The following is a 72,089-nucleotide window of genomic DNA, read 5'->3' on the forward strand; positions in this document are numbered from 1 at the left end:
CTGGTTACAGGCTGCAAAAAACAGAGATCAAAACAAGGCAAAACAGAGCAGAGAACCCCAGCTGCACTAGGCCTAACTGGATCAACGCACCCTCAACACAGGGGTTTTGACATTCAGCGCAGGTAGCCTTCACGAGACCTGCGTTGAAATGTAGAACCTCTTCACAGGGTCTGCGCTGAAGGAGAAACGAGAGTTCCTCACTGGGTTCTGGGTCACAGTTTGCTAATTAATCTACGGTTTCAGGCCAAATCAAAGCAACAAGCAAGGTACAATCAAAGGGATGATTTGAGGAAGGGCTAAGATCTATCACAAAGGATCATCAAATCATTTGTGAGTCCATTGTTCAGATCATAGACAAATCCAGTGAGTGGATCAAAGCAGCAGCTGTCTACTTTGCATCTGAAAATAGCAGATGCAGTTCGATTGCTGCTCTTGAGTCTATGAAACAAACAATGATAGAGACACAAATAAAATGATTAAGCAGATATCCCCAGCGGAGTCGCCAATTTTTTGTGGGGAAAAATGCCTATGCAGGACGATCCTATCCACCTAAGGTGTGACAGTGCCTTAGCAACAAACAGAGACAACTATTCTAGTATTCTTCCTTTATGAATTAAGAATGAAGAGAGATGGATGGACTAACCGGTGTCTTCCATTTGTCCCTTGATCCGGTTTCTCTTCTCTTTGAGAGTTCCCAACTACTTGCCTTCTCGCTCGCCCAGCTTCAGTAGGTTTCTGCAAGATCACAAGAAGAGAACACTACGCAAGACATAGATTCATATTCATAACTAGTTCAGGATTAGAAATAAACTAAACATACTAATGCAATCATACATCAAAGATACATCAGTATATAGGAGAAACCAAGATAGCTTTATTGATGAATAACAAGGTTCAGGAAGAGATACAACCCAGAGGGCTCCAATCCAGCATCTCCTTCCCAGCAAATGAAATTCCTATCTTCACCTTCCTTCAAAGCATTAAGCACCCAATGATTCCAACCTCAAACCAACAACAATTCTTTGCAATAACAAAATTCCACCCTCCAGATCTCATGGAGGAGAGATCCATATATAGATGTTTGGAGAGAGGATGAGTTAGCTTGAGATCTGACTAGTGTCCTCTCCCTCTGTCAGTTCTTGCTTCCACTTGGAGGTTCTTGCTTCCACTTGGAGATTGAGAACCTCTTACTCATCACTAGTCGAATTCACTGAGGCAAGTGTCATTGAGGAAGATTCTGGAAGCTTCCAGGGTCTTGACAGCTTGTTGAATGAACTTGCCATTTGTCAATTCCCGCTCAGCGCACCCTGGTAGTGCTTCTACCTGCGTTGCAGTGCAGGTAGCCAGTGCAGACTTTGCATTTCATCGCAGACAGTTAGTGGAGCCTCTGAATTGATCCTGAATTGACTTGTTTTTGACCAGTTTCTGGTGGAGAACTTCTGTGAATTGCTGTGGTTTGTTAGCCTTGTTCCTCTAGGGGTAGGAACAACATGTTTAGGGACTTTGGATCCCCTAGATTATGGACATTTCATGCTTATAGCTGTAAGGCACAAAAATGTCTATAACAGTTTGGTTCAACGACATGGCTATCCCTCTTGTTGATCTAGAGAGGCTAGAGACACAGGTTGTTTCCACAACTGTGCTATAGGTCTTGGGCTGCTAGGCATTCCACCACATCACTAGTGGGCAGATGATGTTTTTTGAGAGTGTTTTGGCTAGGACCTATTATGGGTGGACCCAGATGATGTTGTCGTCGGTGAAATGATAGTTGAGTCTTTATAAGAGACAAGTGAATCGTGACTGTGCTTTTGGTATAGTACTATGTGCATTCTTCTTTGAGAAGATACCCACTATCCATCCTCATGTACATATTCGAGATGGGGTCCCACAAGAGCCTAGGATGCACCACTCAGGGAAGCTACTGTGAAGAGGAGGAGGGGGATTTGGATGGGTGTTCCGACCCCAGTTTTTCACACACTAGGATCAGATGCTCCTTTACATTAACGATTACCCTTATAGCGGGATGAACTATCAAGGGATCCTAACTTGCCACTTCTGCCCAGGCGGGCATGGGGACAAGATGATAAGTGTTAAAGCTATGTTTTATGGTGCATTTTATATTTTTGTCACATGTATATGTTAGTGATTGTGAAATATGTTGTATGTAGACATAGCACTGATGAAACCAGAAAGATATGCACGCTGAGCCATAGTGCTTGGGGCTATAGATCAGGGGACATGATCATCACAATAGGGTCCATAGGATACTGCGCTGCTTGCTGATTTGCATCATAGGATTGATGTACTTTTGACCGGGGTTTCAAAGCATGGATGACATGACTTAGAGGACCCATACATAGATGAGCGCACTGGACTTCCCTTAGAGTGGCGAGGTATCGTGTGGCACATGGGAATGGTAAGTCAGGCAGTACGTGATCTACGTGCAAGTGGAGGAGAGCCTTTGGCACGAGATCCACTGGACAATGACTAGATGCAAGGACATGTCGGTCCCTTTGATTGTGATTTTTGTAACATGCTATGGGCATGTGGGATGTATTTAGACCTATGGATCCAAACACTTTTATGATACATAATATGATTATTCATTTTATATGATGATGATGGTTTGCCATTTGTTTTATTTATGGTTGTAGTATGTAGTATACATGTGATAAATGCCAATCTGTAATGTTTTTTGCAATGGTATGTACATAGTGATTGTGGGCTCTAGGCACATGAATGAAAGTAATGGTTTCAAATTCATGTAGCAATAGTTGCACCCGTAGATATTTTCTAAATAGTACTTGGTTATGCACATGATACACACCATTCAATTGCATGACAAGTATCAAGGAATCTAAATGAACATGAAGATGAAGGATGCAATGGGTGAGGGCATCGACTAGAAAACCTATCACTGCATCATATTAAGCCTAATTATTGGTGGCAGATCCAATGCACATTCTGTTTGAAAGGACTAACATATGCAAGGGGGTGAAAATGGCCCAAGCTGCTAAGGCTAGATTTCGGGAGAAGCGACTTGCATCGTCGACATGGCCAATATACGGTGTGGATGATGGATCCATATGAAAGGTGCAAAAGACAACAGATGAGATGATGAAATCTACCTAACTTCATTGCATAAATAAAAACATGAAAATCAAAGGGATGTGCTATAATAAAAATTTCTTGAGGTAGAGTGCATTAAGAGAATAAGGAAGGAAATGACCTTCAAAATCCTCTAAAGAAATGCCGCTTTACTTAAGGGTAGGGGTAATCAATGGTAGACATAGCATCCATGGCGTCCTCATCAGGTTAGGATATGGGCAGATGGGCAAAAGACTGACTACATGACACGGTGACATTACCTGGTGAATCTAACTGAGAGAGAAGGTTCACATATGCATCGTCTTGAATGGTAGACGACGGACTGGTAGACGGAGGGTATACTTATGTTGAGACCTAGGATTCTATGGAAGGAGGATCGATAGAAATGTGCGGAGCAACCTCATGAAGGTTTTCCAGGGAGGATCTCAAGCATAATGATAGGTAAAACATGGGGCTTGTGGTGTCCGTCATCTCGACATCGGGGGGAGGGATCACGATAGTAAGACTAGAGTTTCCCTATTTTGGTTGACTAGTGGTACCAGAATCCATAGGTAGAGGAGTAGAGGTTTCACTACGATTGGCCTCGTATTCACGAATTTCCCCAAGGAAATCACAAAATTCATTAAGACAAGGGAAACAATGGGAATAGCGACCATAAAGATCACACGTGGCACACAGGTGGTTTGTGCGAAGAATTTTGAGTTTATTAGGTGGGACTGGTATGTTAACATGGAATTATGGAATATTTGACTCGGGGAATGCTTCATGAACCAACAGTTTAAGTTGAGGAAGTTCAGGACAATTGTTGGTGGCGTGCCCAACAACTTCACACAAAGCACACATGGATGTTGGCTTTGGGGCCTTATGGGCTGGAGGAGTTTGGGGAGCATTGTCCTTCGAATCTTTCATTTTGGCTTTGCCACCCTAGCCAGATGCTTTCACAACAGGAGTTGGTTCCTGTTGAGGATGTAATGGCACTGGAGCAACGAGAGGGGTCATGGGGACCTTTTGAACAAAGGTCAAAGCGTGAAAAGGTCTTGGCTAACCAGGCGGAATGTTTGCAAGGGGATCAATGTACCTACTGGGTTACCGAGAGTCATGTTAGGAAGGACTAGCGAAGCCATGACAGGTACAGAAAAAACTACCAGAATGTTATCAGGAAATCTAGTGTCCACTCGGATCTGCTAGTCCCACTAAGACTGGTAGCTATCTTAGAAACAAACAAACTAAAACCACTTTCGTTTTCCTTTATGAGAAGTAGATAAGAGTAGAATGAAGGACACCAACCTTAGTCTTGCACTTGGTTCCTTGCTTGATTCCTATCCTTTCTGATAGATCCTTTCCGCCTCTCCTTCATCTACTAAGCTTCAAAGAGCACCTGTGGAATCAAAGCAGCATAATACTATTGAAGAACAGAGATCTACAATCATAAACAATATAGGACCAGATATATATTCACCACACAAATGCATATATCATCAAACATACAAGAATGTGGAGGAAAACTTGAATAGCTTTATTAATAATCAAGAATAGCAAATAGGATTACAACCAATTGTTAAGACCCAGTGTCATCCTCCAGCATGAAAGCCCTTATTTCACCTCATGAAAAGCTTAGATCACTCAACACTATGATATTCCAACAAGAAACCAACAGCACTTCCTTACAAGATCCAAAATTCCAACCTCTGGATCTCTGGGATGAGGGATCCATATATAGATGATTGCAGGGGGGTGAGTCAGCTTCTGGGATTTTATTAGTGTCCTCTCTCTGATAGTTCTTGATTCCACTTGGAGATTGATGATCTCTTACTCATCCCTGGGCGAATTCAGAGAGGCAAGTGTCACAGGAGAAGTTTCTGGAAGATTCCATGATCATCCACCTCGCAAATTGTCTCTACCATTTGTCCACTCTCACCCATCACACCCCATAGAAGGGCTTTTTAGTATGCATCACACCTCCCATGTGCATTTAGGTGGGATGCATCGCACTTTGACCATGGAGCAGGTGAGATGGTACAGTTTTGACTAGTTCTGAGTAGTTTTTCATGGAGAACTTCTGGGAGATGATGTAATCGGTTGACCTTGTTCTTTTAGGGGATGGAACAACACTTTTAGGGACTTAGGAGCCCTTGGTTTATGGACATGTTTGATTGTGGTTGCAGTGCCCAAAAATGTCTATAACAGTTGCCCCCTAAAGCATGAGGTCGTTAATCTTTTGATGTCGGGTGAAATGCTTTATCATGAGGATCCGAAGTTTTTTTGAGCTGGAAGGTGACCTGTAATAAGATACAATACAATACATTATCTTCATAATATTTTTCATGATCTAGCTGAGGCGGGAATTCCCATGCTCAACTTTATAAATTCCTTTCTATGTACATAAGACAGACAACCGTTTGTGTGGGAGACTAACGATTCTAGTAGAATCATCATCCTTTGATTCGGATGATCATCTGTGCAGCAACAATGTACATTTGATGTCTTTATTTTCCTGAATATATCACAGCCTGGATGGATGAAACTAGATCCAGGGTCTTCAAACTCGTTCAATCTTCACTCGAAGTACAATTCGATCCATTTGAAAGATGTTCTAGAGTCAAACATGGAAAGACATCGCCTGATTACCAGCCAATGGTGTAAGCTGTTAACAGGTGCAAGAGGAATCACCGATAATGATGATGACCCTCAAGGTACTACAGTACAATTCGCGGGGTGTGAACAAGGGACTTGGCATCAAACACCACGCAAAATCTTTCGGTCGAAGGCCATTGATGTAAACCTGTCGCCGGAAGTGAGAAACTTGCCATTGAGGCATGCAAGCTTCAAAGTACTGAAAGGGTTGTTCCTAAGTTGACTTCTTGGATAATGAGCTGATGTCGACAAGAAGTGACCCATCGTAGGAGGGCCTTAATGAATCCCACATCTACGACATGGAATAGAGTAAATGATTTTGGAGGTGAAAACGGTCTGATGATACAGGGTTCAGGGTGGCAGTCATGAAAGAATGGAGTGTGAATGTATTGCAGCGGATGAGACACAGATGAATTCTCTGAGCGACTTCTCTTGAACATATTGGCGACACTGACATGATGGACTGGTAGCGTTAACCCCAAATGTGGATGGTGTGATGGACCAATTGTGATATGACCAGTGAATGGAACAACCCAACCCGACTCGGATGCAGAGTGAAAGTGCCATGTTCAAGAGCGACTTGCTACCAATAAAGTTTCTTCAAGTTTTCTTCCCAATTTTTCCCCAGTCATTGCTAACCAGTACCTCTTTATTTTTGTCAAGCTTGAGGAGGATAACATATGCTTGTTCTATAATTTTCCCTTTAGGCAAACCCATCGCTATATTTTAACAAGCCTAGCGACAGTGAAACTCATTCTTGTCTGTATGGACAAGTTTGTCGCTATTCGGTTCTAACGAGTTTAATGACAAAGATAACTCGGTCCTTTTCAATTTTAGAGAGTCTGAAAAGGGACGTAAAGGAAACTTCAATAATCCTTTTTCGTTATGTAATCCCTTAAGTCTGAAAAAGTATAAAATAATACGAAAGGGATGAATTTTCGGTAGTTTTAACGAGTCGAACAAGACAAGCGCTAGATCTTTTTGTGTAATAATCCCTCAGGTCAAAAAAAATTAAAATATAGAGGAGGGATAGCACTTCTGGTCCCTTTAACGAGCTAGAGAAGCCAATTGTTTGGCAATCTTTTCATATTTTGTGAGTCAGGTGAAAAGAGCTTAAAGGAGACTCATTTTTTAGGAACAAGTGATAATCTCGGGTAGCAACTGATTCTAGGTAAGGTTTGGAATTTTCCAATCATGGTAGTGTCACAAGGATGGCCAATAGGATCGCTCTTCACAGTTGTTCCTCAAAAGGAGTAAACAATCAAATGGAGGTGAATGATCGGATAAAACAGAGTGGAGGTGATGAAGAGAACACGACCAAGGCTCAAAAGCTAATGATAATGCATTCACTATGGTTATTTACTGGGAATTGGTTCATTTTTTAATGAGCTTAAACTCTGGGGGAACTTTTTCTCATTGCTTATGTTTAATTTTTAACGAGCTTGAACTCCACATAAAAACTGCTCGTGCTAGTCGTATAATAAGGATGTCTCATCTAAGATGCCATTTTTTATGGAGCTTGCACCTTACAAAGCTTTGCCCTGGTGCCTCTCGCATGCAAGCTAGGAACAACCAACTATGCCCCCCTACTCAACTACCAAGATCACTAACAAGGTTAGGCAGGAAACCTTTTCCTTTACTTTGTTGGTGCCATGGTGACCCCTGCGAAGATGAATGGTCGATTCACTCGACCTAGGCGGTTGAAGTCAGCGGAATCATAGAGTTAATGTTAGTTATTCATTTCTCGCTTGCTCACAAGAGGTTTGCATGCCCCCAGGTATAGCGAAAAATTTCCAAGTTACCATATGAAATCTCTCCATCCGTGTTGCAGACAAAATGCTTCCTTAGCGATGTCTACCGAAATAGACAAAGGTGAGTGGCATAGTCGCCTCCACTCACGTAACTTTGACGAGGGAATCTTATTCCAGTCTAATCCCATTTTCCTAAACGGACGGGTGTGTCAGACTAGTATATATCCTCCACAGAAACCTACCCTATACACAAGGTTTTCCTACCGAAAGAGACCAGGGTGCATGCCCCCTGGGTTTCAGTCATGTCCTCCCAAATCACTCGCGCTCATCAGGTGGACGGACTGGAGATTGATGAGACATTCCTTGCGTGAAAAGACCATTTAGGGATGGTATTTGACTATTTTCTATGTGTGAGCCGGGAAACGACAGCTAGTCTACGAGCTTGGCCACTCTGCCTTCATGTGGAAAACACATTACTCTAAAGAGTGAGGAGACAATGGCTCCCATGCAATAAATATAGTCACGCCCAAGGAGTAGATTATAATCGAGAGGTCCTTGGACTACCATTACATTCATGTGAACGATTTTCCTTCTCAATGTTATAGTCACATTGGGGAGGATCCCTAATGGTCGACTGGTTCCTTTGTCAAAGCCTATCAGATTTCTCATCTCAGGTAGAAGCGATGGCGAACCAAGCTCTTTCCAAGCAGTTGAGGAAAGGATACTCATAAAAGCCCCTTCATCTATGATGGTACCAGCCATGACCATTCTGTATATTTGTGCAATGATTCGGAATGGTACACTAGCCGGTAAACGGGGTCTGCCTAGTAGGTTCGAATCGAAGGAAACAACTAGGTTTCTTGGAGGTGGGACCGAATAGACGGCCGTATATGACTCTGACGAACTTCCTTCCTGCGGTAAAGGAATGGGTAGAATGCCCCCATATTCATTGGAGTCGGTGTTTACAAAAGGAATTTGAACGGTGTCATTCTCATTCTCTTCGGTGTCTGTGTCATCTGAAGACGGACCTTCCAAAGGCAAGACTGGGTCGACTGCCGTCTCAACCTTTTGACTTTCGTCTAGTATGGATTCAGTGGGTTTATCTTCAATGACAGACGCTTCGACCAAACAAAATGGCATGTCAGTCAGATTTTCAACCAGTGATGGACTTGGCAAGAGTTTCTTATGTTCAGGAGGAAGCCGTAGCAATGAAGTCGGACGGTCATCCAAAACTCTTTTAGCTTCGTCTAGGAAGGGACAATGGTGGATGGCGTGATCACCTTCACACAGTTTACAAGGAAATTTACATTTCCTTTTTTGTCCAAATGCTTCACTTTCACTGGTTGATGGTGTACTTTCAACATCATCTTCAGAGGTTGATGACACTAGGTTGTGCAAACGAGGAGACCAGTCCCTTACCATCCGAGGGATGTAGGGACAATCTCGGTGGTAGTGGTCTCCTTTGCAAATGACACATGGCGATTTAGGCCTAGACGGTGCAGTGTGTGGATTTTTGCTAGACGATGCATGGTTGCCCCCTTTCGTCTTCGGCTCCTTCTTCTTCTCCTTCTTCTTCTTAGTTACTTGGTTTTGGGCCTTACCGGCTTTATCAAGCCAAGAGGAAGGAGGAGAGGGAGAATTGGATGAAGTAGAAGGTTGGGGGGTAACTTTAGTATCATCCAGTTGGTGACTTGATTGTTCAGGAGTCACGGTGTTCTGAACAACGGAGGTCAAGAAGAGCCATACTGGCAAGCTAATCGTCAATCCTGGAAGTGACAATGTGGCCATATGAGGTGCACCAACATCTCCCCAAGAGGAGAAAGGACTAGGATTTCCTCCAAGGGGAACTCCTTGGTTGGTGGACTCCATGTTCCTCAACCTAAGACCAACGTAGGAAAGGTGGTGTTATTCCGATTAAAATAAATTTTAGACGCTTTGACACAACTTGTTTTTTCAATTTTTAAAAGTCGAGAAAAAACAAAAGATGACTCTAGTCGCCTTCGATTTTAATGAGCTCGAAGTGACAAGTGCTCAGATGGACCTTTTCCTTTAAGGAGTCTGAAAAGGAACAAAAGAGACTACTCTGGAAATATAGACAGAGGGATTACCAAACCAATCGCAAAACTGCAGAATACTTTTTACGGTACGGCAGTCAATCTTCCCGAATGCTGTGTTCAATGCACTGCGATCGATAGGGCGGCAGACACGGCTTCCTATGGATAAAGGATATAGCCTATTGTGGTCTCCCAATATATACTCGACGATATGTGAGAGCACAAGTCCGTACTGGCACTTTTCATCTCAAAGTGGAAGAATCACCCAACCAACAGTGAAAGCGACAGTTACCAGGCTTTACGACGCCAGAATACGTCTCTGGCCTAGACTTCTAGATGTTGTGCGTTAGGTTCCAAAGCGTTTTTAGGTTCATTAAATTTATTTTACAGTTGATCATTCTTAAGAAATTTTCCTTTCAAGTTCACCGCGTGATGTAGATGTACAATTCCTAAAATTCAATCTAAGATGATAAACAATTGTTTAATCTTCTTTTTGCAATGAAAATCCTAGCTACTAAAGAAAGAGAGATGATATTATTTCAATATAGAGCAGAGAGCACACACTAGATGCACTGTCCTAAATCAAACCAACAAGCAGTCTAAATGCAAATGCACATGCATGTATTTTTTTTCAGCTTTCTTAAGTGTGAATGACAAGAAGAATGCTAAGTACAAATCTGAATTATCTTTTCTAAGCGACGGTACTAACCGATTTCTCTTCAAAAATGAAAGGAAGATAATGACGAAACTTTACTATTTTGAATTGAAAACTGCTTTCGACACTTGAAAAACTACTAATTCAAATCAAATACAAGAGTAACTGTATAATCGACCATCAAGAACAATAGAATTCTTTTCTTTTAATGAAAATGACACGTGCGATACTTTCAAATCAAAAGACGACAGTTCAACTATGCTACTACTTTGTAAAAGAAAACTAAAAATGGCAAAAAATACATAAAAACATTCATTGTTCTTTGCACAATGGAGGAAGAATGATGGAAAGAAAGGGGGTTTCCACAATGGTATACTGATCACAGACAGCAAAACTCCATAATAGAGCTGAAAAGAGTGAAGAAAAACCAAGACCTGGAGGCAAAATTAACCTTTTCTGATCATCGCACCTGTAACACAGGGAAACAAGGATGCATCCCACCTACTGCAAACGGGAAGTGCAATGCATCTGGATTTCCTTGAAGAGAGGGTGCGATGGTACTAGAACGAGACTTTACTTGGCTCTTGGTCATAGTTTGCAACTCAGTTCAGGGATTTGGGCCAAGAAAAATGATGTACAGTAAATAGAAATAACAGGGGCTGATCCAATGAGGTTACTAGAGCCACCACTAGGGCAACTAGAAAGTTTGCAAATCGATTTTTCAGTTTATAAGCAAAACCCGGAGATAGACTGAAGCAGCATTGATCTACTTTGCACTTGCATAGCAAATGCAATTCGAAGGCTAGCTGGCTTGACTTCAGGCTCCGTCTGTAAGTTTATAAAACAAACAAATATAGACAAACAAACAACTATTCGCTCCCCAGCGGAGTCGCCATTTTGCTATCGGGAAATCTAGTGTCCACTCGGATCTGCTAGTCCCACTAATACTGGTAGCTATCTTAGAAACAAACAAACTAAAACCACTTTCGTTTTCCTTTATGAGAAGTAGATAAGAGTCGAATGAAGGACACCAACCTCAGTCTTGTGCTTGGTTCCTTGCTTGATTCCTCTCCTTTCTGACAGATCCTTGTCGCTTCTCCTTCGTCTACCCAACTTCAAAGAGCACCTGTGGAATCAAAGCAGCATAATACTATCGAAGAACAGAGATCTATAATCATAAAAAATATAGGACCAGATATATATTGACCACAAAAATGCATATATCATCAAACATACAAGAATGTGGAGGAAAACTTGAATAGTTTTATTAATAATAAAGAATAGCAAAGAGGATTACAACCAATTGTTCTGACCCAGCGTCATCCTCCAGCATGAAAGCCCTTCTTTCACCTCATGAAATGCTTAGATCACCCAACACTATGATATTCCAACAAGAAACCAACAACACTTCCTTACATGATCCAAAATTCCAGCCTCTGGATCTCTGGGATGAGGGATCCATATATAGATGATTACATGGGGGTGAGTCAACTTCTGGGATTTGATTAGTTTCCTCTCTCTAATAGTTCTTGATTCCACTTAGAGATTGATGATATCTTACTCATCCCTGGGCGAATTCAGAGAGGCAAGTGTCACAGGAGAAGTTTCTGGAAGATTCCATGATCATCCACTTCGCAAACTGTCTCTGCCATTTGTCCACTCTCACCCATCGCACCCCATAGAAGGGCTTTTCAGTATGCATTGCACTTTGACCATGGAGCAGGTGAGATGGTCCAATTTTGACCAGTTCTGACTAGTTTTTCATGGAGAACTTCTAGGAGATGATGTAATCAGTTGACCTTGTTATTTTAGGGGATGGAACAACACTTTTAGGGACTTAGGAGCCCTTGGTTTATGGACATGTTTGATTGGGGTTGCAGTGCCCAAAAATGTCTATAACACAGAGGGGGGAATAAGAAAGGTATCTGGCCGATAGGATAATTTCCTGGCGGAATAAATCCTATATGGTTAAGACCTGGAGGAACAATTCCTGGAGGGAACGTAGGAGAGGCACCCACAAATGGAGGAGGTCCTGGGGGAGTGTGTCCAGAGGGTTCAACTGGAAGAGCAACAACACGATGCTGAGGAGCTGGTTGTTGATCAAGTATACTAGACTGTTTAAGGGAATCCAGTGATGCTTGTAACATGCAAGCACACATGGAAGTAGGTTCTGAAATGGGAAGGGGAGGACCAAGGAAGGCACCTAGCAACGAGGAACTCTTATAGACTCCAGGTGAAATACTGGTGGTAGGATTTGAAGACTGTTTAACATACACTGACAAGATAATGGACTTGGGGGAGGTCATGGATGCCATTTCGTAGTAAGTCAAATAATCAGTGGTAACAATCTTCCCTTCATGAGGGAAGCACATCTTGTGGAACACCGCAAATGTGATGACTGACATGGCGTATGTGTAACTACAACCTAAGAGAATGTTGTAATCCATAGGGGCATCGATGACTACAATGTCGACATGCACAGTCTTTCTCACAAGGGTCACTGGACAGTTGTGGTACATGCCAAGGGGATGGGAGAGGTGTCCATCCCAAGCACGCAAAGTGATAGTGGAGGGGGACAACTCAGGTGACTTAAGCTGTTTCCAAGTAGCAGCAGACATCACACCGGTGGATGCACCCTCATTAATAAAGCATCTATAGATGATGGCATTACATACTCTACCTTGTATTTGGAAAGCAACAAATGAAGGAAATGGGGGGTGCTCTGATGTATCAATCAGGAAGACAATCAAATGATTGTTGGAAGGATCCACTGCAGTCAAGGCAATTAGTAGAACTTTATTTTTGGAAGGGCATGACTGGAGGAGTTCCAGTGTCAACATGATGGCAGGTGATTGCACCAAGTTGTATACTATATTGTATGTATGTGAAACATTTTTAGAAGTTGCATTACGAAGTAATGGTCCCTTTGGGATCTTGAGAATGGTATCAACTTTAGGTTGAGGGACCTGTAAAGGACCATTTGGTGTCGTAAGAGGTTAAATGGATACTTTGGTTTTGGACTTTGTAACTGACGAAGTGGAGGGCCTGTCATATTGATGTGACCAAGTTTGTAGGTTGATATTGGAGGGGTTGACTTCATCAGAGTTCATCATAAGGATCTGGTAGTCACTGAGACCAGATGGTTGGGGGAGGTGGGATATTTGACCTAGTTGGGGTTCAGTAGCAACAAATCCTTACTGAGGGAAAGGATTTGTGAGCATTGCCAGTTGGGTTGGTGTAGGAACCTGAGGCGATTATTGACCTCTAAAAGATGCTTCAGCTTCCCATACTTGGTGCATCTGGGGTAAGACGAGAAACTCATGTGTATAGTGGCCATGTACACCACAACATGCACAAGGCTTGTTCGTATGAATTGCCTTATTCTCCTTAGGCTAGCTGCCTTGTTGCTGGTTGTTGGTGTTAGGGTGGTTCCCATGGGGTTCACTAGGCTAGTTACCTTGGTTACCCTGGTTACCCTGGTTACCCTTGTTAACCTTCCCCTTATTCTTTTTCTTCAAATTTGGGAGATTGGTAGAACCCTACTACATAAACACCTGACCCTAATGGGGTGATGGTTGTTGGGTCTGAGGATGCATGGGAGGATGCTGCGCTAATGCTTGAGGGGCTAGAGTGCTCAGTTGTGCATAAGGAGAAGCAATAGTTTGTTAGACAGGTTGGGGTCTAGGAAACATGTTGCTATCAGGAGGGCCATAAGTGTTGAAGGAACTGGTGCCCCCCTATAGGCATCCATAACTCTGTTAAGTATATGGCAAAAAGTGTGAAAGAGATCCAATGATACCGTCAGTGGCGTGAGATGCCCCCTATGCATTGGCACTTCCATGACAAGGGAGCTTTGGAATGATGGTATAGACATAACCGGATTGTGCATAAATCAAATCATATCTCAAAGCGTCTGGAGAGCTTATTCATTAGTGTAAGGAAAATGGGATGCAACATCTTTCCCAATTGGGGAAAAAGACTCTTAAGAAACCAATCTAGATAGACACAGTCTTCAAAAGATGGGGCACAAAATGTCCTCCTCCTTTGATGCCATTCTTGAACATGGTCAGAAAGGTGAGTGGCGGTGGACTGTTCGAATGTGGTCAATAGCTAGATACCAGTGTCATACCAGAGAGGTAACTGGAAATATGAAAGGAATACTTTAGCAAGCATCGTGAAAACAAAATGAGATGTAGAGGGCTGGTCTACATACCATTTCGCAGCGTCTCCAATGAGCGTGCATTGGAAGAGTTGAAGACAAATGGAGTCATCGGTTATGGAGTTGGACGAATGCCACATGTGTAATGATTGAACATGGTTGGTAGGATCATCTTGAACAATATCCTCAAACATTGGGATGTCTGAGGGAAGCCTAGTTAGCATAGAGGGCCAACTGGCATCATGGTGTATGGGGTTGTTTATCAACTGGTTAATATCTGGTAGACTTAAACCAACCATAAAGGGGAGCATGGGGGCTGCCAAAACAGTTCCTGAGGCTGTTCCGCTTGATGTGACCACTGGTATAGAACCAAAGCCAACACTAGGTTTGCTTCCTGCACCTATTGTGGGTCCAGACATGTTGACGATATGCGGTGAAGGAGGGTCGAAATCAGATGAGGAATCAGAAGAACCAGGAGAAGAGTTGGTATGGGGACTCAGAGGGCTACAAAATTGAACTGGATGGGGAGGAGTAATATGCCCAAGCAAAAACTGTGGGTGAATGCCTAATAGTCTTCACAACACATGCCTTAATGGCAATGATGGTAAGACACACGTGACACGAAAATGGTGAAAGGAGATTCAACAATATATCTTTGTCTCGATGTTGGGAGATAAATTTATTATGTTAAGTCTTGATTGGCGGTGTAAACCAAGGGCCATTCACTTAATATGTTCTTGTGTGTGCAAGTGTATTAATTGACTAAGCCTGGATCGTGCTTGTAAAAAGGATAAAATCTTGCTGAAAATAAACTGAAATAAATAACAGAAAATGAACAGCGAAACAATTAACTAAACCCCACCCAAACTGGGTTTGCAAACATTGTACTACACGGTGGCTAAACCGATGGGAAATACACTAAAATGGTCAAGATATCTCAATGAATGGTATCAACGAACACTAATTTGTTGTAATGTGGTGCAACAATAGCAAAAAACTAGAGGGAAGATTGCTGCAAAAAGATAGGGAGATGGGTGCAACACCTAGGGCAACCGATGGGACCCAAAGGCAAATGACCAAACAAGTTTAAATGCGAAACTATGGATGGTAACAACCTATCTTAACAGATCTGAAACAAAAGATTACAGATCTGGAAAATGTGGCTGAAAGCGTTGCAGATACTCATACTACTCACTCAACTAAATTCCTCCTAAAAAGTTGGAAGCGTACTAGAAGCCCTAGGGGACGCTAAATTCATCTCCAACGAGTCAATCAGAGTGGATCAAGGCCTAAGCAGGATGAGATAGAGGTCAGACAACCTAGCAGACAACTCTTTGCAAAACTTAGAAACTGATCTGAGAAAAACCCTAAAACCCAGAAATCACAGGCACTAACCTATTTCTCTATAGGGATCACACTTTTTGGGCTAAAAGATGCATTATAGAGCCCAGATCACACTTTTTGGGATAAAAATGCAATTTATGTTCCATGGATCCTAGTCGAAAAATCTTGGAAAAAGGTGTCGCCTTTGTCGCAACTCATTCCTATGACCCATGGAAAAGACTAGAAACCTTTCGGAAGTAAAAAATTTATCAAATCTAGGGTTAAAAAACTAGGAAACATTAATATAATGAAAAAAGAAGAAACCCTAAGCTCAAAACTGAAGGTCACCCACATTTCTAGATCTGACGTAAAAAACCCAATGGAATAACCAATTTTGTGATTTGCAACAATCACAAAATTCCCCAGCAGAGTCACCAATTTTGTGGTAGTGTTTTCTTCACAAAATTCCCGAGCGGAGTCGCAAATTTTGTTGTAGTGTTTTCTTCTCAAAGATGTACGAAAATAACCCACTTAAGGTTGTAGATGACAAACAATCTCAACAATATAAATGGATGCTAAACATTCTAGATCTGTAGCAACTAATAGAAACAAAACTTGCCAAAGTCTCGGTCTATGCTACAATCATAGTTAAACAATAAAAAAAGAGTAATAACTCCAATCATCCAATGGAAACCAGATATGTAAAGAATAATTTTATTATAACACATGTGAAGGGAACAAATAAATGTTACCAGTCCCCCTATATGGGATGGGTTCTTGGCTATCCTCAAACGTCTTCAGCTTGTGTAGAGTCTCTTGCCTCTATAATGTGATAACCGAGCAAAGATATGGTGTGCGACAATGTAAATAATCATAGTTACAACAATGAGTGCAACAATGAAAATAATCAATAGTGAATAATGAATGGAAAATGCTTCTATTTATAACAAAATATTGAGTTATTCTCGAATAATGAGCAATAATAAAATATTATTGATCCCATTCTTGGAATAACCACTTGGAATATTTACTGTATTTGTTTAGGACGGAAAAAGTATTTAAACTTTTATTTAGAAATAATAAATAAATAAATGATTTATTTATTATCTCAATGAATTAGTTAAAGAATAACAAACAAATAAGGATTTGTTTAATTATTCCTAAGGGATTTAGTCAAATTTAATAAAGAATAATGATTAATTAGTGATTAATTAATTATTCTTAGAGAAAAATAAGACAAGTAATGATTTATCTATTTATTTTTCATGATTTGGTCAAATTTGACAAGGAATAATAATAAGAAAGTGGTTAAATTAATTATTCCTAGAAGAAAATCAAATAAATAATGATTTATTTAATTATTCTTCATGGATTTAACTATAAATTACTTCACAAAGGTGGTTTATTAAGTAATTTCTCACAGCGAAAGCAATTTTGCTATGGTAAAATTAGCTTTACATGGTGTACTTCGATCCATCTAGTAAATTAGACTAGATGATCAATTTTTTGGTGATGACACACTTGCATGACCAAACTCTAAATTAAAATGACTTATCATTTCTTTTCCATAACACATAACATATATAAATGTGGGATCATGGACCTGAATCAACTTATTTTTGTTGGTGATATGAACTTTAACTTAAATGTTAAGGAGGTATGGAGTTCGAATGATATGTTGGACCCTATGTCATGATATTTCAATCCACTCTTTATCTAGAAATAACTCAAGGGTATTGCACCTTGTGCTGTTTGTCCCACTTAGCAAAATGGGAGGACGGGGGTGGACGACATTGGAAAGGAGTTTGACCACTTCTTGGTACATTCTTCCTTGTATGAAAAAAATTGATCATTCAGGACTTGGAAAACTCATTTGGGCATATCTGATCATGATGCCATTTTCTTGGAGTGGATGGGAGAAAAATACCCTATAACCCTCCCATTCAAATTCGATCACTTGTGGCTGAAATAAGATGCGTTTTTGGATTTAGTTAAATAATCTTGGTTGAAGCCGGTGGAGTTAACATCGAATAGCTATATGGATCTGGTCACTGCCAAGTTGGGCAAATTGGAACATATTGTGAAGCAATGGATATACAAGAGGAAAAAGGAGCTCTCAGCGAAACTTCTGATAATTGATTCAGATATTTCCTTCCTCATGGACCCAACAAAGTCAGACCATTTTTCAAAATTAAATAAGAACTCACTGGCTGATCTTGTTTGTAGATGAAATAAAATCCACAAAATGAATGAAGAGGAATGGAGGTTGAAATGTAAATTCAATGGATACAAGCAGGGGATGGGAACACCTAATTCTTACATAAAGTTTCCTCTAAAAGAAACAACCATAATTCGATTTGGCTCATCAAGAATCATCAGAATGATACATTTGTGACCCAAAAGGATATCCAACAGGAGGCTATATAATATTTCATAACCTAATTTCAGGGGTCTGATGATCCACATTTATAGGATCAAATGGAGATGGCTTCATTATTCCCTCAAATGGTCTTTGCTGCCAATATAGGCCATTTGGATGAGCATATTACATATGTGGAATTGAAAGTTTTGCTAAGTGGATTGGCTAAGGATAGGAGCCTCGAGCCAAATGGTTGGCCAATTGAGCTATATCTCTTCTTCTCTGACCCGATGTGCCCAAACTTACTAGCAATGGTGGAGGAAACACGTATCAGGGGGCACATCATTGGAGTTGTGAACGACACGTTTTTAACACACGGTTTATAAGATGACTTCCAAGATGATAGAAAATAGAATGAAACATTCATTGTCTACACATGTCTCTTTGGAGAAATTTGGCTTTCTTGTAGGTAGGTGAATCCAAGATGCGATGGGGATTACCTAGGAGTGTATCCATTCTATCAGATCTAAGAACCTAAAGGCCTGCTTCATCAAAATAGACCTCATCAAAGCATTCAATAGAGTTAATTAGGAATTCTTAAAGATTATACTTCGCAAGATTGGCTTACCTAGGAGACATATCAATTGGATAATGGCATGTGTCACTGCTGCTAACCTTTTCCTACATATTAATGGGACTCCTACACATTTCTTCAAAATATATCGAGGTCTTCAATAAGGATGTGCCTTGTCCCCACTACTATTCATATTAGTGATGGATGGGTTGATTCAAGCTATCAAGGTTGCAAAGGAAGATGGTCGCATTTTGGGATGCAAGATAACAAACAACTTACAGCTCTCCCACATTATATTCATGGATGATGTGTTGGGGGTGGCGGCATCCAAGCTAGCAGAATGGAAATATATATCCTTAATACCTCTTAAATTTGGTAGAGCATTTGGACTCTTATTGAACAAGGACAAGACTGAACTAACTGCAGATTGTGTGGAACATATTGAAATTCAAATGATTGCAAATCTATTTGGTATTAAAGTCATTCCCCTAGCGGATGGTTTTAAATACCCGGCCTTCAATTTGAAGCCATGCAATTATAGGAGGCAAGACTGGGATTGGATACTTGAAAAATTCAAGAGGAAGTTATCTGAGTGGAAGCATAAGTGGCTATCCTTGGGTGGTAGGATGATTTTGGTAAAGTTTTTGCTTTAGGGAATACTTATCTATTGGATGCACATATTTCATCTCCCCATGGAAGTTATCCACAAAATCAATGCAAACATAACGGATTTTATTTGGTTTGGCATAGGGGAAAAGACAAAGTTCAATTAATTTCTCTCGCTAATATCTGTAAGCCACTTGATTTTGGTGGTTGCGGTATCAAGGAAATCAAATCCTTTAATGGTGCATTGATTGCAATTATTCTTTGGCGAGCATTAGGTGGGGGGGGGGGGCAATCTGACAACAGATTATAAGAGATAAATATCTCAGCTCAACTTCCTTGGAGGACGGGATTAGGGTTGGTGCCCCTATTATGAGAAGGGAATCCTTTGTTTGGCATAGTTTCATGCAAACTCATTTGTGGTTGTGCAACAATCTTTGATGGGTTGTGGGCTGAGGAAACAACATTTTGGTTGGTATTGACGCCATGGTGGGCATGGAGGGTTTTCATACCATATCTTTGTCAATCATCCTCCACCTACACAATCGAGGTCTTCAACACCTATCACAAATTGGACTGGTTCAGCATGTGGGATTCCCTTCCACCCAATGTTATAGGGCTTATGAATTGGAGCTGCGCTCAGAGCTTCATTTAGAATGGGAGACCTTCAATTCCATCTTACTCAGGTTGGAAATGTTCTCATTGAGAAAGCTTATCGGCTGACTTGGGGTGGGACTTCTTAGGGCGGCAAAGGATGCTTATTTACATATCATAACTCGTCCCCAACATGATCCCTTCACTTGTTGGCTAGCTTAGATGTGAAAGTGGGAGGCGCCATTAAACTCAAATGTTTCACTTGGTTGGTTGTACATGACCACATCATCACTTGGGACAACCTTCTCAAGATAGGTTTCATGGATCCTAGTTGTTGTTGCCTCTGCAAATCAAACTCTGAGGACGGATCCCATTTATTTCTTCACTGTCCCTTTGCCATCGCTATCTCGACAAATGTCTCCTCTGCCCTACATTTAAACTGTGAAGTGAATCACTTCTCCTCTTTTGCTTGCCTTTACAATTGGTCCACATGCCACCCTCATTTTCAGACCATTCCAATTTATGTTCTCTCGGGGTTATGGCATTGTCGGAATGCCTACATCTTTGACAATGTTGTCCCTGATCTACGTGCTACTGCCCTCAAAATTGTAGCATATTTCTAAGAGATCGGCCCCACTAAACCCCAGAATCATAGACGTGTTTGGTCCTAAACAAACTTCGGGCAAACCTTCCCCATTGGTTCTTTCGACGAGGCATCAGTGGTTGGGTCTTGTGGCTATGGTGCAATCATATCCATTTCATCCTCCTAGAGCTATAACTTTCATTGTTTTGCAGGTTTTGGGACTAACATGAGGACTGAAATATTGGCCTTATGGGGTACACTCAGATGTGCTTTGTGGCTCACGTTCGAGGAAATCTTAGTCACTAGAGATTCGACGACAACGATTGATTGGGCCTTGGGGAAATCCTCTCTGGTTGTCTTGTCTCTCCACCACTAGTTGGATCAAATCTCCTCTATGCGGACATGTTTTCTCTCCATCTCCTTTTGCCATATTTACAGGGAGCAGAATTTTTGGGGAGATCGGCTCTCGCATCTTCGCTTAGCTGCCCAGCCTGGACTGATCCAATTTGAATGCTTGGCTCAGGATTCTACTATTAGCTCTTGTGACTTCCCCTATACTTGAAGTTATTTTTTCATCTTTTGAAAGGTGTTTTTGGTCCTTTTCCTTCTGAACATGGGTCATTTCAAGCTACACTCCCTGCTCCCCTGCAAATTTTTGGTCCTTTTCCTTCTGAACATGGGTCATTTCAGGCTACACTCCCTGCTCCCCTGCTTTTGCAGCAGGAGTGCTCTATTTTGCGGCGAGAGTGCTCTATTTTTTTTTCAGCCACAAATGTCTAATTTGCGATCACCTAGGATCCTTGCTATTTAGCATATATTATGGTTTATGTTCACTGTATATAGGTAGCCAATTATATTAGTATACGAATGGTTGTTTTTTTGGTTCTAAAGGGAAATGTTTAACCGTTCATTGCATCCAAAAGCCAATCGTTGAAAAAGCTTGGGCACTGCTGCTTTTCATACCAGATATTACACTTTGATGGCGTGTAAGAATAAACAACTACTAAATGTAGTACTGTCGCTCTCCCAGCTAAAGTAATAAACAAACTACGCCAGACCCTAAAGCACAGCCAACAGATAAATAACACTGCAAAAAGAATATTACTACTACTTTCTTCTGGCATAGTATTCAACGGACACGTCCTGGTGAGGCCACCCATGCTTCTGAAATGTATCTTGCCAGGATTTCTCTTGTCAACTTCCATTTCATAAATAGGCACCCATAACATCATATCCCTGGTCATCACACCCTAACTATTGGACTACATTCTCGGGACTTCTGGAACAACTGGATTTATGGGAGAAAATGAGCTGTCAGTAGATGAAGTTTGTCATCATAATTTATGTGGGCCCTCACTCTCCGATAACGTAGGTTTTCTTTACGCGAATACATGGTGCTTGGCATAGTTGCGTGAGATCATAATAAATCTTTACGCAAGGCTATCGCCGAATATCATTCACAGGAAAGTGGATGGGTCCGAGGAACGATTGGAAAGGAGCATGGGCCCAATTTCCTCAAATATTAAGCCTATGTTTACATAACGCTCTGACCGAATATCACCGACAGGATGGTGGGTAGGAGTTGAGAAATGAATGAGCATAATAAAAGGCCCAATCCCAACGATCACAATTTTATTTTTTTTAAATACTTGCTGATTTCCCTGCACCATTTAGACTTTTGGAGCAGCCCTAAGAACGTCAACAGAGGTCAGATTTTGGCACTTCATAATTAAAATTTCAAGAAATTTAATTAGAGAAGTGTTTGCAGCACCATCTAGACTTTTGGAGCAGCCCTAAAAACGTCAACAGAGGTCGCATTTTGGCACTTCATAATTAAAATTTCAAGAAATTTAATTATAGGAGTTTTTGAAATTAAATCATAGGAGTGTTTGAATTATTTTTTGGATGGTAAAAATAGATTTAGTACTGAATTATTTTTTGGATGGTGAAAATAGATTTAACATTATTGAGAATCTTTGGTACTCAAAATCCTATTCAAATTTCCAAAAAATTCTGCCAATTTGTTTTAGCAAAATTATGGTTTTCATCTAAATCAAATTAATGCAATAATCAATCTATACGTGAATATGCTGGGTAGAATATGTATGGGCAAAAGTGGGTCCCTTGTTCCATAAATAAAGAAGTCTTATACACTAATTTGTTGTCCAACTTAATCATGACCTTAAAATTAGAAAATAATAATAATAAAATTCGTAAATGTGAGTGTAATTGTCTTTAAATATTTTATTTCATTTACAATTACATTTATAATATTTAAAGAGACACCACATTTTTTCAGTACCCCTCTTAGGGAGAGATAACACATTGTTTAACACTTAATTTTATTTAGGGTGTAGATCTAGATAAGTCAGAGGTGTTTAGAGGTGTTTTGAGAGAAAGTTGATTGAGTTGATATGAATTTAGTATTTTTCTTTATTAAGAAGTTTAATCTAGTCATTACTTTTTCCTTCTATATTTTTAGTAAAAGTATTTTCAATGGGAAAAAAAATTGATCATAATAGGGCAAGCGTAAAGAATTTGAAAAGGCTGCACACTCGTGATGGCTTTATTTTCTTGGGGAGAATATTCATGTAACACTTCCACTCTTCAACCTGCCACTTTCTCACTTCCTCATTAAAGGGCATTCGTTCGGTAATGAAGTCTCATGATGCATAAAAGACCTTGTCGTGGATGGTGGAAATGGGCTCCATGACATCTAGAGGAATTCCAGTCCCATCTACCCAAACATTTAAATCGACTTTATTCTCTATGTTGGGGAGATTATTCTTTAGAAAGGCCAAGAATGTATCGGTATCAATGGATTGGAACTTGAAACATTGGATATATTTCTTTAGAAATTCATCGAACTCAGGGCACCCAACTAGCACTCAAAAATGTATAGGTATCAATAGATTGAGTTTGGATTTTTGCATCAATAAAACTAAACTTCACACCTGTAGAATTTTGTAGAATTTTTCTACAAATCAGCTAGCTTTAATACCATGTAGAACTTTTTCTACAAATCAGTTAGCTCTAATACCATGTAGAAATTTCCCACCTGTAGATCAACCTGCTAATGCAATGTACTAAAGCAAAACACTTGATCTACTTCTACAATCAATTTAGTGGAAGTTTAATTGAACATGAGAAACATCAATAAGAACACATATAACTGATATGGAGAAATCAAACACACATAGAAGATATAGCCAGGGGAAAGCAGCAGCCTAAAACCCCATTTTTGTATTATCATACAAGTGGAAATATGTCCAGATTACACAAAGCCTTAGCTCAGAATCTATCCAGCTCTCAGTATAATCCCTCTGTTGCTCATAGATAGTCAAAAGCTTCTCAAAAACCTTCTACTCTGCCCTCCAAGCCTCCTATTTCTATGCAAAGTTTTCCCAGGTCCTCTAGTTGTAACCTGTGTGATTCTCACCTCACACACAACACTGACCTTTGAAATAACTACACAAACCTGAAGGAGATAAATCTTCATCATGGATGAGCTTCCTTTATAGGAAAAATATTCATCCAACTGATAGTAGATTGTCCCTTCTCTGATCTCAACTAGGTCTCTGTCTGAACTACCATGCATTAGTTATCCATGAGAGAATACTTAGTTATCTGAAAATAATAGTTGTCACATGCATGCAAGTATCAACAAATTGTATCTCATTAATTTAACAACTTGTTAAATTAATCTAACTGAACTTGACTAAGTTAAACTAAGTCAACTGATCCTCTCAATATAGAACTCATCCTTAATTCCTCAATCAGTGGAGCAAATCAAGGACACATTCCCCAATCAGTGGAGAAATTATTGCATGTTCTCACAAAGACTTCAAGTTTGATTTTCCTTAACTAATTAACTCAAGGAGAATTAATTAATTAATATTCAAACTGCTGGTAAGACCAAATTCGAATTTTACTTCCTATTTTAGACCAAGGACTGTCTAAAAATAGGAATCCAACTTGAACTGCTAAAAATAGAACTTTTATTTTTAGCACTTCCATTTTTCATTCCCTCCTGCCCAATCCAACACTGATGCCCAAACTGCTATTTTTAGCACTTTTATTTTTAGCAATTTCTTGTTGCCAATTTTCAACACTCCCTCTCAACATGAAAGGGTTCCTCTCGAACCCAATCCTGTACCTCTGTAATGTTCTGCATGCAACACATCTACCAAGTGTGGTTGCTCCAACAACTCTCGGAACAAAAAAAACTCTCAACTGACCACTCTGTTGGGCTAGAAACATATTCTGATGCTGAAGCTCTACCTGCTGCTGAAAAGTGCTCCCTCTCTGACCTCTACGCTACCGCAACATTTCCATGCATCTCGCACCATTGCACCCTTCTCTGTGCTACCCTGGATAGTGCAACACACTTGTGCCTCTTGCATTGTTGTAGCCTGCATGCTCTACGTTTTCCTGGGATTCCCTGCATTGTATCTCTCTCTGCCTCTCCATCTGCATCTGTCTCTACCAAATCAGTTAGTTCTTGCTACTCCACATCGGGGCTCCTATAGCAAGGTCTCATCCAAGAGATTGGGTACCTCAAGGATCATGCCCCTCCTCCATGGGACGATCACTCCACATCACCCAACCTCCTACTTGGAGGTATGGCTGCATGTGATCCCTCTACCCACCTGGCTCTAAGTTTCCCCATACTAGAGGTCTCTGGAGATTGAGTAGATGTCTCTACTCAATCTCCTCTCAGCTTGTCTAATTTTGGCTGCTCCACAAGCTCCTGAAGTTGTTGCACCAATTGTGGCTCCTCCACAATTGTCTGAGACTTCTTCTGGCGCTGCATGTTGAGAGGTAATATACTCTCCCTCTCAACCACCAAGTCTCTAACCTTTGCCTTGCTGCTCAAGGCTTTGCATACATCTTGTACCTCTAGTGCATATAGGTTCTTGGCTAGCACACCAATCTATTTCATATTTCCCGCCGTCATGAAATTTTCTGGCAAAAGAGTTGATTCTAAATCAGCGATATTTCCCTCATCTGAACTCTCATTCAACAGATATTTTTTTTTTTTTTTTTTTGGTAATTTTCTGCAAGGAATCCAAATCTGCTATTTGTTTCTAAAAATTTTGTAAAAAAATTTTCATATATGCTCTGCAAACTCTTCGCCCAAAACTCAAAACTTTGAAATCTCCTCTCAGTATATTGTTCTTCCTTGATAACTTGTGCTCTGATACCATGTAGAATTTTATAAAATTTTTCTACAAATCAGCTAGCTCTGATACCATGTAGAAATTTCCCACCTATAGATCAACCTGGTAATGCAATGTACTAAAGCGAAATACTTGATCTACTTCTACAACCAATTTAGCAGAAGCTTAATCGAACATGAGCAACATCAATAAGAACACATATAACTGATATGGAGAAATCAAACAAACATAACGTAGAAGATATAACCAGGGGAAAGCAACAGCCTAAAACCCCATCTTTGTATTATCATACAAGTGGAAATATGTCCAGATTACACAAAGCCTTAGCTCGGAAGCTATCCAGCTCTCAGTATAATCCCTCTACTACTCATAGACAGTCAAAGGCTTCTCATAAACCTTCTCCTCTGCCCTCCAAGCCTCCTATTTTTATGCACAATTTTCTTAGGTCCTCCAGCTGTAACCTGTGTGATTCTCACCTCACACACAACGCTGACCTCTGAAATAACTGCACAAACCTGAAGGAGATAAATCCTCATCATGGATGAGCTTCCTTTATAAGAAAAATATCCATCCAACTAATAGTACATTGTCCCTTCTCTGATCTCAACCGGGTCTCTGTCTGAACTACCATGCATCAGTTATCCATGAGAGAATACTCAGTTATCTGAAAATAACAATTGTCACATGCTTGCAAACATCAAAAAACTGTATCTCATTAATTTAACAACTTGTTAAATTAATCTAACTGAACTTGACTAAGTTAAACTAACTCAAATAATCCTCTCAATATAGAACTCATCCTTAATTCCTCAATTAGTGGAGCAAATCAAGGACACATTCCCCAATCAATGGAGAAATTATTGCATGTTCTCACAAAGACTTCAAGTTAGATTTTACTTAACTAATTAACTCATGGAGAATTAATTAATTAGTATTCAAACTGCTAGTAAGACCAAATTCAAATTTTACTTCCTACTTTAGACTAGAGGTTGTCTAAAAATAGGAAGCCAACTTGAACTGCTAAAAATAAAACTTCTATTTTTAGCACTTCCATTTTTCATTCCCTGTTGCCCCATCCAACACCAATGCCCAAATTGTTATTTTTAGCACTTCTATTTTTAGCAATTTCTTGTTGCCAATTTTCAACAACACCCACTCAACATTGACATTATGTGTTACCTATAGGAGGATGAGAATGGAATCAAAACAAACAACATATAAATAAGAAAAACAACAATAAAGGGAGAAGAGACTGAGTAAAACCTAACTCTCAATATACAAAAGGAATTGAAAACCCTTTTCGTAAGGGACATGAGAGTAAACATCCTTGGGATCAACCACTTCCTGGTTTGTTCTCAATTTGGTAAAATTCCATATTATCTTTGGATCTAAGCATCTCATCCTTCAAATCTTAGTAAATTAAGACAATGTTCGAAGCATCACACTCCACACCCTGTACAAATACCAAGAATTATTCGCTCTGCATATTTCGTAAGTTGTGAAAAAATACACTTCCCAAATCTTAAAACCCTAAACCCTAAAAACTCAAATCTTCAACAATGTGTTTTATATGGAATATGGTAAGATATAGTTAGGTGTGTATGTAATAATACCTCATTTGGCCAAAAGTCATTATTTATGGGATTAGTGATGATATTCCCAGTCTAGTTGTGTGCAAGCTCATGCGCCACAACCTGCCCACCACTCAAATTCTCTTTAGTGATAGTGGGGATTACGAAGAGAAACCAGAGATTCTCCATTCCTACAAATGGGAAACTTAGGGGAAAGATAAGGAGATTGAACCTCTCCCATTCATATCCACCAAAGAGCTTTCCCCAAATTCATTATCTCCTCTGTGTTTATGCACTCATGTTTTACATATTATAGAATAGGAAAAGGTTTAGAATAAATCCTAGTCCTAGTGCCAACCTCCCTATAAATAGTATTCCCCACCACAAATGAAAACATATATGGAGGTATTGGTTGCTACATTGAAAAATGCTCAACAACTCTTCCATGCATTGCCCACTTCTGATTAGGGCATGCTCCCTTTACTTCTCCCATGGAAGGATCCATTCAGTCCTTATGGGTAGTAGACGTTACATAGCTCATTTTTTCAAGAATAATTAGCACAACCAAGTATTGAATCCTCGCTCTCAACATATCACGACAAGGTAATATAGAACGAGCAAGGATAGACTGGCATTGGGTGTAGAGATATAGATTTTTTTCCCTACAATCTGTGCTGGATTCAACCATTAAATAATTGAAGTTGATTGACGGGTTTTGAATGATATAATAAAAGAGATTTGATTTGTAAGGGAAACTTTGAGAAGAATTCCCTTGATGGTATAATGATTTTTCAAAATGAAAGGCATGAAAGAAGAGGACGAAAATGATTCAGAGGTGTCATGCTAAACTCCATGTATTTCAAGGAAACTAGTATTAAGATATATATCGTAGAATAAGGACTTTCAAGAGTTAATAACATACCCATCAATTTCTTTGCTACTAAAGTCAAAACACAATGAAAGATGGACATTTTGGGTTAGAGGATGCACTGAATCTGTGAAGGAATCAGGATAAATTAGAGTCGTATTATAGTCATATTCTTAGTCAAAATTTCTCTCTACATTCCTCACTCTTGCTAAGGCTACTGAATGGTGTATGTGGTGATAGTGGTGGTTGTATATTCCCACTACTATGCCTCTGCCTCTGCCTCTACCACCCATTCCTGCACATGCCTATGCTTCTCCTGCAAAATGCTAAACCTGATCAATGATTTTGTTGAAATTTTTGTTATTTGGTTCTCTGATTTGTTAGTCACATGCAACAAAGATGAACACAATCACCAAGAAGAAGAATCATTTCATCTCGCGAAAGGTTGGGGAGCCAATAGATTGTCCACTATGGTCAATTCAGCCTACCTCTAGGCCTTTATTGATGAAAGGCTTCTAAATTAAAAAGGCATCATTTGAGATTTCTTGGTCAAAGGTGGCTCGAGTCCGATGTAGGTGCAAACCATGGACAAAACAAAAACATTGATGGAGCTCTCTGAGGGAGAAGCTAAGATTGTGAAAGCCTTCTATGCATAAGGCCCGAACCAGTATTGTCGGTGGTGAAGGTGACATAATATATATTGCAGATGGTGAAGGCCGTCCACTCACACGGGCTCGGGAACCCGAACCCACATGTCAATTTTCTATTCGGAGGAAGACGACAAAACATATGCCTATGTGATTGGTTGAATCGACCAAGGCCAACCCCACAGAAAAATGCCTATCGACTTAAAAATAATATAAATACATTTTAATACTAATTTCATTTCCAAATTCAGCTCTTTTCATAATGTAAATCTAAATTAAAATAATATCAATAACAATTTCATTTCCTCAAACATACGACAAGTCTAAATATTCAAAAGAGTGAAGGGAAATTTACTTCAATGGTTCATGAGGCACAATACTTGCTAAGGTTCTACAAACAGGGTAGCAAGCTAAGTGGGCTTGCATGTGAGGAAAACTCGACAGTTAAGCTCGCTTGAGCCAGAGACGATCTCGGATGGTTGACCTCCTGGGAAGTCATGGTTACCAGGTGCAAGCCCATGAAGTGATGATTAACGCTATGTGATTCATTTCACTAGTTTCAATCCCACTTCCTCACCCCTGTGAGCATCACCCAATGCAATGAGTGCTAAGTGGAATATTCAAAAATCATGAAAAATTAGTCAGTTATGACTACCTCTCATGGAAATGGTCATAAATGAATGACTTACTTAACGTAGTTGAATCCCCAAAAAAAAAAAAATTGATATCTAAGTCTAAAATTTATACAATGTATATAATTATTGGCCATTCACTTTGTTGTGTTGTTTTCTTCTCAAAGATGTACGAAACTAACCCACTTAATATTGTAGATGACAAACAATCTCAACAATATAAATGGCTGTTAAATGTTGTAGATCTGCAGCAACTGATAGAAACAAAACTTGGCAAAGTCCAAATCTATGCTACAATCATAGTTAAATAGAAAAAAGAAAGAGTAATAACCCCAATCATCCATTGGAAACTAGATATATATAGAATAATTATATTATACCACATGTGAAGAGAATAAATAAATGTTACCAGGCCCCCTCTATGGGATGGGTTCTTGGCTATCATCAAATGTCTTAAGCTTGTGTAGAGTTTCTCTCCTTTATAATGTGAAAACCCAACAAAGATATGGCGTGTGACAATGAAAATAATCAGAGTTACAACAATGAGTGCAACAATGAAAATAATCAAAAGTGAATAATGAATGGAAAGCCATTCTATTTATAACAAAATATTGAGTTGTCTTTGAATAATGAGCAATAATAAAATATTATTGGTCCCATTCTTGGAATAACCACTTGGAATATTTTATTATATTTGTTTAGGAGAGGAAATATTTAAAATTTTATTTATAAATAATAAATAAATAAATGATTTATTTATTATGTCAATGAATTAGTTAAGGAATAATAAACAAATAAGGATTTATTTAATTATTCCTAAGGGATTGAGTCAAATTTAACAAAGAATAATAATTAATTAGTGATTAATTAATTATTCTTAGAGAAAAATAAGATAAATAATTATTTATCTATTTATTTTTCATGATTAGGTCAAATTTGACAAGGAATAATAATAAAACGATGGTTAAGTTAATTTTCCAAGAAGAAAATCATATAAATAATGATCTATTTAATTATTCTTCATGGTTTTAACTATAAATTACTTAACAAAGGTGGTTTATTAAGTAATTTCTCACAATGAAAGCAATTTTACTATGGTAAAATTGGCTTTACATGGTGTACTTCGATCCATCAAGTAAATTAGGCTAGATGAGCAATTTTTGGTGATAACAGATTTCCCTCCAACATATGAGTGTTAGGAGAGAAACGTATGACCGAAGTACGTTGTAAAGACACGATCACTTAGACAACACAGGGGAGTCAAGGAGAGAGAGAGGGAGACCAAAGAAGTTGAATTGAAAGAGGATAGGGACAGAGGGGGTGAGACTAATGCAAGTCTCATTTTATGTTGTGCTACAGGACCTCAATGAGGTAGGGGATCCATACCTATACCTGCCAAGATAACTTAGTACAAAAATAATGGTTGGCCCAAACATATAAAACTGAGCAATGAAGTAAATGTTGAATGGTACATGACATGCTGGCATAACAAAGCCAGAAAATAATACAATGTGTCCCATATACATAATGCACCTAGTAAAAACATGAGCCAAGACTGAATATAATAATATCTAAGTAGATGAGATACAAATCTCGTTCCCTCAAAAAATGGGTGGGATGGAGGGTAGAACAACCGGAGAAGCCCTATTGAATAAGGAAGGGCTGTGCAAAACTAAATGGATTATTTGGAGGAGATGTGCATGCAATGAACACTATGATTGGTAGGAACCAAACCCATAAACTCTGTGGAACTGCATTTGAGGCTATAGCATAGTGGGTATTCATCCGGTCATGTGGGGGGCTACCTAAAGGGGCACCCCCTCATGAGGTCTGAAACATCTCACACACACCAGGGAATCACTGGTACAATATGCTGCATCACCGGACCATCGATTGTATGGATATCAAACATGGAACGATCAAGTCAAAGGGCAATAGTGAGACCCTCTGTTCGATCCAAGGTGTTGAACAAGAATGGAAGCTTGAACTGAGATACAACACCCTCTAGGTCGTTCTTCTGGAATAAATGAGTTGATGTCGACATAATAAAGCCTACAATAGATGAGGCAAGGAGGATCCTCAACTAAAGCACGAGGGAAAATATTAATGTGACTAATGGACTGACAACAGAGGTAATGGGGAATATGGTATTGGGGGAAAAAATAGATGACTTCCCTTGTCAGAGCATAAATTGCATTGGTGACCTGGCAGTGACTGACTCAACTCTAGATGGGATGGGGACAGTGTGACTGGAGACCAAAATGGGCAACACAGGATGAACGGTATGCAAATATGCATGGAATACTATGACATGACATGATGGTTAATAAAATAGACTCCAAGAATGCAATGGTGACTCATTGCAGATGCTCTGAACAAGGGTGACTCGATGACGCTGCCACACAGACGAGGGCTAGTCGAGACCACGAAAACATGAGTAAATTATGGTTACTATGACAAAAATTGACATATCGTATGACAAGTATTAAGAGGAGGTGGACCTCAATGTACGTGTGTCGTTGTATGACGAAATTCGATTTTTAGAGATGACGAAGCGACCTTCTTGGAAAAATGGTTTCCAGGTGGAGTGTCAAATCATCAAAAAATGAGGAAGACCCATTTTGGAGTTCGATGAGATCTTTCCAATGGTACTAAGGGTTCATCAAATTGAGCTATTGTCTAATCACAATGGGCGATAGAAAAATTAGGGATTTTTCTATAAAAGGGCATTTTCCCTCCAATTTGGATTCACTTGCAAAGTGAGTTGTGGTGAATTTGGAGAGGAGGAAAAGGTCATAAATCTTGTGGAGATTGTAGTGGATAAACCGACCATTAGAATCAGGATCTGCGACTTTCAGGTAGGTGGCCTTACTCATCTCTTCAATTTCAGTGGTTTATTTCCTTAATTTTGGCACCTCACGGCTCCCTGAGAGACCCCTGCTCTTTCTCATGGTTGCATCGCACTTTTTGGGCCTAGAAGTGTGATCTAGCTCACAGGAAATAACTAGAAACCTGCAAGCTCACACTTTCTGGGTTGAAAACTGCGATTTGTGGTTGGGGAAAGAGTTGGTATGCTGGCCTGGTGGGGGCTACAAGTTGATCAGTGTAGCTGATTACTTTCTTTTCTAAAATGACAAGACATGTGATGTTTTGCAGATATGGTAGTGCTGAAAATTAATTGGGGTGAATGAGACTTGGATAGTCTTCGATCTAAGATCTAGGGGGATCATGTGGTTCAAGGGGCATTGGCTCGTTATGGGGTTCCTAAGTTGGTAGAGAACCCATTGATGAGGGTAGGTGAGCTCTTGCTACCGAGAATTGTGAGCTATTGGGATCCAGATGAGGAGATATTTGTCGTGCAGGGGCACAAGATCGAGCTCACATTACAAGATATTTACTTTTTGACTGGACTATATCCCCTCGGAGTGGTGGGGGATATTCATCTGGTGTTACCTCGTGCGAGGAAGATAACTGAGTTCGCGGAGCGCCATTGTCGATGGGGTGTCCGTGTCAAGGGCATGATTATCCCGCTTGTTAATCTAGATAGGTTGGAGACACAGGTTGTTTCCATAGTTGTGCTATGGGTCTTGGGCAGCCAGGAAATCCACCACATCACTGGTGGGAAGATGATGTTTTTTTAGAGTGTGTTGGCTACGACCTACTATGGGTGGGCCCAGATGATGTTATCGTTGATGAAACAATAGTTGAGTCTTTGTAAGAGGCCGATGAATCGTGGATGCACTTTTGGTACAATACTGTATGCATTCTTCTTTGAGAAGATACTTACTATACATCCTCATGTACAGATCCGAGATGGGGGCCCACAGGAGCCCAGGGTGCAACGCTGGGGGTAGCTACTATGGAGAGGAGGAGGAGGGGTAGTCGGACGGGTGTTCTGACTCGAGTTTTTCTCACAATGGGATTAGATGCCCCTTGAAATTGATGATTACCCTTATAGCGGTATGAACTATCAAGGGGATCTTGACTTGCCACTTCTGCCTAGGCGAGCATGGGGACCAGATGGTAACTATTAAAGCTATGATTTATGGTGCATTTTATATTTTTGTCACATGTATATGGTACTGAGTGTGAAATATGTTGTATACATACATACCACTGGTGAAGCCAGTAGGATATGCAGGTCGAGCCACAGCGGCTGGGGCTCCAGATCAGGGGACATCATCATCACAAGAGGGTCCAGAGGATACTGTGTTGCTTGCTGATTTCCATCATAGGTTTGATGTACTTTTGACTGAGGTTTTAAAGAGCGGATGGCACGAGTTAGAGGACCGATACACAGATGAGTGCACCAGTCTTCCCTTAGAGTGGCGAGGTATCGTGCGGCGCGTGGCAATATGAGGTCAGGCAACACGTGATCTACGTGCAGGTGGAGGAGATCCTTTGGCGCGAGATACGCTGGACAATGACTAGATGTAGGTACACATGGGTCCCTTTGATTGTGATTTTTGTAACATGTTATGGGCATGTTGGATGTATTTAGAGTTATGGTTGCAAACACTTATATGATACATAATATGATTATTCATCTTATATGATGATGATGGTTCGCCATTTCTTTTATTTATGGTTGTCTTATGTGGTATACATGTGATAAATGCCAATCTAGAATTTTTTTTGCAATGGTATCTACATGGTGATTGTGGGCTCTAGGCACATGACTGAAAGTAATGGTTTCAAATTCACATACCAATAGCCTCACTCGTAGATATTTTCTAAATAGGACTTGGTTATGCACATGATACACACCATTCAATTGCATGACAAGTAACAAGGAATCTAAACAAACATGAACATGAAGGATGCGATGGACGAGGGCATCGACTAAAAAACCTATCATTGCATCATATTTTTCCTAATTATTATTGGCATATCCAATGCACGCACCGTTTGAAAGGACTAATGTATTCAAGGGGGTAAAAGTGGCCCAGGCTACAGAGGCTATATTATGAGAGAAGAGACTTACACCGCCAGTATGGCTGATATACGGTGTGGATGATGGATCCATATGAAAGGTGCAAAAGACAACAGATGAGATGATGCAATATACCCGACTTAATGGTAGAAATAAAGACACGTAAATCAAAGGGATGTTCTATGGGAAAATTTTCTTGAGGTAGAGCACATTGCGAGAATTAGGAAGGAAATGGACTTCGAAATCTTCTAAAGAATTTCCCACTTACTTAATGGTAGGGGTAATTAGGGGTAGGCATAGCTTCCATGGTGCCCTCATCAGGCTAGGAGATGGGTGGACGGGAAGAAGACTGACTACATGATGTGGCAACATTACTTGGTGAATAAAACTGAGAGAGAAGCTTCACATACACATCGTCTTGAATGGTAGACGTCAGAATGGTAGAAGAAGCGTCTACTGATATTGAGACCTAGGATTCTGTGGAAGGAGGGTCGATAGAAATGTGTGCAACAACCTCAAGAAGGTTTGCCGGCGAGGAACTCAAGGATGATGACAGGTAAAGCATGGGGCCTGTGGTGTCTGTCATCTCAACATCAGGGGGAGGGATCACAATAGTAGGGCCAAAGTTTCCCTATTTTGGTTGACTTGGGTTACCAGAATCCACAGGTAGATGAGTAGAGGCCCAACTACGAGTGGCCTTGTATTCACGAATTTCCCCAAGGCAATCGCGAAATTCATCTATACGAGGGCAACAATGGGAATAGTGACCATGAAGATCACACAGGGCACAAGCATGGTTTGTGCGAAGAATTTTGAGTTTATTAGGTGGGACCAATATGTTAACATGGACTTCCTGAATATTCGACTCGGGGTACACTTCATGAACCAACGGTTTAAGTTGAGGAAGTTCAGGACAATTGTTGGTGGCATGCCCAACAATTTTACACAAAGAGCACAGGGGTGTCGGCTTTGGGGCCTTATGGGCTGGAGGAGTTTGGGAAGCCTTGTCATTCGAATATTTCCTTTTGGCTTTGCCTCCCTGCCCAGATGGTTTTGCAGTAGGAGTTGGTTCCTATTGAGGTTGTAATGGCACTAAAGGAGCGACAGGGGTCATGGGGACCTTTTGAACTGAGGTCAAAGTGTGATAAGGTCTTGGCTGAACAAGAAGAATGTTTGTAGGGGGATCGATGTACCATACTCGGTTACCAAGACTCATGTTAGGAAGGACCAACGAAGCCATGACAGGTACCAAAAAAAACTACTGGAGGGGGTTAATAAGAAAGGTATATAGCCGACAAGATAATGTACTGGCGAATTAGCTCCTGGATGGTTAATACCTCGAGGAACAGTTCCTGGAGGGAACATAGGAGAGGCACCCACAAATGGAAGAGATCTTGGGGGAGAGGGTCTAGAGGGTTCAGCTGGAAGAGCAACATCAGGATGCTGAGTAGCTGGCTATTGCTCAGGTGTACCAGACTATTTATGGGTAGCTCGTGACGCTTGTAACATGCAAACACTCATGGAAGTAGGTTTTTAAATGGGAAGGGACACACCAGGGAAGACACCTAACAATGAGGAATCCTTATAAACTCCGGGTGAAATATTGTTGGTAGGAGTTGAAGACTATTTGTCAGAAATTGGCGAGATAATGGACTCGGTGGAGGTCATGGATGCCATCTCATAGTAAGTTGACTGATCGGTGGTAACGATCCTCCCTTCATGGGGGAAGCACATCTCGCAGAACACCACAGATGCAATGGTTGACATGGCGTATGTGTAACTATGACCTAAGAGAATGTTTTAGTCCAAAGGGGCATCGATGACTTCAATGTCGACATGGACAATCTTTCCTGGAAGGGTCATTGGACAGTTTCGGTACATGCCAAGGGGCTAAGAGAGGTGTCCATCCCAAGCATGCCAAAGTGATGGTGGAGGGGGACAACTCAGGTGACTTAAGTTGTTTCCAATCAGCAACGAACATCACACAGGTGGATGCGCCTTCGTCAATAATGCATCTGGAGAGGATGGAATTACAGACTCTAACTTGTGTCTGGAAAGCAACAGATGAAGGCAATGGGGGGTGCTTTGATGTATCAACCAGGAAGACAATCAAACGATTGTCGAAAGGATCCACTGCACGCAACAGAGTTAGTAGAGCTTTCTTTTGGGAAGGGCACGACTAGAGGAGTTCCAATGTTGACATGGCGGCAAGTGATTGCGCCAAGTTGTATACTATACTGTATGTATGGGAAACTCTATTAGAAGTCACATTACGACGTAATGGTCCCTTTAGGATCTTTGGAATGGTCTCAAATTTGGGTTGAGGGACCTGTAAACAACCATTTGGTGTCATATGAGGCTTAGAAAATACTTTGGTTTTGGACTCAGTAGCTGACAAAGTGGAGGGCTTGTCATATTGACGCGACCAAGTTTGTAGGTTGATATTAGACGGGTTAACCTCATCAGAGTTCATCATAAGGATCTGGTAGTCACTGGGACCAGATGGTTGGGGGAGGTGGGCTGCTTGACCTGGTTGGGGTTGAGTAGCAATAAATCCTTGCTGAGGGAAAGGATTTGTGAGCATTGTCGGTTGGGTTGGCACAAGAATTTGAGGTGATTGTTGACCTCTAAAAGATGCTTGAGCTTCCCACATTTGGCACATCTGGGGTAAGAGGGAACACTCATGTGTATAGTGGCCATGTACACCACAACATGCATAAGGCTTGTTCGTACGAATAGGCTTGTTCTGCTTGGGTTGGCTACCTTGTTGCTCGTTGTTGGTGTTAGGCTAGTTCCCCTGGGGTTCACTAGGATAGTTACTTTTGTTACCCTGGTTACCCTTGTTAACCTTCCCCTTATTTTTTTTCTTCAAATTTGGGGGATTGGTAGAACTCTATTGCGCAAACACCTAACCCTAATGGGGTAGTGGCTGTTGGGGCTGAGGAATCATGGGAGTCCGCGGCACTAATGCTTGAGGGGCTGGACCACTCAGTTGTGCATAAGGAGGAGCAACAATTTGTTAGATGGGTTGGGGTATAGGAAACCTGTTGCTAGCAAGAGGGGCATAAGTGTTGGAGGAACTGGTGCCCCCCTATGGGTAGCCATAACTCTGTTGAGTATATGGTGAGGAGTGTGAAAGAGATCCAACGATATCATCGGCGGCGTGGTTTGCCCCCTGTGCATTAGCACTTCTAGGACAAGGGAGCTTTGGAATGACAATATAGACATAACCGAATTGTGCATAAATCAGATCATATCTAAAAGCGGTCTGGAGAGCTTCTTCCTTGGTTTGAGGAAAATGGGATGTGACATATTTCCCAATGGGGGGTAAAAGGCTCTTAACAAACTAGTCTAGATAGACATGGTCTTCGAAAGGCGGGGCACGACATGTGCTCCTCCTTCAACGCCACTCTTGAACATGGTCAGAAAGGTGAGTGGCAGAGGACTGATGGAATGTGGTCAATAGCTCCATAGTAGTTTTGTATCAGAGAGCTAACTGGAAATATGAAAGGAATGCTTTAGCAAGCATCACGAAAATGGAATGAGATGCAGAGAGCTGGTCTACATACCATTTCGCAGCATCTCCAGTGAGCATGCACTAGAAGAGACGAAGACGAATGGAGTCATCAGTTATGGAGTTGGACGAACACCACATGTGGAAGGATCGAAAATGGTTGGTAGGATCCTCTCCAGATATACCCTCAAACATTGGGATGTCTAAGGGAAGCTTAGTCGGCACAGAGGGCCAACCAGCATCATGGTGAATGGGGTCATTTATCAACTGGTTAATATCTGGTAGACTTAACCCAGCTATAAAGGGGAGCACGGGGGCTGCCAGAATCATTCTTGAGACTGTTCTACTTGATGTGACCACCAGTATAGAAGCAAAGCCAACACCAAGTTGGGTTCCTGCACCTTCTATGGGTCCTGGCATGGTGACGATATGTGGTGAAGGAGGGTCGAAATCAGATGAGGAATCAAAAGAACTAGGAGAAGTGTCGGTATGGGGACTCGGACGACTACGAACTCGAACCGGACAAGGAGGAGTAATACGCCCAAGTGGAAACTGGGGGTGAAGGCCTAATAGTCTCTATGGCACATGCCTTGGTGGCGCAATGATGGTAAGACACATGCGACACGGAAATGGTGAAAGGAGATTCAACAATATATCTTTGTCTCAACGCAGGGAGATAAATTTATTATGTTATGTCTTGGCTTGGTAGTGTAAAACAAGCACCCTTCGCTTAAGGTGTGCTTCTGTGTGCAACTGTATTAATTGATTAAGCCCAGATCATGTTTGTAAAAAAGAGAAAAGCTTGCTAAAAATAAACTGAAATAAATAATAGAAAATGAACAACAAAACGATTAACTAAACCCCACCCAAACTGGGTTTGGAAACACTGTACTGCTTGGTGGCTAAACTAATGGGAAAGACACTGAAACAGTTAAGAGATTTGAATGACTGGGATCAAGAGACACTAAGATGTTGGAAAGTGGTGCAAAAACAACAAAAAACCAGAGGGAAGATCACTGCAAAAAGATAGGGAGATGGGTGCAACACCTAGGGCAACTGATGGGACCCTAAGGAAAATGACCAAACAAGTTTAAATGTGAAACTATGGATGGTAACAACCTATCTTAATAGATCGGAAACAAAATATTACAGATCTGGAAAATGTGGTTGAAAGAGTTGCAGATAATCAGACTACTCACTCAGCTAAACTCAGAAAAAGTTGGAAGTGTACTAGAAGCCCTAGGGGAGGCTAAATTCGACTTTGACGAGTAAATCAAAGTGGATCAAGGCCTAAGCGAGATGAGACAGAGGTAAAAAAACCCAGCAGATAGCTCTCTGCAAAACCCAGAGACCAATCTAAGAAAACCCTAAAACCCAGAAATCACAGGTACTGACCTATTTCTCTATAGGGTTCACACTTTTTGGGTTGAAAGGTGCATTTTGGAGCCCAGATCACACTTTTTGGGCTAAAAACTGTGATTTCTATTCTGTGGATCCTCTTTGGCAAATCTCGAAAAAAAGTGTCACCTTTATCGCCGCTGGTTCCAGTGACCTGAAGAAAAGACCGGAAAGCTTGCGAAAGTCAGAAATTTATCAGATCTAGGGTTAAAAAATAGGAAACATTAATAGAATGAAAAAGGAAGAAACCCTAAGTTGAAAACCGAAGGTCACCCAAGTTTTTGGATCTGAAGTATAAAACCCAACGGAGTCACCAATTTTGTGATTGGCAACAATTAGAAAATTCCCCAGCGGAGTCGCCAATTTTGTTGTAGTGTTTTCTTCTCAAAGATGTAGGAAAATAACCCACTTAAGATTGTGGATGACAAACAATCTCAACAATATAAATGGCTACTAAACATTGTAGATCTGCAGCAACTGATAGAAAAAAAATTTTCCAAAGTCCGAATCTATGCTACAATCATAGCTAAACAACAAAAAGAAAGAGTAATAACTCCAATCATCCAATGGAAACCAGATATATAAAGAATAATTTTATTGTAACACATGTGAAGGGAACAAATAAATGTTACTAGTCCCCCTATATGGCATGGGTTCTTAGTCATCATCAAATGTCTTCATCTTGTGCAGAGTCTCTCTCCTCTATAATGTGAAAACCCAGCAAGGATATGGTGTGCGACAATAAAAATAATCAGAGTTACAAGAATGAGTGCAACAATGAAAGTAATCGAAAGTGAATAATGAATGGAAAACCATTCTATTTATAACAAAATATTGAGTTATTCTCGAATAATGAACAATAATAAAATATTATTGATCCCATTCTTGGAATAACCACTTGGAATATTTTATTATATTTGTTTAGGACGGAAAAAGTATTTAAACTTTTATTTAGAAATAATAAATAAATAAATGATTTATTTATTATCTCAATGAATTAGTTAAGGAATAATAAACAGATAACGATTTATTTAATTATTCCTAAGGGATTTAGTCAAATTTAACAAAGAATAATAATTAATTAGTGATTAATTAATTGTTCTTAGAGAAAAATAATGATTTATCTGTTTATTTTTCATCATTGGGTCAAATTTGATAAGGAATAATAATAAAACAGTGGTTAAATTAATTATTCCTAAAAGAAAATCAAATAAATAATGATTTATTTAATTTTTCTTCATGGGTTTAACTATAAATTACTTAATAAGAGTGGTTTATTAAGTAATTTCTCACAGTGAAAGCAATGTTACTATGGTAAAATTAGTTTTACATGGTGTACTTCAATCCATCTAGTAAATTAGGCTAGATGATCAATTTTTTGGTGATAACACACTTGCATGACCAAACTCTAAATGAAAATGACATATAATTCCTTTTCCAGAACACATAGCATATATAAATGTGGGATCCTCGACCTGAATCAACTTATTGTTGCTAGTGATATGAACTTCACCTTAAATGTTAAGCAGGTATGGAGTTCGAATGGCATGTTGGACCCTATGGTAGGATATTTCAATTCACTCCTTATCTAGAAATCACTTAGGGGTATTGCACCTTGTGCTATTTGTCCCACTTGGCGAAATGGGAGGACGGGGGTGGACGACATTGCAAAGCGATTTGACCACTTCTTCGTACACTCTTCCTTGTATGAAAAAATTTCATCTCTGAGGACTTGGAAAACTCATTTGGGCATATCTGATCACGATGCCATTTTCTTCGAGTAGATGGGAGTTTATAACCCTCCCATTTAAATTCGATCACTCGTGGCTGAAATAAGATGTGTTTGTGGATATAGTTAAATAATCTTGGTTGAAGTCAGTGGAGTTAACATCGACTAGAAGTATGGATCTGGTCACTTCCAAGCTAGGCAAATTGAAACATATTATGAAGCAATGAATATACAAGAGGAAAAAGGAGCTCTCAGCAGAACTTCTGACAATTGATTTAGATATTTCCTCCCTCATGGACACAACAAAATCGGACCATTTTTCAGAATTAAATAAGAAATCACTCACTGATCTTGTTTGTAGATGAAATAAAATCCTCAAAATGAATGAAGAGGAATGGAGGTTGAAACGAGGATTGCAATGGATACAAGCAGGGGATAAGAACACTCGATTCTTACATAAAGTTTCCTCTAAAAGAAAGAGCCATAATTTGATTTGGCTCATCAGGAATCAGCAGAATGATACATTTGTTACCCAAAAGGATATCCAGTAGGAGGCTATTAAATATTTTAGAAACTAATTTCAGGCATCCGATGAAGCACATTCAGAGGATCAAATGGAGATGGATTCACTATTCTCTCGACTGGTCTCTACTACCGATATAGACTGTTTGGATGAGCCTATTACATCTGTGGAATTGAATGTTTTGCTAAGTGAATTGGCTAAGGATAGGAGCCTCGGGCCAGATGGTTGGTTGGTTGACCTATATCTCTTCTTCTCTGACCTGATGTGCCCAAACTTACTAGCAATGGTGGAGGAAACACGTATCAGTGGGCACGTCATTGGAGTTGCAAACAACACATTTTTAACACTCATTCCTAAAGTTGCAAAGATCTATATTTTTTCTGATTATAGACCAATATCATTATGAAATGTGGTTTATAAGATGACTTCCAAGATGATAGAAAATAGAATGAAACATCTGTTGTTTGCACACATCTCTTTGGAGCAATTTGGCTTCCTTGCAGGAAGGCGAATCCAAGATGCAATGAGGATTACCCAAGAGTGTATCCATTCTATCAAATCTAAAAACCTAAATGCCTACTTCATCAAAATAGACCTCATCATAGCATTCAATAGAGTTAATTAGGAATTCTTAAGGCTTATACTTCACGGGATTGGCTTACCTCGGAGAAATATCAATTGGATAATGGCATGTGTCACTGCAACTAACCCTTTTGTACTGATTAATGGGACTTCTACACATTTCTTCAAAATATATCGAGGTCTTCGACAAGGATGTGCCTTGTCCCCACTGTGATTCATATTAGTGATAGATGGGTTGAGTCGAGCTATCAAGGTTACAAGGGAAGATGGTCGCATTTTGGGATGCAAGATAACGAACAACTTAAAGCTCTCCCACATTATGTTCATGGATGATGTGTTGGGGATGGGGGCGTCCAAGCTAGCTTAATGGAAATATATATCCTTGGTACTTGTTAAATTTGGTAGAGCGTTTGGACTCTTATTGAACAAGGACAAGACTAAATTAATTGCAGATTGTGTGGAACATATTGAAATTCAAAGGATTGCAAATTTGTTTGGTATTAAAGTCATTCCCCTAGTGGATGGTTTTAAATACTTTGGCTTCCATTTGAAGCCATGCAATTATAGGAGGCAAGACTAGGATTGGATACTTGAAAAATTCAAGAGGAAGTTATCTGAGTGGTAGCATAAGTGGCTATCCTTTTGTGGTAGGATGATTTTGGTAAAGGTTTTGCTTTAGGGAATACCTATCTATTGGATGCACATATTTCATCTCCCTATCGAAGTTATTGACAAAATCAATGCAATCAAAGCATATTTTATTTGGTCAGGCACAGGGGCAAAGACAAAGTTTCAATTAATTTCTTTGGCTAATATCTGTAAGCCACTTGATTTTGGGTGTTGGGGTATCAAGGACATCAATTCCTTTAATGGTGCATTGCTTACAATTAATCTTTGGCAGGCATTAGTGGGGGGGGGCAATCTGGCAATAGATTATAAGAGATAAATAGCTCTGCTCAACTTCCTTGGAGGACTGGATTAGGGTTGGTGCCCTTATTATGAGAAGGGAATCCTTTGTTTGGCATAGTTTAATGCAAGCTCGTCTATGGTTGTGCAACAATCTTTGATGGGTTGTGGGCCAAGCCAACAACATTTTGGTTGGTCTTGATGCCATGGTGGGCATGGAGGGTTTTCATGCCCTATCTATGTCAATCATCCTCCACCTACACAATGGGTGTCTTCAACACCTGTCACACATTGGACTAGTTCAGCATGTGGGGTTCCCTTCCACCCATTGGTATAGGGCTTATGAGTTGGAGCTACGCCGAAGCTTCATTTAGAATGGGAGACCTTGCATTCCATCTTACTCAGGTTGGCATTGTTCTCATTAAGAAAGCTTATCGGCTGACTTGGGGTGGGACTTCTTACGGTGATGACATATTGGCAAAGGATGCTTATTTACATATCATAACTCGTCCCCAATGTGATCCCTTCACTTGTTGGCTGGCTTAGATGTGGAAGTGGGAGGCGGCATTAAAACTCAAATGTTTCACTTGGTTGGTTGCACATAACCACATCTTGACTTGGGACAACCTTCTCAAGAGAGGTTTCATGGGTCCTAGCTGTTGTTGCCTCTACAAATCAAACTCTAAGGATGGATCCCATTTATTTCTTCACTATCCCTTTGCCATCGCTGTCTCGACAAATGTCTCCTTTGCCCTACATTTCAACTGTGATGTGAATCAATTCTCTTGTTTTGCTTGCCTTTACAGTTGGTCCACATGCCACCTTGATTTTCATATCATTCCACTTTATGTTCTCTGGGGGTTATGGCATTGTCAGAATGCCTACATCTTTGACAATGTTGTCCCTGATCTATGTGCTACTGCCCTCAAAATTGTAGCATATTTCTAAGAGATCAGCCCCACTAAACCCCAGAATCATAGACGTGTTTGGTCCTAAACAAACTTCAGGCAAACCTTCCCCATTGGTTCTTTCAACGAGCCATCAGTGGATGGGTCTTGTGGCTGTGGTGCAGTTATATCCATTTCATCCTCCTCGAGCTATAACACTCATTGTTCTGCATGTTTGTGGACTAACATAAGGGCTGAAATATTGGCCTTATGGGGTACACTCACACGTGCTTTGTGGCTCACGTTGGAGGAAATCTTAGTCACTGGAGATTCCACGACAACTATCGATTGGGCCTTGGGGAAATCCTCTCTTGTTTTCTCATCTCTCCGCCACTGGTTGGATCAGATCTCCTCTATGAGGACATGTTTTCTCTCCATCTCCTTTTGCCATATTTACAGGGAGCGGAATTTTTGGGGAGATCAGCTCTCGCATCTTCGCTTAGCTGCCCAGCCTGGACTGATCCAATTTGAATGCTTGGCTCAGGATTCTACTATTAGCTCTCGTGCCTTCCCCTATACTTGAGGTTCTTTTTTCATTTTTTTGAGAGGTGTTTTTGGTGCTTTTCCTTCTGAACATGGGTCATTTAAACCTACACTCCCTGCTCCCCTGCTTTTGCAGCAAGAGTGCTCTATTTTGCAGCGAGAGTGATCTATTTTTTTTCAGCCACAAATGTCTAATTTGCGATCACCTAGGATCCTTGCTATTTAGCATATATTATGGTTTATGTTCACTGTATATTGGTAGCCAATTATATTAGTATACGAACGGTTGTTTTTTTGGTTCTAAAGGGAAATGTTTAACCGTTCATTGCATCCAAAAGCCAATCGTTGAAAAAGCTTGGGCACTGCTGGTTTTCGTACGAGATATTACACTTTGATGGCGTGTAAGAATAAACAACTACTAAATGAAGTACTGTCGCTCTCCCAGCTAAAGTAATAAACAAACTACGCCAGACCCTAAAGCACAGCCAACAGATAAATAACACTGCAAAAAGAATATTACTACTACTTTCTTCTGGCATAGTATTCAACGGACACGTCCTGGTGAGGCCACCCATGCTTCTGAAATGTATCTTGCCAGGATTTCTCTGGTCAACTTCCATTTCATAAATAGGCACCCATAACATCATATCCCTGGTCATCACACCCTAACTATTGGATTACATTCTCGGGACTTCTGGAACAACTGGATTTATAGGAGAAAATGAGCTGTCTGTAGATGAACTCGAAGGCGGTTAATTGCACACCACGTGATGGCAGTGAAGTTTGTCATCATAATTTATGTGGGCCCTCACTCTTCGATAACGTCGGTTTTCTTTACGGGAATACATGGTGCTTGGCATAGTTGCGTGAGATCATAATAAATCTTTACGTAAGGCTACCGCCGAATATCATTCACAGGAAACTGGATGGTCCGAGGAACGATTGGAAAGGAGCATGGATGGTCCGAGGAACGATTGGAAAGGAGCATGGGCCCAATTTCCTCAAATATTAAGCCAATAATTACATAATGCTCTGACCGAATATCACCGACAGGATGGTGGGAAGGAGTTGAGAAATGAATGAGCATAATAAAAAGGCCCAATCCCAACTTTCACAATTTTTTTTTTTAAATACCTGCTGATCTCCCTGCACCATCTGGACATGGTCACATTTTGGCACTTCATAATTAAAATGTCCAGAAATTTAATTATAAGAGTGTTTGAAATTTAATCAGAGGAGTGTTTGAATTATTTTTTGGATGGTAAAAATAGGTTTAGTATTGAATTATTTTTTAGACGATGAAAATAGATTTAACATTATTGAGAATCTTTGGTACTCGAAATCTTATCTTAATTTCCAAAAAAAAAAATGCCAATTTTTTTTAGCAAAATTATGGCTTTCATCTAAATCAAATCAATGCATTAATTAATCTATACGTGAATATGCTGGGCAAAATATGTATGTGCTAAAAGAGTCCTTTGTCCCATAAACAAAGATGTTTTATACACTAATTTAGTATCCAACTTAATCATAACCTTAAAATTAGATAATAATAATAATAAAATTTCGTAAATGTGAATGTAATTATCTTTAAATATTTTGATTTTTTTATTGTTTATTTAATGAAATACAAATATTTTATTCCATTTACAATTACATTTATAATATTTAAAAAAACACAACATTTTTTCAGTACCCCTTTTAGGGAGAGATAACACATTGTTTAACACTTAATTTTATTTAGGCTGTACTTCTAGATAAGTCAGAGGTGTTTTGAGAGAAAGTTGGTTGAGTTGATATGAGGTTAATATTTTAATATTTTTTCATAAATGAAAAGTTTAATAAAATGCAATTGAAAATTATCAAAATTTAAGATATTAATTTTTTATTTAATTAATATTTTTGAAATGTTTATATTCTTAAAATTAAAAAAAATTATACTCTATATTAAATAGCATAAAACATATGTAATATTATTTAATTTTCTAATTTTCTGAATCATTAACTTAGGCAAATCCAATATATTTGATCGCACAAAGAATATATTTAAATATATTAGTTAATTCACATATTTATTTAAATATATTAGCCAATTCTCACATTTACGTTTTAATGTTTTGGTAGATTAAGGTTGCATTGTAATAAATTATCGTCGTCACGATTACGAAATTTAATTCACTTGCATAAATTTTGATGAAAATGTTTTTTTCCTTACATTTCCCCCACCCCACATTCTCATGTGGGTGGGAATTTGAGAATTTTTAATATTTGGACCAGGAAGACTTTAGACTCGACTTAAAAACTGTAAAACATTTGAATATGTCAATATTCTATGTGTGAACAACTAAAAGATAAAAAAGTGTGTCATATAATATTGGAAACTTGGAAATAAATGAAAGATTTAAAGAATATATATTTTTATATATTAAATTATATATCTCGATGGACTCACTATCCATTATTAAAGATAAAAGAAAATTTTGATGAATCAGAAAAGTACCTCTAAGATAATATAGATATAATAAAAAGATACTAATGTTAAAATTTATTTAATATTATGAATATGTGTTTTAATTAAGTAATTGATGTTTTTGTAAATTTAATTACTTCATTAAAACATATATTTATAATATTAATAACCGCCACACATTAAATTTCTAATTCATCAAGATTACATTTGTCTCTAATGATGGGTGGCGAGTCCACTCGAAACCATTTGTATCTAATGATGGGTGGTGAGTTCACTCAAAACCATTTGTCCCTAATGATGGGGCGGTGAGTCCACTGGAAACATTGCACAATTCAAAACCTATACACAATTAAATTCCCAAAGAATGACAACTAATTTATGTTTTTTTAATTTTATTATTATAATAGGATCTATATGGAAATTAGTTTTAAAATTTAAAAATGAAAATATCAAATAAATTTATTGATTTTTTCATAAATATTTAACTATAAAATATTAAAATTCAATATGACAAAAAAGTCGTTATACAAATATAATTAATATTGCAAACTAGATATACCAGAATAGACCCATCTTAGGCATAGATCTAGAATGAACCTAGAGGGATCAAATATCTTCAGGTACAAACCCTTTTAGAGTGCAAAATTTGAAAAAAATTGCATCCCTCTTATCCCTCGATACATCCAATGAATGTATAGTATATAGAGTACATAAACTTGTAACTTCTAAAAATATTTGTTAGATTTCACAATAAATTGACAAAAAAATATACCCAGAAATAGTTAAAATGTAAAATAGTGAGACTACTTGTCATATACCCCGAGACAAAAAAAAAATAAAAATTATATATATGTCATTTACCCAGACCCACATAATATCGATTCACCTCACGGTGATTTGCACACTTTATAAGGTTGACAATCATTCATCTAAGTACGCCTCACATGATTACAACTTCGAGGTCTGTAAGCTTTTGGTCTCATCGTTTAATTTCATTTGGTTATTGGATAAGGCCATATCGCCTCACACACAGGGTTATCTGTCTGACCTGACCTACGAGAGATTGTCATCAATCTCATCCGTCAATTTGTGTATTCTCTACAGATGTCCTCAGATTAACAATGCATAGTCATTAAAACTTGTTTTAGGTGATTTGTGTGTATTACTGTCTGTCCCGCCTGGCACGTGGCGTGGGCAGGCTATAGATACCTCCTTGGGATCATTCATGCATCTACGGCTATGCGACTCGAATGTTGATCCAACGGCTGCAGCAAGGATTTACCGACTTACCCTACCCTTGCGCCAATAGATAGTCTCATTTTTCATATGAAAAGCTCTGGAGAGTCGCTCCGACCCCTGTATCGACTACAGGCTTGTTCTGACTCGGTTTCAGAGTTTGTTTGCTGAGATGAATGTGCATGGAGGTTCTGAAGCTCCCCTTGGCTACCGAGTTGCATCACCAGGTACAGCAAGAGGGTTCATCCCATGTAGCTTATTTTCCCCTTCTATATCATTTGTTTTAGGGTGATAACTAGTTTCATGCTCAGTTATTCACATCTTTTAACCATACGGCTCTTATTCGCAAGTACTTCAGGCCAATCCTAGTTGCAGTTGGCGTTGGATGCTGAAGCACTCTCGGGCCAAAGTTCCTGCTCGGAATTCATTGGTATGCAAAAATATGTTTTTCTTGTTAAAGCTGTTTTCTGAAAAAAAAAAAAGGCTGGCTAAGTCAGCGGTCCCTTCCGTTGATGTTCAGATTCCGTGGCTCGTATGGCTCACTGTTGGTGACCCAGTTTGGGTCTTGGCGTCTATACCTGCTAAGACTGTTTACTACATGTATATTCTATTATATAATAGAACCTTAGAGGAGAAGAGGTTATTTAAATTCGTCGTTCTATTTTATTGAGCCATTCGGCCATGTATGTAAATTTTTTACTAGTTCCAGCAGGCCCTCTTTAGAATTTCTAGGGCGACCTCATGACATATTTCATATCTTGTTTCATGTACAAGGACTTGATAGGAATTACTGTCTACCTAATTTTATCTCATACTTAGGCTATACATGGCAGTCTCTCTTGAATAGAACTTGATAATATCGCCATGCTTTTCTTTCAATGGTTTATACTCTGTTTTTTTCATTACTTAGCTGTTGATGTTGTTACAGTTTCTTTTGTTAAAAAAAATGGGAATGAGTTAACTCTGCTTCCAGGAAAGTTATGGTTTTGTTATTAACAGGAAGTTCTGCATGATGTTTAGCACTGTAGTTTGTCAGGTTCTTCATGTAATTCCTAATATACCGTATGAATGCTACTTTACAGTATGAATGTCAATTTATAGTATGAATATCAATTTACAGTATGAATGTCAATTTACAGTATGAATATCAATTTACAGTATGAATATCAATTTATAGTATGAATATCAATTTACAGTATGAATGTCGTTTAGCTGTTTTGGGAAGAGGTTGTCTTCAGGTCGAGACCCGAGTTTCATCTCAGCACTAGCGAGTGAAACGCCGTCACCTAACAGTAATCATTTCCTTTTCCGGGTTGTCTTCGTTTGTCTATTGTCATGTTTGTGACCAATATTGTGGGGCTTCCGTCACCCTTCTTTTAACTAGACTTTTCATGTAAGGCGCCAGAGGGTGACTCTCACCGGGCTAACCCTCGCTGGTTCCTAATAATGAAGGTTTTCTTTCCTGAGTGGTAAAATCTACTCCAAGCCTGAGTTATCCGTTAAGGAATTTCAATGGTTATTGTTATTCCCACCATCATCTCATAGCATTGAGTTTTGGTGTAATTTTCTTACTTCTCCGTTCTCTAATTTTTTGTACTAAATCTTGGTTATTTCCAAGCGTGTATTTCATAAGTGCCAGAGATGTCATTGTTATATCTGTAGGGTGAAACCCTCATGTATAGACTTCCATATTTGCAGTATTCTAATTCTAATAGACCGCTATATTGTTCTACAATACCAAGGTGGTAATCACCCACCAAGAGGGTTTCAGGTATCTTTCGCTACTATTCTTTTCTTATATTCCTCTCCAGAAAGAATACATTGGTCGTATGACGGGTTATATTTCATAGAGTTTCTTCCCCTCCCAAAAGACACAAACACTGGATACTTGCAAACTCTTAGGAATTTTATAGCAAAGATAATTTAATATAGTATTCATAACATAGTTAACTGATCACAGTACTTTACAGTGAAGTAATTTTTTTCATATATCTCTTTTCCTACCCAAACTACTTGTAGAATGGTTAAGAGTATTCTTCACTTACCTGTACCGATGTAACTTACAAGTGCTCCAGAAGTTGGACCTCCTCTGTTGCTCCGCTTCTGATTTGCCACCCAACCTTGAGATTCGTCTTTCGAGACCAGAATCTCCCCCTAGCTCTTGCCAGACCACGACCCTCAGCAAGTTGTTGGCACTTTCATGCTTGGCTATCTGGTCATCACCAGACTTGGCCTCTTTTCCTGCTTTTCCCCTCTCCTGCCTGTCCCAACAGCGCAGACTAACCTTTTTTTTCTTTTTCTTTTTTTCCTTTTCCCTGGAAACCTTTTCAGTTATGAGAGGTAGTTAGGGTTGCAGTTCACTGCAACTGTTTTTCCCCAACTTCCCTCTCAGAAGTTGCCAACTTCCACCAAGAAAACATTTCTTGTTTATTAAAGAAATAATAAAAATATTATTAAATTCCAAACAGTAAATAATGTCATATTCATCTTTTAACCATAGTAACATTAAATATTTACATTCTCCTGGGGCATTACATCTCCCCCTCCTGAAATTGGACATCGTCCTGATGTCCGTTATCCAAGAACAACTCCGGATAAGTCTTCTTCATGAGCTCTTCATCTTCCGAGGTGGCCTCATCAGGCCCATAGTGCTGCCATTGCACTTTAACTTGGGTAATAGCTCTCTTCCGCAGCTGTACTTCTCTCCGGTCGAGGATGCTCGGTGGCTCGACCAAGACTTCTTCCGATTCGACCTGCACACGCAATATTCAAAATCAGTTTCTTCAAAGGAAAAATTTTAGACTGGTCTACTGGAAATAATCCTTACCTGTATATCTTGCCATCGAATTACATTTTTAGGATCATAAACGTATGTTTTTAACACAGAGACATGGAAGACATTGTGGACCCAGATGTGACTTGGCAGGGTGAGCTGGTAAGCCACCGACCTAATTCTTGCCAAGACTTGTAATGGTCCACAATATCGAGTACCAACTTGGCACACCTGCTCCATTGCAGTGTACTCTTCCTGGCTTGGATCCTCACGTAAACATGGTCACTGACTTGGTATTCTTTGAACCTCCTCTTCCGGTTAGCAAAGCTCTTTTGTCTATCCTGAGAAGCTTTTAAATTAGAGCGTACCCTTTTCACCATATCCTCCATTTCCTTAAGCATTTCTGGCCCTAACCTTAATTTGTCTTCAAGTCCACCCCAACTTGAGGGTGTGCGACATTTCCGCCCGTATAGGACCTCAAAGGGACTCATTTGTAATGAAGTATGATACTCGTTGTTGTATGCAAATTCAACCAAGTGCAAATACTCCTCCCACTACGTTGGTAGCTGCATTACATATGCTCTTAACATGTCTTCTACCACCTGGTTCACCCGCTCTATTTGTCTGTCGGTCTGGGGGTGGTACGCTGTACTGAAGTTCAGCTGTGTCCCCAATTCTGCAAATAATGTCTTCCAAAAGGCCGACGTGAATTTCACGTCACGATCTGAAATTATCGTCTTCGGGAGTCCATGCAATTTAAACACATTCTGCATGAAGATATGGGAAATTTGTACAACCCTATAGGTGGATTGCACAGGTATAAAATGTGTTGCTTTACTCAACTTGTCTACCACCACCATAATAGAATCGTTATTCTTCTTTGTCTTAGGCAGCCCTGTTATAAAATCCATGGAAATGGTTTCCCACTTCCATTCCGGAATGGGTAGTGGTTGCAATAACCCCGCTGGATGTTGATGCTCCGCTTTAATTTGTTGGCACTCCAAACACCGTGCTAAATACTCGGCTACATTCTTCTTCATACCTGGCCAATAGTACTCTTTTCGAAGCGCAGTGATCATTTTCTGATACCCTGGGTGTCCAACATAGTGACTGATGTGAAATTCATCCAAAATCAGATTTTTAAGACTGTTTTGACTAGGTACATATAGCCTCTTTTTATAATACAACATTCCAGCATTATCTACCTCATATCCTTGCTGATTCTTCTCGCTGGTAGACTGTTGTACTTGCTGTTTTATTTGTTGGTATTCAGCATCTTGTTCTGCTGCCTTTTTTATCATTTCCTCGAAGGGACTTTTCCATTCGTTGAAGGAAATTTTGTACAAACATTGTACCTTCGGACTTAAGGCGTCAGCCACCCGGTTTTATTTCCCCTTTAAGTGTTTGATATCGAAGTCAAAACCACTTAGGAAATCTACCCATCGTGCTTGTCTCACTTTTAAAGTGGGTTGGCTAAAATAATTGGTCAGACTGTGGTGGTCTGTTGGTAATAAAAATTTCCTCCCCATGAGATAATTTCGCCACATCTTCAAGGCGTGTATGACGACTGCTAGCTCTAAGTCACAGGTAGAATATTTCTGCTCATGCTCTTTTAGTTTCCTTGAGTGATAAGCTATTACTTTCCCTTCTTGCATCAACATACCTCCCACGCCCTCCTTGCTTGCATCAATGCACACCACATAGTCCTTATTAGGATTGGTTATGCTCAAAATGGGTGCAGTGGTGAGCAGATGCTTAAGCTGTTCAAAACTTCTTTGACATTCCAGGGTCCATTTGAATGCTCTTCCTTTTTTCTGTAGGGAGGTGATAGGATACGCTACTCTTGAGAAGCCTTCTACAAAGTGTCTGTAATAACCGGCTAACCCCATAAAGGACCTGATGTCTGCTACATCTTTCGGTATGGGCCATTCCACTATGGTCCTTATCTTTTCAGGCTCCACTGCGATCCCTTCCTTTGTGATTATATGGCCTAAATACTGTATTTCTTCCTTGAAGAAATCGCACTTGCTGAACTTAGCATATAATTGGTGTTCTCGGAGGGTTTGTAGCACCAATCTAAGGTGCTCCTTGTGCTCTTCCATGGTACGGGAGTATATCAGTATATCATCGATAAATATCAGCACAAATCTATCCAAATATCGATGAAATACATTGTTCATTAAGCACATGAAAGTTGCAGGGGCGTTAGTTAACCCAAAGGGTAGCACGACAAACTCGTAATGCCCATACCTTGTTCTAAAAGCTGTTTTAGCTATGTCTTCCTCCTTAATCCTGATCTGGTGGTAACCTGATCACCAATCGATCTTGGAGAATATTGTTGCACCCTTCACTTGATCAAAAAGTTCATCAATCCAAGGTAGGGGATACTTGTTTTTGATTGTCAGTTTGTTCAGCTGACAGTAATCTATACATATGCGAAGGGTCCCATCTTTTTTCTTAACAAATAACACTGGAGCTCCCCATGGAGATACACTAGGGCGAATATAGTTTTTTTCTAACAGTTCCTGTAGCTGCATTTTTAACTCTATCAACTCAGGTACACTCATTCTATAGGGTGCTCAAGATACCAGTGCTGCACCCAGTATCAATTCGATGGTAAAGTCCATATCCCTCTTAGGCGGCAGTCTGGGAATCTCTTCTGGAAACACATCCGCAAACTCTTGTATTACAGGGATGTTTTCCAACGTGGCTGTTTTATCCTTCGAGTCAGCATATCCCACCTGGATGGCATAAATCTGACACCCTTTCCTAATGCATTTTGCTAACTGGGATGCAGTTATTGGCCGAACCAACACTGGCCGCTTAATTCCTTTCACCTCTTGTCTAGCTCCAAGTTCATCCCTATAATAAATAATCTTTGTTTTGTAGTCAACCAATGACCAGTGCTTTTCTAACTAGTCCATACCGATCAAAAAATCATATGAACCAAGGGGGAGAACATTTAAATCTGCCATTACTAGCTGCCCTGCTATGGTTAAAGGGTAGTCATTGACTTTTTCCAGCACTCGCCTCTTGGCCCCTGTAGCCAGCTGTACTAGCCATGGATTCTTGAATTTAACAGGTTGCAGTTTACAATGTTCTACTACCTTTGGACTAATCTAAGTACGCCTCACATGATTACAACTTCGAGGTCTGTAAGCTTTTGGTCTCATCGTTTAATTTCATTTGGTTATTGGATAAGGTCGTATCGCCTCCCACATAGGGTTATCTGTCTGACCTGACCTATGGGACATTGTCATGAATCTCATCCGTCAATTTGTTTATTCTCTACAGATGTCCTCATATTAACGATGCATAGTCATTAAAACTTGTTTTAGGTGATTTGTGTGTATTTACTGTCTGTCCCGCCTGGCACGTGGTGTGGGCAGGCTACAGCTACCTCCTCGGGATCATTCCTGCATCTACGGCTACGCGACTCGGACGTTGATCCAATGGCTGTAGCAAGGATTTACCGACTTACCCTACCCTCGCGCCAACAGATAGTCTCATTTTTCGTATGGAAATCTCTGGAGAGTCGCTCTGACCCCTGTATCGACTGCAGGCTTGTTCTGACTCGGTTTCAGAGTTTATTTGCTAAGATGAATGTGCATGGAGGTTCTGAAGCTCCCCTTGGCTACCGAGTTGCATCACCAGGTACAGCAAGAGGGTTCATCCCATGCAGCTTATTTTCCCCTTCTATATCATTTGTTTTAGGGTGATAACTGGTTTCATGCTCAGTTATTCACAGCTTTTAACCATATGGCTCTTATTCGCAGGTACTTCCGGCCAATCCTGGTTGCGGTTGGCACTGGATGGTGAAGCACTCTCGGGCCGAAGTGCCTTCTCGGAATTCACCGATATGCAAAAATATGTTTTGCTTGTTAAATCTGTTTTCTGTATAAAAAAAAAGGCTAGCTAAGTCAGTGGTCCCTTTCGTTGATGTTCAGATTCCGTGGCTCGCATGGCTCACTGTTGGTGACCCGGTTTGGGTCTCGGCGTCTATACCTGCTAAGACTGTTTACTACATGTATATTCTATTATATAACAGAACCTTAGGGGAGAAGAGGCTATTTAAATTCCTCGTTCTATTTTATTGAGCCATTCGGCCATGTATGTAAATTTTCTGCTAGTTCCAGCAGGCCCTCTTTAGAATTTCTAGGGCGACCTCATGACATATTTCATATCTTGTTTTCTATACAACGACTTAACATGAATTACTATCTACCTAATTTGATCTCATACTTAGGCTATACATGGCAGTCTCTCTTGAATAGAACTTGACGATATCACCATGCTTTTCTTTCAATGGTTTATGCTCTATTTTCCATTACTTAGCTGTTGATGTTGTTACCGCTTCCTTTTGTTAAAAACAATGGAAATGAGTTAACTCTGCTTCCAGGAATGTTATGGTTTTGTTATTAACAGGAAGTTCTGCCTGATGTTTAGCACTGTAGTTTTTCAGGTTCTTCATGTAATTCCTAATTTACCGTATGAATGCTACTTTACGGTATGAATGTCAATTTACAATATGAATATCAATTTAAAGTATGAATGTCAATTTACAGTATGAATATCAATTTACAATATGAATATCAATTTACAGTGTGAATGTCGTTTAGCTGTTTTGGGAAGAGGTTGTCTTCAGGTCAAGACTCGAGTTTCATCTCAGCACTAGCGAGTGAAACTCCGTCACCTAATAGTCATCATTTCCTTTTCCGGGTTGTCTCCGTTTGTCTATTGTCACGCTTGTGACCAATATCCTAGGACTTCCATCACCCTTCTTTTAACTAGACTTTTCATGTAAGGCGCCAAAGGGTGGGTCTCACCGGGCTAACACTCGCCGGTTCCTAATAATGAAGGTTTTATTTCCTGAGCGGTAAAATCTAGTCCAGGCCTGAGTTACCCATTAAGCAATATCAATGGTTACTATTATTCCCACCATCGTCTCATGGCATTGAGTTTTGGCGTAATTTTCTTACTTCTCTGTTCTCTAATTTTTTGTACTAAATCTCTTGGTTCATAAGTGCCAGAGATGTCATTGTTATATCAGTAGGGTGAAACCCTCATGTATAGCCGTCCATATTTGTAGCAGTCTAATTCTAACAGACCGCTATATTGTTCTACAATACGAAGGTGGTAATCACCCACCAAGAGGATTTCAGGTATCTTTCGCTGCTATTCTTTTCTTATATTCCTCTCCAAAAAGAATACATTGGTTGTATGACCGGTTATATTTCATAGAGTTTCTTCCCCTCCCAAAAGACACAAACACTGGATACTTGCAAACTCTTAGGAATTTTATAGCGAAGATAATTTAATACAGTATTCATAACATAGTTAACTGATCACAATACTTTACAGTGAAGTAATTTTTTTTTTATATATCTCTTTTCCTACCCAAACTACTTGCGGAATGGTTAAGAGTATTCTTCACTTACCTGTACCAATGTAACTTACAAGTGATCCAGAAGCTGGACCCCCTCTATTCCTCCGCTTCTGATTTGCCACCCAACCTTGAGATTCGTCTTTCGAGACCAGAATCTCCCCCTAGCTCTTGCTGGACCACAGTCCTCAACAAGTTGCTAGCACTTTCGTGCTTGGCTATCTGGTCATCACCAGACTTAGCCTCTTTTCCTGCTTTTCCCCTCTCCTGCCTGTCCCAATAGCACAGACAAACCTTTTTTTTCTTTTTTTTTTCTTTTTCCCTAGAAACCTTTCCAGTTATGAGAAGTAGTTAGGGTTGCAGCTCACCGCAACCATTTTTTCCCCAACTTCCCTCTCAGAAGTTTCCAACTTCCACCAAGAAAAAATTTCTTGTTTATTAAAGAAATAATAAAAATATTATTAAATTCCAAACAGTAAATAATGTCATATTCAGTTTTTAACCATAGTAACGTTAAATATCTACATTCTTCTGGGGCGTTACACTACTTCAAAGTTTTAACCATAAAACTTATTTCTCCCACTTGTGTTATATGATATATACAAAAAATATTTTTAATCTAAATATAATATATAGGTAATTGGCATTAAAATATTTTACTTATCATGCGCATTGAGATTATCTATAAACTATATTGTCTACATTAAAATGAGTTTTTTGTTATTAATATATTAAGCATAGGTTTATATAACTTAATTCTACATATAAAAATATTTTATTTATGACCCACATTGAATTTTTTTATTATGAATATTTTAAATATCACATCAATTTAATATCAAAAATTAAATGAATTACACAACTTAGTCTTATTATTTTTATTGGGAAGTACTTTGATATTTTTTATTTTATTTTTTAACTTTTAATTACTTTTTTTACTTTGGAAATTGAATATTTTATTATATACAACATTAAAATATTTTCTATTAACATTTTTTTCCAATGTATAGATGTATATGAAGTTAATATCAACATAAATTAGTTAACATAGATCTTCAAATAGTTTATTTAAATCCTTTGTTAAAATGCTTTTGAAAAATGTAATGTTTAAATATATTATTGACAACCTTTTTTACTTTTAATTTCTTTATCTCTTTGTAATGTTGACATCAAATTATACCACCTCATAAATATTCTATTTATTAGTGATAGTGAGTGAAATATTTTTACCACATTTGGTTGTAATATCAACCACGAATGGAGTGCCTATAGTGAGGTAAGAATTATTGATGTTTTCTAATGTTTTTAATTAACTAACTAAAAATGCATATTCATTTTTGATTTTTCTTTTTATTACAAGTTACATTGTTTTTCTATTTAGAGAAAAATTAATTATTTTAAAAGGAACATTTGTTAACTTTTCATTAAGCAAGGACAAAATTACACATTTCTCTCATACCAAGTGTAAAATACACCTCTAGACACAATCAAAAAAGTTCTATAGAATGTGCCTCTCGGGGAAATTAAGGAAGTTCTATCATCATTTTAATAACTTGCAATACTCGTATGAAATAATTTTAGTAATTTCATTTATTACGGAACGGCTTACAACTACCATACAGTGACCATATGGCCCGTTCCAAGAAAAAGAGTCAAAATGAGGCTTGGTTCCATGGTGTTTTATAGGAGGAAGTTCAATATGAAGAGAAAAAAAATCAAATTATTTGAGGATTAAGGTAATTGGTTTTTCATGGATACGAACTATTTTGGAAAGTATGATCACACTCTCTACCAAAAATGGTGATGATTAAAGGGATACAATGGTGAGCCGACACACCGACGTTTTCATGAAACTTTAATGGCCTTCTCTATGAGCCAAGGTTCTGAATACTGCTTAGCTCCACCAACTGTAAGAATATGTCACAATGAGAAAACAATCTGGTTGTAGGGAGAAAGCAATTGAAGCAGTTAAGAGTGAAATTTTAATCATTGTCATTGTTTTTCACATTATATAAGAAAAATCTTATATTATTTTAAATTGACTCCACACAACGCAACAATATAGACACCAACTATGGATAGTGTGCAAATAGAGAAGGAGCTCATGTTAAGATATATGCGAAGAAAGATAAGTATCTTGTTAATTTCATTGAATATATTATGTGCACAGGAAAAGATAAGATAAGCTAACTTGTTTAATTTCATTGAAAAAGAATTGAAAGGGTATTGTGTGCAGATTAGAAAAGTTCGCTTTGTTGTTTACTTGAGAAATATTGCATATGCATCTTGTGTATATGAAATGATAAAAATCAAGGTTATTATTAAAAATATTTCATATGATTCTTGTGCATGAAATGATAAGAATCAAGGATATTTTCTTGAAAAGTTGCATCTGAATCATATGCATACAAAGATAGGAATATGTGCTAGGTTTCTTAAAAAAGAATATGTGTTTATATTCCCAAAGTTAATAGATGTTAGGCTCGTTTATTTTGAAGAAAGAATATGTATTTTTGTTCACAAAGATAATAGCTACTGTGCTAGTTTTTTTTTAAAAATTATGGGCAGTTGCACTGGTTTTTCTTTTGGAAAATAATGAGAAATAATAATAGTTGAGGTGTTTATCTTTTGCAAATATTTCCCTCTTATTACATGAAGAAATAGTGGTAAACATGATGATTCTTTTAAATACTACCATGTTCTTGTATGTAGAGGTAAAATTTAAGTATTCCCTTTCTTAAAATGCATGTGAAGCACCCTTTGTAATATTTACGCATTTTACTTTATGCATGTGAGGTTTGAATGGACAGACACATGTCATAGCTATACACATGCATGGATAATTAATCATGTTTGTGAAATTATGTACTTTTATTTAATGCATGTGTAAGAAAGTGGACATGAGAATAAGTTTAAAGCATAACTAGTGGAGGCTTATTATTTGGGTTTGATAAATGTTTGATATAAGCATGATGTTAGAGTTGCTGACAACAGTAATTGCAAGAGAGAAATGTGACTTATGCGAAGGATGAATTAATAATGTTTAACTCATCCCTTACATCATCAAATATGTGATTAATTAACCTTGCATGACATTGATGCTTACATCATCAAATATGTGATTCACTAGTGTAATTAAATAAATAATGATAACAATGCAACGTTACAACAAGAAGTTTTATGTAACACGATGCAACAATGGTTCTTATGTTATCTCGCTTTCTATTCCAATTATAAAGTTACTTTATGTAATGACAATGATTTTATCTAATGGTCAGTTAAGGAATAAGGAATAAGTCATTGGGAATATTACATGCTAGTAAATCTAGTAAAAAAAATTTAATCCTATGTATTTTCACAGGAGGTTTACGAGGGGACGTTATATAACTATCACAACCATATAAATCAAATGGTTGGTAAATTCCTATAGATATGAATTTATGAGAAGTATCAAAACACTTTATGATATATCTCACATTGTCAAAATAAAAAAAACCCTAAAAATTAAATAAATTAGAACTTTATTTTTCACTTATATATTTAAGAAAACATGTAACAAGATTCTTAACCATGTAGATTCACCCCCATTTTACCATGGATATTTTTAACTTATAAATAATATTTGTTAAAATACCACTACTTATCAATACCGAATGCTCAAAACAACATAACTCGTTTCATATAACATTTTTTATGTAATTTTTTTTACTTAATCAATTTAATTAAAAGAGAAAAAAGTGTATAGCAACTTTTGAGATGAATCTCAACCTTTAATTTATGATTACTAGTGAGAATATTCTAAAATATGCTATGGGGGTTAAATAGACATGATTATTTTGAAATAGGGATTTCTAAATTTTGATTTAATTATCAATAATTATTTGGTGGATGCGATCGACTGAATATTTTATAATATTCTCAGTAATATACACAATTTAAACGTTGAAATTGATATCCAAAGTAGCTATGCTATTTTTCACTTTTAATTAAATTGATTAATTAAAAAAATACCATATGAACAAGTGTCACAAGAGGTGAGCTATGATTTTATGAGGATATTAGTATTTATTATTATTATATAATAAACCATTGAGTTTATATGTGATTATATAATATCTTTTTTTTGGTAGGTAAGCACCCACTACGGATTTGAACCAGTGACCTATCGCAAGGGGTGCCTTAATAGTGCACCCATTCACCGTCAATCCAAGGCCTCGTAAGCTTTATGTGATTATATAATATGATAATATATATTTAAATATATTAATTTGATTAAAGAGAAGGTCAAATGAGATTACAAATATTTTTATAGTATAAAGTTAGTTTTAGAATAAATGATTAGAAAAATTAATGTTTATAATAGGCACATAGAATTATTAAAAATATAGAAAAATACTCAAAGAGTTGACATATATATAGTATCTTCATTTATTATATATAATTAAAAAAAAATTAATCAATTAAGAAATAAAGATATAAGACTTGAAAATAAATTTTATATAATGGTATAAAAAATTATTATATATATTTTCATATCTTATACTTATGGTCAATAATCAATTAAAATGAAATATATATATATATATATATATATATATATTATTTATTCATGCATTAACCTTCTTTATATGTTACTAAAAAGAAAATCCAATCCACATAAAATAAAGAATGTTACTACATGAATAAAGGAAAAAAATTATATATATATATATATATATATATATATATATATATATATATATATATATCTTACTTTTTAAGATATTATATAAAACCAAAACAAATAGTGATTAAAAACATATAACGTATAAAGAAAAAACTTATATACTACAAGGGAAACAAAAAAGAGAAACAAAAAATGGGGGCAACAAGAGACTATCATGAAGAGAGAGAAAGAATCCATTCTTACTTAGTTTCAAACCATCACCCCTATTGAGATTATTCACATTCTTCTCAATTTTAATGGCCTCCCTTAACTTCCTAAGATGGAAGTAATCAGTCCTCCTGATGACATGGGAATTCTCAATGCATACATGGTGCTTAATTTTCTCTGCATTTTCAGGTATAACTAAGGAGCGGGAATGATTGTGCTTAATGTTTGTTGCATGGTCTTGAATTTTTTTATTAATGGAGTGATCTGTTTCCCCAATGTAGGGATTGGGTAAACCACTTTCATGTATTTATGGTTTACTAGGTCCTTAATGGATCTAAGGGAACTTATAATGGTATTAAGGGTCTTGAAAGTAGCAGAAACATTATGCTTTCGAAGAATATGAGCAATATTATTTTTTCTCCCATGGATCAATGGAAGGTGAACATTAGAATCTTGTTCATCGCAAGCTTTTAAATCCTAGGTTCTTTATTGCCTCTTTGAAAAGGTTTGAGTGGTTGCTATTACAAATTTATTTGGAAACAACCAGAAGGAAGTTAATACTTCCTATTTTATCAACTACCACTGAAAGGAGCTACAACCCCTAGTTTATCAACTACCACTAAATAGAGGTCCAACCCCTAACTATTAACAACCACTACTGGGGGGAGTTACAAACCCTGATATGAAAGCTACCAATTTCTTCACATCCTTGATTCATCATTCATACAATTTTTAAACTCAAATCCTAAAGGCCACGTACTTTCATAAGAATATAATTTTATCACCTTAATCACTCATCAAAAACTCCATAAAATCACCTTCAACAATCTCTGACCACTGAACAATCCACCATACACCTCTGAACAATAAAAAAACCAACACAATGAACACCTTTTCAAAATTTGATTATGCTTATATAGAATTTAGGAATGATATTTTAGTTCTTTAACTTTTAGTTAAGTTTCATCTCTTCTCCATGCACATTTCATCTCTTCTCCATAGAAAAAGTCTCATTTTTTTTCTTATATCACATTTATGTCAAGTATTTTGAATGTGGTATTTAAGTCTTCTAACTTTTCTCCCATGTCTCTGCAAAAAAAACTGAGTTAAGCTACCCATTTCAATAATTCTAGAAATTTACTAGGGTTTAATAATGACTTTCCAAATTTGGCTAACTCCAAATTTAGATATACTACTATATCTGCCTCTAAATATGTCCATTCTACCAATTCTACTACCAACTTGTTCATGGATGTTTTACCAATTTTTAGTGCTCTGATGGTTTGGTGGATTTCATCAAAAATGGTGTTAAATGCCAAAGTTGCCCACCCGTTCACTTGTCAGGCCCTTAGGTGCTCTGTTTATAGCTTGAGGGTTTATGATATGAACTTAAACAAGAACACAAAAAATCACAAATATAACCATAAACACAGAGATGCAGTGAAAATAACACTTCATTTCATTGATATCAAACACTAAAATATGCTTACAAATAGAATGGAAATAAACTAGCTCGGGCAATGGTAGCTTATCTCTGAGAAGAGAGGCGGAGGGTACATGCCTCTGAACTATTTCACAAGTAGGCTTGAAGGGCCATTTATTATTGAGAAACAATGGAAAACCCTAAACATCAAAAAACGTAACCCTAGGAGATGAAGCACCAAAACTATTGTTACCCTTTCGGTAAACAGGTGCATTAACTTCTCGGGATTGTAACATTGGCATACGATCTTCGTTTGACGCACACAATACCTCATTATAAATATCTATATGCGGAATAAAAATTTCAAAAATAAAATCAATTAAATCTTCATTTTCCCACATTTTTCCCAAAAAATGTCGTTTATGGCCTCAAACGGCTACAGAAGTTCAGGACCCAAAAAGTTTCCAAAAATAGTAAACTGTTCTACAATTAAGGAAACTAAAAAATCGAAAGAGACATTTTTAGGGGTCAAATTGGAATAGGTGGGTGGCCACCAATATCCACCTAGATTTTTCCTCCCCCCTTAGGAGTCAATGGTCCCCATTGCATTGAGTGCCTCCATGACATGGGGAAACTTCTATTGAACATGGTCCCTAGTGAGCCACTTTCCCTGGTGTAGGAGTTGGCTAACTTTCATAACCTGATATAGTTGGATCTTCTATTGGTGAGTGTTCTTGATATTTTTTTCCATGATTCGATCAGGTTTAGCATGTTCCATGTAGTATGGGTTTAACTTTGTTGGTGTGAGTTGTTCTACAATGCTTGATGTGTCCAATAATGGTGGGAAGTATGGTTGAAGGTGGTCCACATTAAACACTAGGTGCAGGAAAACAATGGGGGAATGTTGAGTTCAAAACCATTGTCTCCCACAACTTTGATAATGTTGTAAGGCCCATATCAAAGTGGGTGAAGCTTGTAGTGGGGTCCAAATGAGGCACTCCTTCTGTAAATGTACCCAAACATTGTCTCCCACCTAGAATTTGTGCAGAACTCGATGTTGATCATGGTGCTACTTGTACTTAGCACTGACTCTTTTCAATATTTCATGGACCTGCGGGTGGATGTGTCGAATTTGCTCAATTAAGTTATTAGCCCTGTCAACTTTCGACTGGGCGTGATCCGAATTGGCATGAGTAGCTGCAAATGGTATGGCCACATCAATGGGACATAATGGTTGAAATCCAAACTCTACCTGAAAAGGGGTTGTGGCCGGTTGAGCTATGGAGAGATATGTTGTAGTTATGTTTGGCATAGGGGAGGCTTTCATCCCATGTGCTTGGATGCTTTGAGTTGTACATGCGCAAAATGTGTACGATCATCCTGTTGATGACCCGTGTTTGGCCATCAATTTGGGGATGGAAATTCATGGACTTAGTAAGTTTGATATCTAGAATCGACCAGAGACTTGACCAAATGCACTTAGGAATCTATTGTCCTAATCTAAGACAATGGAATGTGGGATTTTAAAATGTACCCACACACGCTCAAAGAAGAGCTTAGAAATGGCATTTGTTGTGATACTCTTCTTGTAGGCTGCCATAATAGTCATCTTAAAGAATCCACTGACAACCATGAAAATACATTCATTGTCATGCTTAGTAGAAGGAAGGTCCGATATGTAATCCATGGAGATATATTCCTAAGGTTGAATAGGAGTAGGTATAGGAGTATATAGGCCTTGCTTCTTGATGGTTCATTTGGCAATGATGCAGGAAGTGTAGGATTTAATGTTCCTCCCAACATCCTCACAAAGGTTTGGCTAATAAAAATTCTTTTGCAATAGTGCCACTTTTTTTTCTACTTTGATTTGTCCAGTGACCCGAGTGTAATGTACCTCCCAAATCATCTTGGCACACTCACTTGAAGGAATAGATATGTGTCCCAAGTGCCATAACAGTGCATCCTGAAGGTGAAAAATTGGAACTTGCTTACCTTCTAGGAGTGTCTGGTATGTGATGTTGAATTCTGGATCACTCTTGTAAATATGCGACCACCTCGAAGTATTGTGCCCACAGGAGTTGAGCACAATGATCAGTTCCATGACTCGTGGTTTGCTAAGGCAGCCTGCAACATTACTCGTTTTGCCTTTCTTGCACTTAATGTTTAGAAGGAATTGTTGCAGGTATGTGGATCATTTTTTATAGTGATCTTTCTATAACTTTCCTTGTGTCTGTATGAACTGGAGGGGTTGGTGGTCTGTGTGGATCACCGTTTCCTTCCCCCAAATGTAATGCTTACATTGACAACATACTTGAAAAATGGAAAACATTTCTTTATCATAGGTGGGATAATTTCAGACTGTGTCTGAAAGTGCCTCACTGTGGCAAGCCACTGGATGCCCCTGCTGAGTAAGAACTACACCAATAACATAGTCGAAGACATCTGTCACAATCTCAAATGGTTGTTGTAGGTCTATTAATGTGAAGACTAGTGCAGAGTAGAGGCATTGTTTCAACTTGGAAAACACCTTCTGTTGGGTTTTAGACCAAAAGAACTTTACTCTCACTCCACCCTTCATGACTTGAACTAAAGGCCAAGTGATATGAGAGAACCCCAACACGAAACTGCAGTAGAGGTTGGCAAGGCCCAGAAAGCTATGGGACTCTATTAGCGTGGTTGGGTCCAGCCAAACCTAAATGAATTGTATCTTGGCTGGATCCACATGCACACACTTCTCATCAATGATGTACCCCATATATTGAACTTAGGTCATGTGCAAAAGTGCATTTCTCTAGATTTGCACACAACTTGTGTTGTCACAGGGCTTGGAGGACCTGTCGAATATGGTGGAGGTGCTCTACCCAACTCCGGATGAAGATCAAGATGTCATCTAAATATACCACCACAGATGCATTGGTGAAGGGTCGTAAGATGTCCTCCATCAACCTCATGAAGGTTGTGGGGGAATTCATCGACCCGAAAGGCATGACCAACTATTCAAAAAGGCCCTCCTTTGATTTCAAGGAAGTCTTCCAAACGTCAGGGGGTTCAATAGGCACCTGGTGATAACCAAACTTCATGTCAATCTTGTTGAAATACTTGGCCCACTTGAGTTGGTCCAAGAGGTCATAAATCTGTGGGAACGAGTACCTATTCTAGAAAGTTATATTGTTCAGTGACCGATAGTTAATACATAGTCTTTAGGTCTTGTCTTTCTTCTATACCAATACAATCAGGCTCCCATAAGGTGATGAGATTGGTGTGATGTGCTCTTTCTACAATAGCTCCTGAATCTACCTCTTGATCTCATCGTTCTCCCAAATATAGCATCGATAGATCGATCCAATGGGTAGTCACATGCCTGGGGTCAGATCAATGGAATTCTTAACCAAATAGTGTAGAGGTACCCACAGAGGTGACGCTAAAACATCCCTTTACTCCTCCACAATCTTGTCCATCTACTGCTGCTATGTGGAGGAGCATTTTTTGGAAGTCGTGGCCCCAATATTCTTCTTTCCCTAAGGGAAAATCATAAGGAAAATAAATTTCTTGGTCTGTGAAATGATCTTACTACATTTCTTTATAGAGATCAAAGAGATGGCAGTAGGCGGGGCTACCTCCGGTATCCTCTACAACTTATTTGCCAAAGTAATAATCATAGAGTGAGGTCTAGACTCATATACAACATGTCGCTTCCACAAGTATGGTTTTCCTAATAATACATCACAAAGTTCAAGATGAACAACATCACACAATACCTCACGTTTGAAGGGATTGATGTTGTAGGGAAGGCGACACTGTTGGCTGAGACAAAGATCTCATCCTTGGTGAAGCCACCTAACGGTGTATGACTATGGATATGATGTAGGTAGTAGACCTAGCTACTTCACGACCTCCACTAAAATGAGGTTATTTTGTCTCTCGTTGTCTAAAATGAGCTGCAACAGAGAATCCTTCACCCACATCTGTGAGTGCAAGAGGCGTTCACCGTCCTCTAGATCTTTAAGCTCATTCTTCTCGATCTTGTTGGTGGCCATAGTGGGCATGTTCCATGTAGTATGGGTGTAACTTTTTTGGAAGGAGATAAACACCTTAAAATTCAGCCTCTTCGAGGGGGCAACCTCCTTTACATTACATAAATGAAAAATTCTTGGATGATTCAAATGACAAAACCTCCTTTCTATATATAGGAGTTTAAGGAGTCACAATATAACCCAGCCGACCTAACAATAATAATATAAAGCCACAAAAATAACAATAGAGGGATTCTATGGAGCACAGTAATAACAATATGGGGACAATAGGGGCACAACAATATTAATAAGGGGTACAACTACAATAGTAATGGGCTAATCACTAGTATTATAGGGACCCAACATGCCCCTCTCCTTCCAAAAATTGTTGTCCTCAACGCTTGAGTAGTTCTGGATGCTTCTGTATAAAATTCTCATCCTCCCATGTGGAATCTTCAGCAGATAAGTTCTTCCACTTGATAAGATACTCTGAAATTGATCGATTTCATAGTTGTCAAGTTCTTGTTTCTGTGACTGCTTCTGGTTCCAATAAAAAATTTCCTTCCTCGTCAAGTTCTGGCAATATTGTTTGAACTAGGAGCTTATCGCCTATAACCTTATTTAAACATGAAACATGGAAAACTGGGTGCAATCGAGAAGCTGTAGGAAGCTCCAATTTGTATGCCATAGTACCAATCTTTTGCAACACCTTGTACGGACCATAATACTTTTGTGATAATTTATTATCCTTCTTAGCTTGCTTGAGGGACATTTGCTTGTATGGTTGTAGCCGTAGGAATACCCAATCACCTACATCAAAACTTCTTTCGCTGCGATGTTGATCTACTTGTTGTTTCATTCTATTTTGTGCCAACACGAGGTTATCCTTTAAGAGTTGGAGGACTTGTTGTTGATGTTCGATGTGATGTTCCACTGCTTGAACCTTAGAATTTTCTCTTAAATATGATGTGATGGATGGTGGTTGATATCCATAAATTGCCATTAATGGGGTCATTTTTGTTGTTGTATGGGAGGAAGTGTTATACCACCATTCAGCCAGAGGCAACCATTTGACCGATTGTTTTGTTTATCAGATACAAAGCAACGAATATATCCTTCCAAACATTTGTTTACTATCTCATTTTTCCCATCAGATTGAGGATGATAAGATGAGCTATGAGCTAACTGGGTACCAAGACAAGAAAATAATTCTGTCCAAAAATTTCCAGTGAAAATGGGATCTCTGTCACTTACAATAATCTTTGGGTATCCATGTAGCTTTTGAATTGTTTCCATAAATGTAGTAGAAACTATAATGGCTTTAAATGGATGTGATAATGCACAAAAGTGTGCATACTTGGTAAGTCTATCAACTACCACCATGATGACACTCTTTCCCTCAGACTTGGGTAAACCTATGATAAAATCCATTGAAACCTCCTCCCAATGTTGGCTTGGAATGGATAAAGGTTGTAATAGACCCGATGTCTTAATTGTTTCAACTTTATTTTATTGGAAAACCAAACATTCCGCCACAAACTTTTGAATATGTGATTTAAGGCCATCCCATAAAAAATTCCTTCTTAACCCTGTGGTAAGTTTTTAAAAATCCCGAGTGCCCTCCTAAGGGAGAAGTGTGCAATTCCATAAGAATGTTTTGTTTTAGCTAGGAATTCTTACAGACGTACAAGTGATCTTTGTATCATAACAAATCATTTTTCCGGCTAAATGTATCTGATGTACCGGAATCATGTTGTAACTATCGAATAAGTGCCCACACTTCTTCATCATTCTTCCATTCCTCCCTTGCTTCGTTTATCCAATCTGGTTGGATAATAGAAATGGTGCACAACAATGCTTCCACATCCTCATCCTTTCTTGAGAGTGCATCTGCCACCACATTTTGCTTCCCTTTTTTGTAGATGATTTCAAAGTCATAACACAACATCTTTGTGACCCACTTTTGTTGCTCTTCAGAGGATAATGTTTGTTCTAAAAAGTATTTAAGGCTATCATGATCTGTTTTTACCTTGAAGTGTATTCCCATTAGGTAGGGTCGCCATTTCTTAAGTGCATGGAGTATTGCCAACATTTCCTTCTCATAAATAGCTTTGTGTAAAAACTTTCCCTTGATTGGATGACTTTCAAAAGCAATGGGTCTTTCATCTTGCATTAAAATAGCACCAATTCCATTTCCTGAAGCATCACATTCCACAATAAAGGTTTTTGTGAAGTCCGGTGTAGCTAAGACCGGTGCTTGGCACATTGCCTCTTTAAGATGTTCGAAGGCCTTTGTTGCTTCTGGAGTCCATGAAAATGCATCTTTCTTCAATAATGTTGTTAGAGGTGCTACTATTCTCCTATAATTATTAACAAACTTACGATAATACCCTATCAACCCGAGAAATCCTCGCAAATGCTTTATGGATGTGGGGATTTTCCATTCCTTAATGGCTTTAATTTTGCTAGGGTCTACCTTAACTCCTTCATGAGATACAATATGACCCAGATATTCCACATCTTGTACTCCAAAGAAACATTTGGATCTTTTTGCATATAATTGTTTCTCCTCCAATAGTTGTAGCACCATGTCAACATGTTCAACATGATCCTTCCAAGACTTTCTGTAGATTAGTATATTATCAAAAAATACTAACACAAATTTTCTAAGGAATGGTTTGAAAATGAAATTCATCAAACCTTGAAATGTTGAAGGTGCATTGGTAAGGCCAAAAGGCATGACCAAAAATTCATAATGACCCTCGTGAGTTCTAAATGCTGTTTTCGGAATGTCTTCAGTCTTCATTCTGATTTGATGATATCCTGAACGAAGATCCAACTTGGTGAAGTAAATTGATCCATGCAATTCATCCAGTAATTCATCAATGATGGGAATGGGAAACTTATCTTTAATAGTGAGCTTGTTGAGCTCCCTATAATCTGGACACATGTGCCATGATCCATCCTCCTTGTGCACCAATACTACTGGAGTAGAGAAAGAACTTTGAGTCGGTTGAATTATACCAACCTCTAGTATTTCTGCAACCATACGTTCAATTTCACTCTTTTGGACATAGGGATATCTGTACAGCCTGATGTTTGGAGGAACACTTCCTGGAATCAGATGAATAGCATGATCATGATCATGAATAGGTGGGAGACCTTTGGGAGTCTCAAATGCCTTGGAATGATTGTCCAAGACTTTTTGGAGATCTGGAGAAATAGATGATTCGAATTTGGAAACATCTAGCGAACATAATTGTGCAATTACACCTTTTCGTTCCTTTTTTAGAAGCTTTGTCATACTGTTAGAGCTGATTATCTTTCCTTGTTTCCCTGCAATACCCCTTAATTCAACTTCCTTTCCTTCCACATAAAATTTCATGAAAAGTTATTGAAAATTAAAAGTTATTATACCAAAGGGTTGTAGCCATTGGACTCCTAATACAACATCAGCACCTCCCACTGGAATGGAAAGCATTGAGCTAGTCAATACATATTCTCCCATGGATAGCTTGATATTAGGGCACTTTCCAGAGAAATTTATTGTTCCTCCATTTGCAACCATCACTTGACACTCTGGTGTTGGATATAAGAAGCAATTCAATTCTTTTGCTACCTTACATGAATAAAATTGTGGGTACTTCCTGAATCAATCAACACTATTGCCTTTTTCTTCTTGATTTGTCATTCTATCTTAACGGTTTGAGGAGTGGTAATTCCCGCCAATGCATTACAAGATATGGTCGGATTCATTTGTTCTTCATATAGGCTTTGTTTCTGGAGTATATCCTCTTCTTTTGACCTTTCTTGCTCATTTTCTTCTTCCTCTTCACAATCTATGTAGAATAATTTCTTCTCAGCACACTTATGACCTTTAGTGTATTTGCTATCACAACTGTAACAAAGCCCTTTCGCTCTTTTTTCTTCCATTTTTTGTGGTGTCAACCTTATAGGTAGTGGAAGACTAGCGGCAACAACACTTCCCTCTTTATAGTTGTGAGTGGTATGCTTCCTAGTTGCCATAATTTTGCTTTCCATTTTTCTTGCTAACCTGAATGCCTTCTCTAATGAATCAGGTTCCCAAAGGTGAACTTCATGTTGGATATTATCCTTTAAAGACCCTATGAACACATCAATCCTATGCTCCTCTGGAATATTTTTTACCCTTATGTTCAATTTTTGGAAGTCCTCAATGTGCTCCATTATTGAACCCTTTTGTTAGAGACTTATCAATTGGCTAAAAAAAGTGTTTCTTTTTGTATCCTCATAATGTGCTATCAATGTTTTTGTAAAAATTTCCCAAGTGATAAACTGTTTACGAGAGCAAAGCCATTGATACCTTACAAACTGATTTGGTTCCAAATATAAAGTTGCAATACATACCTTTTGTGTGTTTTGCACATTATTGAGATCGAAAAATTGCTCCATCTATAATATCCATGTTGTAAGATCCTTGCCATCAAACTTCCTCATATCGATTTTTGGAATATGGTGCATCTTCGATCCAACATTAAAGTCTATGAAATCATGATTAACATTTCCTTTGTTCTCATCATGAGCTTCCTTTCCTCCCCTTTCACCATTTGTAAGTATTTCTTGTAGAAAATTTGTCAAATCTTCCTTCAAATCTATCTTCAAATCATCAATCTTGGCTTCCACGCCCTTTATCTTAGATTCCACTCCATTTATCGTAGCTTATGTTAGCTTTTGTGATAGTGAAATTTGTTGCACTTGGTCTTGTAATTTTGATATATCATGTAGCATTTTTTCCTCTTCTTCATGAGTCATTCTAGAGCTTTCAGATTGCTTACTAGGTGTTTGCATTTTCTTTCCTTAGGGAATCAATTATCGATAATAATGCTCTCCTATGCCCTTTGAATTCCTTCAAAATAATTTTTCAAACCAAGCTTAAGTAAAAATTTAAAAAATCTACACACCTTTTTTCACTTTGTAGGAGCTCAATATTGCCTTTGATGTATCTCTGTAATTTCGGACAATCCAATTCTGAAATTGAAACCTGTGGTAGCCCTCTGTGTCCTCTTTCCAATGCCACCAGTTTGACCCCAATTGGATTCTCCAATGAAGAGTTATGCCAAATCTCCCACAGTGACCTGATTATAGACTAATTTAGTAGAGTGAACTTGTACGACGTGCCACGTGTCCCTGTTTTGACCTTTGGCTCTAAAAAATATATACGAGAAACTACAGTCTGTCCTCTTTCTGTACCTTCTTACAAAATTTCAGTCCGATGCTTAGAGAGAAAGTTATGATGATTTTCCCCAGGTCACCTGTTTGGAATGTAATTCAGGAGTCTGCAAAAAGACCAACTTCCTCAAATCATATCTCCGCAAATATAGTGCAAAAAACTCTGAAATTCAGACCCGAGCTTCAGCGCGATGTCTTCTCAAATGAGTTTTTTTTTATCTTCTGAAACATCGCAAAAAAAAAGTTATAATGAAAATGCCACAATGACCTGTTTGGAGCAGCGAAACCCTAGAATCCAAAGCTCTGATACCAAATGTTATGAAACCAGCTCAAGAAAAAGATAGAAAAGATAGATCAACACCTTAAAATTCATCCTCTTCGAGGGGGCAACCTCCTTTAC

General features: G+C 38.6%; 1 protein-coding gene and 1 pseudogene across 1 annotated transcript; one reads left to right on the forward strand and one right to left on the reverse strand.

Annotated features, from left to right (window-relative positions):
* The first annotated feature begins 18,817 nt into the window (after positions 1-18,817).
* Positions 18,818-19,270, forward strand: LOC149196283 (uncharacterized). Its single transcript, XM_089408246.1, has one exon. It carries the CDS (start codon positions 18,818-18,820, stop codon positions 19,268-19,270), a length of 453 nt encoding a protein of 150 aa, XP_089264372.1.
* A 3,640-nt stretch (positions 19,271-22,910) lies between these two features.
* On the reverse strand, positions 22,911-52,090 carry LOC149196284 (leucine aminopeptidase-like; annotated as a pseudogene).
* Positions 52,091-72,089: the final 19,999 nt, after the last annotated feature.

Source organism: Pinus tabuliformis, chromosome 2_2 (genome assembly GCF_031772625.1).
Source record: "Pinus tabuliformis cultivar Carrire ecotype Pingquan chromosome 2_2, CPIR1, whole genome shotgun sequence".
NCBI classification, from domain to species: domain Eukaryota; kingdom Viridiplantae; phylum Streptophyta; class Pinopsida; order Pinales; family Pinaceae; genus Pinus; species Pinus tabuliformis.

Excerpts from the sequence above, each read along its gene's own strand:
- LOC149196283 (XM_089408246.1), top strand. The coding sequence starts at position 18,818 with ATGGATGGGTTGATTCAAGCTATCAAGGTTGCAAAGGAAGATGGTCGC.